Source organism: Stigmatopora argus, chromosome 3 (assembly GCF_051989625.1).
Source record: "Stigmatopora argus isolate UIUO_Sarg chromosome 3, RoL_Sarg_1.0, whole genome shotgun sequence".
Lineage (NCBI taxonomy): Eukaryota > Metazoa > Chordata > Actinopteri > Syngnathiformes > Syngnathidae > Stigmatopora > Stigmatopora argus.
Genome location: NC_135389.1, coordinates 3,181,358 through 3,242,305, shown reverse-complemented (window position 1 = coordinate 3,242,305; position 60,948 = coordinate 3,181,358). Strand labels below are relative to the sequence as shown.

Sequence of the window (60,948 nt, the reverse complement as noted above, 5' to 3'; positions counted from 1 at the left end):
CTTTAAAAAAATGAAGAATGAATAAGAACAAACGTTAAACTTTCAGTTGTAAAAACAAATTTTGCATTCAATACTTTTGGCCTTGATTTAGCTCCATCAGAAATCACGAGGAAGGGCGGGTAATTTGTGAAACTTGCTGGAACCCTCCACCCACCATTCCCCATGTCGGATAGACGCTGTTTCTCTCCTCAATAAACAAAAAAAAACAGAAAAAAATAGGTTTTGTTTTTCAATTTATTGACCATTTTTTCTCCTGCAATGTATGTGATAAAAGTTTTGTCTGTCCAGTTAAGAAACCTTAGACTGCTCAATTGTATCAGAACAAAAAAAGAAAGCCCAATTCAAGAAACCTTAATTACACTGAGTATTGTTAATTTATAATATGACATAACGAGTTAGGCCTCCTCCTCGCAACTCCCGTAGACGCTGGCAATGTCTCAACATGTTCAGAATTCCCTGAAGCCGCTTGTCCACCTTCATGTGAGTGAATTCACGAAAATCGTTGTCCACCACAAAATACTGACCTGAGAAAGAAATTTTCGTGAGGTTAGTTCTCATTTGCAGTAGTTTTGGTAGTAGGCTGATCAACACAAAAAAAACATACAGGCAAATTTCGATTGGCATAAAAAAGAAAGTAATTTTAGCTGCAGTCTTTTTATTCTAAAGGGAAAAAAAGACAGGGAATTATAACAATCCAAAGTTGTGGCGGGCCTACTTTTTTTTAGGTAACCCTTTAATGTTTTATATATTTATATATACCGTATTTACTCGCATATAAGCCGCACCCTGAAAATTGCCTTGAAATTTTTTAATTTTACAATTTCTCGCGTATAAGCCACGCCACTGAGTCCCAATTTTCACCTCCATATTCATGGTTTTAATTAATTTTAATTATTCAAAAGCAACCCCTGAAATAAATTAATTTGAAAAATCGCCACGGCTTTTTATTTTTTTATTTTGCTGGTCAATGCAATTAGCTTGGATGAGTGATTAGCGGGTCGGCCTTACAGCTCTGGGGTCCTGGGTTCAAATCCAGGGTCAGGCCACCTGTGTAGAGTCTGCATGTTCTCCCGGCCTGTGTGGGTCTCCTCCGGGTACTCCGGTTTCCTCCCACATTCCAAAAACATTTCTGACATGTCATTTGCTGATTAGACGTTTGCAGTCACGAGCGATTGGACAGGTGTGTTTGATAAAGTGCCCGGTAAGTGTCGATACTTCATGCACAGACTCAGGACAGCGAGAAAGTTTTACCACTGTTTGTTATATGGTTACCGTATTTACTCGCATGTAAGCCGCACCCTGAAAGTTGCCTTGAATTTTTTTAATTTTACCATTTCTCGCGTATAAGCCGCCCCCGATTCCCAATTTTCACCTGCATATTCATGGTTTTAATAGTGAGTACAAATGTGTTACTTTGAAAGGAAAATCTTAAGAAAAATCATCACAAATGGTATTTGTGAGATACTGTATGAAGCAAAAAGGCAAGGTCAGAGAGACGTTGCCGACTGAAGATGGCAGCGCGCATGGGTGCAGCGGCTTTTTGCTCTCCAGTTTGGTGTTTTGCTTTCTCAGTCTTATCGTTATTTACTAACAAACTTTTTCTACAGTTGCCAGGATTTAATTACTCTTGGGAGGAGATGCGATATATCCATCACAACAGATTACCAACGAACCTACAATATTCCCGAGGACATCTCGAGACCACCGGGATCTCCGTGGATAGTCAGCCCACTCAGAGTACGACGGAGGCGGCGAAGGGAAAGACAGCAAAAGCGCGGATGCCGGGCGGGCCTAGCTGCTAAGTTAAGGAAGCAACCACACCGAGCGCCGCTTCCGAGTATCTTCTTGTCTAACGCCAGATCCATCACCCACAAAATGGACGATTTGGAACTTCATCTTGCTACCAACAGCTTTGTCAGGAACTGCAACATTATTTTCATCACGGAAACGTGGCTACACCCCCAAATCCCTGACTGTAATCCCCATTACACTGAGCACTGGCTCCCCTCAAGGGTGTGTAATGAGTCCTCTTCTGTACTCCCTGTACACATACGACTGTACACCGACCCACCAGTCTAACTCCATCATCAAATTTGCCGATGACACCACTGTGGTCGAATTCATCTCAGGAGGGGATGAGACGGCCTACAGAGAAAAGAATCAACGTGAAATTCACAGATGGGAGTTTTTCTTTTTCTTTATTAAATAAAATAAAATAAAAACTCCCATCTGTGAATTTCATGTTGATTCTTTTTGGGGTCTTTCCAAACGTGGAGCGCTCAACGTAGGAACCGTTTAACGTAGGAACCGTTTCATGCGTAGTGTGTTTAGAGACGGGCACATTTAGTACGCACACGCTCAAATGTTAATGTGTTTGTGTTGTCGAGTGAGTTTTTGCAGTTTTATTTTCTTTAATAAAGAATATGTGAATTTCCTTTGTCTTCTTTTTAATAAAATAATTTTATTTATTACCTTTTATTTTAAAAATGGAGCGCTCAACGTAGGAACCGTTTAATGTAGGAACCGTTTAACGTAGGAACCGTTTCGTGCGTAGTGTGTTTAGAGACAGGCACATTTAGTACGCACACGCCCAAATGTGTTGTCCAGCGAGTTTTTGCTGTTTTATTTTCTTTAATAAAGAATATGTAAATTTCATTTGTCTTCTTTAATAGTGGTTAAGGTTAGGCGAACTGTCTGGCGACGAAGTGTCCAGCAACGAATTGTCTGGCGACGAAGAGTCCGTCGACGAAATGTCCGGTCACGTTTATTCTAATAATAAACATGCTTATAGAGCCACACCCCTCCCTCACCTTGCTGGATCCAACCATCTCTGACTGTCCCTCACACCCTCATACACCCCACTCCGGAGGCTAGCAAGGCCACAAATAAAGATAAAAACATGGCCCGAGGACGCCCTTTCTCAGCTGCAGGACTGTTTTTCCCGCACCATCTGGGAATTTTTTGAACAACCCAAACTCCAGGACTACACCGACACTGTACTTTCCTACATCAAAAACTGCACGGACAACGTCACTGTTAATAAACAGATACGGGTCTTTCCTAACCAAAAACCCTGGATGACCAGGGAGACACAGGCACTCATCAAATGCCGTAATATCGCCTTCAGGTCAGGGGTCAAGGTAAAATACAGCGCTGCCAGAGCAGAGCTGAAGAGAGGCATTAAAAAGGCCATGGCAGCATATACAAGGAATATCGAGGACGAGGAGCACTTCACAGGAAATAAACCAAAGAAGACGTGGCAGGGTATACGACACATCACCAATTACAATGACAATAATGTGTCTGTTAACGCAGATGCCTCACTAGCAGAAGAACTAAACCGTTTCTTTGCCCGCTTGAGACTAACAAATCGGACCCAGTCTCAACACATCTACCACCAACCTGCAGCAGTACACTGAAGCTTCAGGAACATGAAGTGAGACAGATAATGTGGACTGTGAACACCAGGAAGGCTGCTGGCCCCGACGGAGTACCTGGGAAGGTGCTCAAAGCCTGTGTTTTCATAAAAAAAATTAATTGTTCCCTGCAACAATCCATCATTCCATCCTGCCTGAAATCTGACACCATTATACCTGTCCCTAAAAAGCCAACCATTGACAGCCTGAATGCTTATAGGACTGTTGCAATCACGCCTGTGATCATGAAGTGCTTTGAAAAGTTGGTTGCTCGCCATATCAGGATATAATTCCTCCCTCAGTTGACCCTCACCAGTTTGCTTATAGAGCAAATAGGTCCACTGAGGACGCCATCGCCATAGCTCTACACACAGCACTGAGCCACCTGGAGCACCATGGGAACTACGTGAGGATGCTTAGCATTGATTATAGCTCAGCCTACAACACTATAATACCGGACATTCTGGCTGACAAACTCTCCAACCTTGGACTATTGTCTTCCATCAGCTGCTGGATAAAGAACTTCTTAACCAACTGACCACAAACTGTTAGACTTGGTCCCCACCTCTCTTCATCCATTACACTGAGCACTGGCTCCCCCCAAGGCTGTGTACTGAGTCCTCTTCTGGAGTCCCTGTACACATACGACTGTACACCGACCCACCAGTCTAACTCCATCATCAAATTTGCCGATGACACCACTGTGGACGGACTCCTCTCAGGAGGGGATGAGTCGGCCTACCGAGATGAGGTCAACAAACTGTCCTTGTGGTGCTTGGTGAACAATCTCACACTGAACACCACGAAAACTAAAGAAATAATCCTGGACTTTCTCAAATGCAGCACAGACCTGGCCCTACTTCTCATAAATGGAGTATGCGTAGACAGGGTCCAGTCCTTCAAATTCCTGGGGGTCCACATCACGGATAAGCTCTCCTCGTCTACCAACACCACGTAAGTGGTGAAGAAGGCCCAGATACAACTCCATTTCCTGAGGGTACTCAGGAGGAACAACTTGGAGACTAAGCTTCTGGTAACCTTCTATAGAGCCACTGTGGAGAGCCTCCTGGCATACTGCCTTACAGTGTGAGCAGACCAAAAGGCCATGCAGAGAGTGATCAACACTGCCCAGAAGATCGTCGGCTGCTCTCTGCCCTCATTGGAAGACATTGCCAGCCCTCGCTACCTCAGCAGAGCCGGGAACATTGTCGGGGACCCATACCACCCTGGTCACAACCTGTTCCAGCTGCTGCCCTCTGGCAGACGCTACAGGTCTAACTAAGCACGGACAAATAAGCTTAAGGACATTTTTTCCCACAGCCATCAGGACTCTGAACTTGCGGTAGCACGACACACAATCCCTTCTGTGTAATAACTTCGGGGTCAGGTAACATGAAGGACGTTGGGCAGTGATCTGCGTCCTGCTGACTGACTGAAGGTAAGTGAGGAGACAGAGAGGAGGTAAGTGAAGAGACAGAGAGGATGTAAGTGATCCGTTGTTTGCTGGCATCTGCGAGGCAAACTTTTTTTCTGCAGTCGCCGGAATTTGGTTGCGCTCGGGAGAGATGCGATGTATCCATCACGGAGAGATTGCCAACGAGTCTGAAATGAACCACTGGGATCTCCGTGGATAGTAAGAATATCTTAGATTAGGCAATTTAGGTAGTATTTACCTTAATAGGATGTGATTCTTATATTTTTATATTACTTATTTTGGCTTTTTGCCGGGAAAGCGTACTTTGTTGAGTAGCACCACCAATTTCGTCATACGCAGCTGGGTATGACGACAATTAGGCTTTTGACGAATCAATGATGATGACAAAGCCTATGTCTGATTATTATTATTATTAGGGTCAATATCATAAGGAAGTTAATATGTCTGTCTTTGTAAAGACAAAATATCAAATTATTCAATTTGAAAGAAGAAATAAGTATCTTGACGATAACCTGATGCTTTTTATTGCACATAAATTGCAATTTTATTATCAGAAGTTTAAGATGTGGCGGCCAAATTGCTTCTAATGTTAAATTATCTCGATATTTTTCGATGGTTCATAATAATAATAATCGGACATAGGCAGAAATTAAAATTTTCTTACCGGAAGTTTAAGATATTGTGGCAGCCATATTAATTCTAATGTCAAAATATCTCAATTCTTTCAATGGTTCATATTACTCCAATAGTTGTCACTTTCGAACAAGAAATACAACGCAAAAAAAATCTATATTAGCGAGTTAGCTTAGCGTTGCGATGTTCTTTGATAGCGGTGGGACACCTCATCTACCCAGATACTCCGGTCAGAGAGTGAGACGAAGGCACACAGATGATTCTGCAGCTTCTTTTATATCAAATCCAAGTAATTGACAATGGAGAACATTCTTCTTTGACAACACATTCCAGTCAACTTTGATGAACACTGAATCAAACTCCGCTGGAATCGTTCGTGGTGCTATCTACCAAAGACTACACTTCAAACTACAACTACAGGACCCCAAGCTGTCCGCCTAGGTGCCTGAACGAAAAGAAGGATATAACCTGCCTTTTAATGAAAATAATGGAAAACATAGGACATTTATGACAACCAAAGTGGAATTTTGTTTTATTTCAAAATTAAGGCTACTCGCGTATAGCCAATCAAAGCACTTTTAACTAGGTTTACACGTCAGCGCCCTAGGTAAGATGGCTGCCCCGAGCCTAGGTAAGATGGATGTGCCCCCCGAGGGAGCAGTGACGGGAACGTGCGTTTTTCACGTTTTATGCAAGATACGTACGTTTTTGTAGGATTTAAAAACAGATATACCTTATCAAAACAAGACCTTGTGGGCAATGTATTTCAGGTTTTGTTGGATCTAATCGATAAACATTCAATAACTTCGAATTAGAGGAAGCACACTGAGTCGGCCATGATGAGTTTTATCTAGCTTCAGCTGAAGGAGGGGGTCAGAGCAGCCAGCGGCAGGAGCGCGTCTATCCTCCAGCCTGACTAGTTTGAACTCCCTGAATCCCCCCAGCAGGTCGACTAGTTTTATTGACAAAGGTCATGTGACATAGGTACAAACTTTAGGCGGGAAACTGTGAACAAAGAAATGGGTGTGTCATGGTAGATGACGCGCCCCCAACTCATAGGTGTCACGGACGGAAATTTCCGCTAGCCCATGCAAAATTCTATCCTAGTGACTACACTAAATGAACCTATTGACTAATAAAAAGCATAAGAATACATTCCATACTCCACAGGTTTATTTATAACTTTTTAATTAGCAAAGGAGAGTGAATCATTAACATTCTTGGATTAATTTCTGCTCTGAGGGACCACAATACAAACCAAGAAGTGTTTGAAAAATAATATCAGGATAAAGTTCTCTGGTGCTTTTCCTGTACAAGACCACAGCACACAAGACCAAACTTAGAATGATTTGTACCATATCTTAAAACGTAAACATTCGGGTATCTTGTTAATTAACAAAACATTGTAAGTGACTATGAAAACGTAAAGAAAGCCTTGGATTTTTCTTTTTTCATACCTCTGGTTTCTTTTGTCTCTTGATCCTTAAAGCGCTGGTACAGGATCCGTGCTCGGTTGCTGCGAGATTTGCCCGACTGGTGGACAATTTTATACTTAGCTACAAAAGCTGCATTAATGTTCTCCACAGCTGTGTTAATTTGATGGTAGGACACCCGACCTTTCATGTACCTGGAGAAAGCAGAACAGAGGTTCATGATTTATGTCCTTTTTGCTTTTTCTCTACAAACAGCTGAATTCTCTAGTTAAATTAATACAGTGGTACCTTGAGATACGGGCTTAATGCGTTCCGGCACTGAGCTCGTATGTCGATTTATTCATATCTCAAATCGACGTTCCCCATAGAAATGAACTAAAACAAATTGATTCATTCCAACCCTCAGAAAAACACCCCAAAAAACAGGATATTGGAATGGAAAACATTTTTATTTGTTCTAATTCGCCATCTATTAACAGAGTAACAAATAACTAGTGGTTATGATGTTTAATAGTACTAAAATTATACGGATTTCGCGGAGGGGAGAGAGAAACTTTTTGCATGACGTGCTCAAAACAAACATATTTAAATGAACTTGGATTACGATACAGACACTCAAAATTAAGTATAATCTAACTTTACACTAAACTTAATTCTAATTTTGTTATACATTTTTATACCTTTCTTCTCCTGGTTTGGCTCTATTTGCCCCACCTCCACCCTGACTTTCAGCTGCAACTTATCGAGGGTCGTTTGCTTTTGTCTTCCCTTCAAAATATTGGGAAAATGATGCACACAAATGTCCTCACAATAGGATAACGCACGACCACTTGCCAACGGGAAGTAGTCTACTCCTCTCGTGTTAGCGAGTAAGCCCCTCCACGCGTATACCATTCTGCACTGACCAACGGGAAAAAAATGCAACGCTCGTCGAGAAATTTACACGAGGGAGTTGCGGGGAGATGATGTTCTCATAAGTAGAATCTCTGTATGCTCTTACAGTTGTGGTCAAAAATTTATATACACTTGTGACGGACATGTCATGGCTCTCTTGAGTTTCCAGTTACTTCTACAACTCTGATTTTTCTCTGATAGAGTGATTGGAATTGGATTGACCACTCCTCTTGACAAAATTGGTGCAGTTCAGTTAAATTTGATGGCTTTCTGACATGGACTTGTTTCTTCAGCATTGCCCTCAAGTTCTCAATGGGGTTTAAGTCAGGACTTTGGGAAGGCCATTTGAAAACCTTAATTCTAGCCTGATTTAGCCATTCCATTACCATGTTTGATATGTTTGGGGTCATTGTCCTGTTGGAACACCCAACTGCGCCCAAGACCCAATCTTCGGGCTGATGACTTTAGGTTATCTTGAAGAATTTGAAGGTAATCCTCCTTCTTCATTATCCAATTTACTATCTGTAAAGCACCAGTTCCATTGACAGGAAAACAGCCCCATAGCATAATACTACCACCACCGTGCTTGACCGTAGGCATGGTGTACTTGGGGTTAAAGGCCTCAGCTTTTCTCCTCCAAACATATTGCTGGGCATTGTGGCCAAACAGCTCGATTTTTGGATTGGATTGGATAACTTTATTCATCCCGTATTCGGGAAATTTCGTTGTCACAGTAGCAAGAGGGTGAGGATGCAGAAATAGGAAAGGCATTTCAGACATAAATAGATAGGTAAGAAGTAAGTTAATAAATACATGAATAAATATATAAATAAATAAGCGTGTTGCTGAGATATATGTGTGTGGATATACATATACACACACGTGTACATACACACATATATACATACATACATACACACACACATATATACACATACATATGATGTACATGCATGCATACGGTAGGTCTTAACACAGCCATTTTTTTGTTAAAGAGCCTGACAGCTGATGGGAGGAAGGATCTGCGGAAGCGCTCCTTCCTGCAATGAGGGTGCCGCAGTCTATTGCTAAAAGATCTTCGGAAGGACTCCACAGACTCATGCAGGGGGTGGGAGGTGCTGTCCATGATGGACATCATCCTGGTCAGCATCCTCTACTCTGCCACTTCCTCCACAGAGTCCAAAGGACAGCCCAGAACAGAGCTGGCCCTCCTGACCAGCTTATTCAGCCCGTTCCTGTCCTTCTCCGTGCTCCCGCATCCCCAACAGACCACTGCATAAAACACTGTAGATGCCACCACAGTGTCGTAAAAAGTCCTCAGCAGTGTCCTGCACACTCCAAAGGACCGTAACTCCTCAGTAGGTAGAGGCGTCTCTGGCTCCTTTTATACAGGACATTTATGTTTGTGGACCAGTCTAGTTTGTTGTTGAGGTGAACACCCAGATACTTAAAATTCTCCACGATTTCAATGTCTGTACCCTGGATGTTCACCTGAGTGGTCTGTTGAGGATTCCTCCGAAAATCAATGACCATTTCCTTTGTCTTACTGGTGTTGATGTAGAGGTGGTTTTGCCTACACCAGTCAACAAAGGCTGTGATGACTCCCCTGTACTCCAGGTCGTTCCCGTCCGTCACTCGTCCAACGATAGCGGTGTTGTCAGAGAACTTCTGGAGGTGGTATGTGTCTGTATTATGTTTGAAGTCTGATTTGTAGAGGGAGAAGAGGAGTGGGGAGAGCACTGTGCCTTGTGGGGCCCCCGTGCTGCAAGCTACCACATCAGACGTACAGTCCTGGAGTATCACATATTGTGGTCTGTCAGTGAGGAAGTCGATGATTCATGTGGCTAGGTGGTTCCTTACTCCAGCCTCTTCCAGTTTCCCTCTCAGTAGGACCGGCTGAATGGTGTTGAACGCACTGGGGAGGTCAAAAAACATAATTCTCAGCGTGCTTCCCGTGTTCTCCAGGTGAAAGAGACCTGTGCATCAGGTAGGTTGTAGCATCTTCCACACCAATGCCTGGACGATAGGCGAACTGCAGAGGGTCCAGCTCTACATTCATTAGGGGGCTGAGGTGATTGACCACAGAACTTTCCTCTAGAAGGTCTTATCTTTGTCCATGTGATCAGCAGCAAACTTCAGTCGAGCCTTAAGGTAACACTTTTGGAGCAAGGACTTCCTTCTTGCACTGCAGCCTCTCAGTCCATGGAGATGCAAAACACGCTTGACTGTGGACACTGACACCTGTGTTCCAGCAGCTTTTAATTCTTGGCAGATCTGCTTTTCGGTGATTCTCGGTTGAATCTTCACACTCCTGACCAATTTTCTCTCAGCAGCAGGTGATAGCTTGCGTTTTCTTCCTGATCGTGGCAGTGACAAAACAGTGCCATGCACTTTATACTTACAAACAATTGTTTGCACAGTTGCTCTTGGGACCTGCAGCTGCTTTGAAATGGCTCCAAGTGACTTTTCTGACTTGTTCAAGTGAAGGATTCGCTTTTTCAGATCCATGCTGAGCTCCTTTGACTTTCCCATTGTAGCGTTTGTGGGCGTTTGCATCTAATGAGCCCTATTTAAATGGCCTCAGATAAGTCACCAGCTGTAGTCACTCATAATCACTCACAAGAAGTTAAGAAGCCATGCTATGAGGATCATTTCACTGGCACAACTTTCTAAGTCACCAAAATTGCTTATGCACCTTCTCCATTAGAATATTTTTTTCACGCTTTCATTCATTTTAATACATTGATAAATCATTTTCTCTCTTTTGTGTGTTTCTCACATTTTTCATACAGAATTGAGACACTTTAATCCTTTGTAAAGTCTTTAGAACAGTGGTGTCAAATGTACGGCCCGGCCCACAAGACATGAGTGTCTTGCTTCGGGGTCCAATCCATCCCTCGGGGCTTTTCTTTCTACTTTATAGCTAATTCCAACTGTTCTTACAGAATCAATACTTTATTTTTATTTAATTTTTTTACTTGAGTGCCGTGAAACCAGAAATATTTGTTGAATTTGAGCGCTTGGCTCAATTTTTTATCCGCACTCACATTTGTTCTTCAGTCAAAACAGTGCCATCAATGGCAGCCAATGAGTTAACAGGCAACCTTAAAATGCCCAAATCCAAGTGGAAGTGACATGGCAATGTCCCAAAATGAACAGAAAGGAGCTCAGAAATTCCCCTTATGATCCAAAATTTACAGGAAGTGAATTGCAAGTACCCTAAAATGACAAAGAAGGGCCGCAAAATGAACTCATTGCCTGCCATTGACCATAATAGATGTTCAATTCACTAAAGCTGGCAGTGGATGCTCATGTTTAAGTGTCATTGACACTGTGAGATGCCCAATCAATTTTGAGTAGGAGGGTTGAATGAATGTTCACGTGGTTTGGACGTCTAGTGGCGTCAATGTCGGTCAGTAAGTTAACTTTTTGGGCCAAAAATAAAATGGTACAGCGCACATAAGATCTAGTTGGAATGAATGTGGCCCGTGAACTGAATTGAATAGAACAAATTAACATATAAATTACTGCTCTATTTAAAAAGGAAAAAGAAAAACTATTTCTATAAAACTATACTTACGCAGGGATATTTTCAAACTCTGCCATAGTGATGAGCGGAATCTCTTTGACATAGTTCTTAATGTCAAATTTAACAATTTCCTGCTGAGTAGACTCCACACCTGCTGCTTGGTTCTGGTTCGGTTCTGGTTTCAGTGGTGGTTCTAGTTGTATTTCACTTAGAGGAAAGTCAAAGTTTCATTGAAAGAGGAAATATAGATCAGTTAAAACGGCTCACGCAATTAAAAAAAAAGACATTTCTTAACAAAGCACTGTTTAGGCATTCTTCAGAACAAAATGTCATAAGATTATATAATAAGATTGAATTTATGTGGTTGCACCTAACTCCTAACAATTGGGAGTTACAAAGATAAAAAGGGGAACATTATTGCGGTTTCTTCAAAAGAAAGCAGAAATAATAATTTGAACATCACCTAAAAGCATCATCAGACTATTATAAAATAATCTTGTTGTGTATTTTCCTTACCAGTCTATATTTTCCTATATACCATATTTACTCGCATTTTTTTCTTGAATTCCATTCATAGACATCAAAATAAATAGTAGTAGTAGTTTTGCGTTTTATCTGTTTATCTGTTCTCTATTTTGAAATAAATTACTGTATCGGCCGCATTCGCTCGAGTCATGTCGTCACGGCGCCATTTTGTCGTGACCTCACCGTGTCACGGCGCCTTCAACTCGCAGTTTTTTGCATGTTGTGTTTTTATGCTCATAAGCCGTACCCCCGATTCAGTCATCATTTTTTGTCCGACAAAAGCAGCTTATATGCGAGTATATAGTGTACCATAGGTCGCTTAAATCCAGAGTCATATAATCGAGCAAATGAAAACAGTATTTTTTAGGTATGTATCCTTTTTTTTAAAGAGCACCTCATACGTCAGAAACTCCCTATGCAACCGATGGTTGGTTGACTATGAGCCCTTTGGTTTTATTTCTGTAAGCAAACAGATTCAGCATCTAAGATGTCTGTCATAGTCACATTTATGGTTCTTGGTAGCCCTGGCCAATATAACAAAAATTATCACCATTAAGAAAAAAAAATTAACAGTGGTTGTCGATAATTATCACGGTAACTATCACTTCATATTTTGTCTTTCAAATTCAAAATTTCAAACTAATGTGAAAAAGTAAATAAATGACTTGATATTCAATTATGAAAGTAACTACATTACCTTACTTTAAAAAAAGAATATAAAATATTCATTCTTCATACCGCCCATCCTCGAAAGGGTTGCGGGAGTTGCTGGAGCTTAACCCAGCAGTCTTCGGGCGAAAGGCAGACTACACCCTAGGCTGGTTGCCAGTCAGTCGTAGGACACAGAGACAAACGACCATCCGCACCCCCAATCATACCACCACCAGCGGGAATTGAGCCGGCGCCTGCCCGCACCAAAGTCAGGCGAGTGAACCACTACACCACGAGGTGGCTTCATTAATTCATTTTCCGCTTTATCCTCACAAGGGTGCTGGAGCCAATCCCAGCTGACTTTTCAGGCATGAGGCTGGGGACACCCTGAATCGGTGGTCAGCCGATCGCAGGGCACGAGGGGACAGAAAATCACTCACGCTCACACTCATACCTAGGGGCAATTAAGAGTGTCCAACCAGCCTACCATGCATGTCTTTCGAATGTGTGAGGAAATCGGAGTACCCAGAGGAAACCCACGCAGGCCCGAGGAGAACATGCAAACTCCACACAGGTGCATCGACCTGGATTTGAATCCGGGCCGCTCAGAATATAAAATGATTAAAAAAATGTTTTTGTTGTTCTGTTGTACAATAAAGATATGACGACTTCCTCCTTACATGAGAAATGAAGTAATGAATATTAAAACCTACGGAAATTTTATTTTTATAAATTTTCCTCCAAACTAAAAGTTTCTGTGCAATATTAAATAAATGAAATAATCAAGACGTTTGCATGTTCTCCACATGGCGTCCCACGCCTCGTGCCCAACGTCAGCTCGGTTAGGCTCCCGCACCACCCGCAACCTGTGTGAGGACAGAGCGGGTACTCGGATGATTCGCCTAAAGACGTTTCGGCGACGGACGTTTGACAGACGGACAGGTCGCCGAATGGACGTTTGGTCGTACGGAGGTTTCGTCGAAACGGGATTCGCGCGTTCGCCCCGCCCCCGGATCGTGTGTACAAGTTTTTCAACCTCGGCACGCGGGCCATATACGGCCCGTTAGGATTTTTAATCCGGCCCGCCGAGTAGGTAAATCATATCCCTAATGTCATCGGAGGGGTTTCTCCCCGGGAACAGTGCTTCGTGGGCGGATTTTAATGACACATGCTGAGTTTCATTATCGAGCTCCATATATTGACCGAGCACAGTGCTCTGTGGGCGGACAGGAGTGACACATGCCCCGCTGGAATCCTGAGCACCATAATTTTTTTCTAAGCGTGAGCACCACACACATCGGCAGGGTTTTTTCACCGAGCGTATCCAAGGATAGTGACACATGAGCGGATTGGGTTGGCTGATGCCCCGCTGAAATCCTGAGCTCCATAAATTTTTCTAATTGTGAGCACCAGACACATCAACGGTGTTTTCCCCATGGCCTATCCGAGGATAGTGACACATGGGCGGATATGGGTTGCTGAAGCCCCGCTGAAGTCTTGAGCTCCAGATTTTTTTCAAAGTCTGAGCACCACACACACCAACTGTGTTTTCCCCAGTGCCTATCCGACATTTGATGTCGCAAATACAAATATACAAATACTAGTATTTGTATTTAATCATTTAACGCTTTTTTCGGCTGGATTTGACCGAATTTGAGAGCATTTTGAGCCGATGGCGAATGGACGTATATAGACGTTTTTTTGCCTTATCGCGACATCATCGCGACATTTTACCGGGAAATTCACTTCCCTGGGCTCGGTTCTAATGTCCAAAGAGCTCCAGTATTTGTATTTAATCATTAAATGCTGTTTTAAGATGGATTTGACCCGATTGCTGTCATTTCACGGCTCGGTTCTGCTACATCTGCCCGCCCAAGAGTGCTTATTCCCGGGCTGACATGCCCGCCCAAGAGTGCTTATTCCCGGGCTGACATGCCCGCCCAAGAATGCTTATTCCCAAATTTGCTCAAATTTGAAAAATTTCTGGAGCTGCAGAAATTCAGCGGGGCGTCGTCCAACCCAGTCCGCTCACGGTGCACTATTCTCGGATAGGCTCGGGGGGAACCCCCGCCGATTTTAAAGTGCTCAAACTCGGGAAATATATGGAGCTCGATAATGAAACTCAGCATGTGTCATTAAAATCTGCCCACGAAGCACTGTTCCCGGGGAGAAACCCCTCTGATGACCGTAGGGATATGATTTACCTACTCGGTGGGCCGGATTAAAAATCCTAACGGGCCGTATATGGCCCGCGGGCCGAGGTTGAAAAACTTGTACACACACGATCCGGGGGCGGGGCGAGCGTGCGGATCCCGTTTCGGCGAAACCTCCGTTCGGTGGAACGTACATTCGGCGACCTGTCCGTCTGTCAAACGTCCGTCGGCGAAACGTCTTTAGGCGAATCATCTGGTCACGGACAAAGCGCATTATAAAATGAATGAATGAATAATCAACTGAAGACATCATCAATGGCAAACAGACCTCACAAAAAACTATGTATGTAAATTTATCTCACGTGGCCAATTAAGATTTTGGTTAAAAAATTGGATGGATTTAAATCAAGTTAATAAGTTTTAGACTTTTGCAATGTTTCACAACATTTGCAAAGCAAAGCAAGAAAATAATTACAGGTTCTACTTAAATGAGAGTGAGTTAAATTGGTTTAGGGAAGTTTTCAAAAGGCTGCTGTTTGTGGACAGGTGTTTTAAGAGGCATTTTTAAAAAAGAAAGAAATCCCTTCCGTGTCTTTGTTTAGAAGAGCCCTACCTTGTCAGAATTTATCTTATTGGCTTCCTATGACATATTTCCCTATGTTAGCAAACAATGTCCTCTTCTAGGATTAGAGAGAGAACTAAGACTGTGGAGGACGTCTTTATTTGTCTTTAACCAGTACCTGCAGGCTTGTAGGATTGGGAGGATATGTTTAGCGCTGCCGAGGTTCAGTCAATCGTGTTTGATCTCAGTGTTCCTCACGTGAGTTCATAGGTACAGATAAAGTACACGCCAGGGAGACTTCACTTGGATCTTTTAATGGGTAGGCTCGGTGTTGTTTTGCATCTCATAATCGTCTCGCTCATTTTGGCTGTGTTGTGGTCCATCGCTTGCATGCTTTGTGTGAACCGGTCTATCATACAGCATGCACTCGCAGGAAACAAGCAGCACCAAATTCTGTACACTTCCAAAAAAGTGGTTTTGTGGTTATTATTTATATATAAAACCACTTTCAGTCAGAGTGCTCCTGCTCCAGTGTCACTGTCTGTTTCTGAAACTTGTTAATGTTGACAACTAATTTTAGCTGGCCCAAAATTGTATTTACATTTTACGGTCGTAAGAAGCCTGAAATTCACGTGACAGAACAAACATCAGCAGCAGCTCTCTAGAATGGACTTACCTGAAGTTGGTGCTGCCACATTCATATCCATTCTGCTCATCCTCATAAACGGTTGCGGGGTGCTGGAGCGTATCCCAGCCAAACATGGGCCGTAGTCGAGCACCCTGAATTGGTTGCCAGCCAATCGCATTGCATAAGATGAACAACCATTCAGGCTCCCATTCATTTATTTGCTCATTTGAAAAGTAATTTAACTGCTTATTTTTCGATTTGAAAGTTACTTTAGATGGCAATCATATTCTTTCCAATGTGCACTATATTGCACCACGACGAAGCATGAATTCCTGTTATCATGAAAGGCAAATGCCATGCTGTGATTCTTAATGTCTCGTTTTGAAGTTGGGTTTTTTCAAGCAGGATAACACGTGGCCAGCACAGAGTGTCAAGAAAACCTTTATACGAATGAGGTTTCATGTTTCATTTAAGCGAGGGCTCCCCAGAATGTCCAAAATGTTGGAAAAATGTGATGTAAAGTTATTTTTCTAAATTTTATTCTATCAATTTATGATAACAACTTATTTAATGTTATGTGATGTGATGAATAATTGGTATGTAATTCAGAATGAGCTATTTTCAGTAAAAAAAAAATAGTAGAGTAGTAAATGTTTTTCTCACTTTTGTGGGCATATGTGGGGCATGTGAACAGGTCTGTTGTTTCTAAGGTGTTGTAGACACTTCAAATTATTTCTGAATAATTCATCAAGCACCTGAAAAAATAAGAATGGACATTTGTAATACAGTAAAATCAGTTAATACGTTAAGGAACCACCATAAGCAAGATTGGTGGTCAAAAATAGTACTGCAACCAGGGAGCAACTCTACCATGACAATTTCAAAATACAGTGTCTTGCTTAAGTATTCGGCTCCCTTGAACATTTCAACATTTCTTTCAACCTTTTAACTTTTTTTAACAAATAAATATCAACAAACAAACAATACAAATGAAAAGTATAACTTATTCCACCCCCTTGCTTTAATACTTTGTAGCACACCTTTTTACTGTACTCCATGTCTCTATCAGTTTTGCACATCAAGACTGAATCACAGCAGTAAGGCAACTCCGATATTGTTGTCAACCAAAGTACGGAGGTCGCGGGATGGGGAAAAACTAACTTTTCTGTTCTCTTGGCTGCTCTAATAAACGCAAATGAAGACCAGATCACCACTTTTATTAAAGACCAACTGATATATCTCACAGAAAAGCGTGGTTATAAAGATTGGCTGCTCTCTGCCCTCACTGGAAGACATTGCCAGCCCTCATTACCTCAGCCGAGCCAGGAACATCTTCAGGGACCCATACCACCCTGGTCGCAATCTGTTCCAGCTGCTACCCTCTGGCAGACGCTATAGGTCCAACAAAGTACGGACAAATAGGCTTAAGGACAGTTTTTCCCCCACATCCATCAGAACTCTAAATTTTAAAACAGCCATCCAAGTGTCCTTGTGATGATAATAATATTACAGTTTCTAGAAGAAGACAGTTTGATCATGAAGTGCTTTGAAAAGTTGGTAGCCCGCCATATCAGGAATACAATCCCTCCCTCAATTGACCCTCACCAGTTTGCTTATAGAGCAAACAGGTCCACTGACGATGCTATTGCCATTGCTCTTCATACAGCACTGAGCCACCTGGAACACCATGGGAACTACATGAGGATGCTCTTCATTGACTATAGCTCAGCCTTCAACACCATAAAACCGGACATTCTGACTGACAAACTCTCCCACCTTGGACTATCCTCTTCAATCTGCTGCTGGATAAAGAACTTCTTGACCAACCGACCACAGACTGTTAGACTTGGTCCCCACCTCTCTTCCTCCATTACACTAAGCACTGGCTCCCCTCAAGGCTGTGTACCGAGTCCTCTTCTGTACTCCCTGTACACATACGACTGTACACCCACCCACCAGTCTAACGCCATCATCAAATTCGCTGACGACACCACTGTGGTCGGACTCATCTCAGGAGGGGATGAGTCGGCTTACAGAGATGAGGTCAACAATTTGTCTTCGTGGTGCTCGGTGAACAATCTCACACTGAACACCACGAAAACTAAAGAAATAATCCTGGACTTTCGCAGACACGGCACAGATCTGGCCCCACTCCTCATTAATGGAGTATGTGTAGACAGGGTCCAGTCCTTTAAATTCCTGGGGGTCCACGTCACGGATAAGCTCTCATGGTCTACAAACATCACGGCAGTGGTGAAGAAGGCTCAGAAACGACTCCATTTCCTCAGGGTACTTAGGAAGAACAACTTGGCCACCAAGCTTCTGATAACCTTCTATAAAACCACTGTAGAGAGCATCCTGGCGTACGGCATTACAGTGTGGTACGCTGGAAGCACGGCGGCAGACAAAAAGGCCGTGCAGAAAGTGATTAACACTGCCCAGAGGATTGTCGGCTGCTCTCTGCCCTCACTGGAAGACATTGCCAGCCCTCGTTACCTCAGCAGAGCCAAGAACATCATAGGGGACCCTTACCACCCTGGTCACAATCTGTTCCAGCTGCTGCCCTCTGGAAGACGCTATAGGTCCCACAAAGCACGGACAAGTAGGCTTAAGGACAGTTTTTTCCCCACATCCATCAGACATCTAAACTCGCGGTAACATAACATACATTCCCTTCTGCGGTAATATAAAAAGAGGTTTTGGGTGGTGATCTGCCTCCTACTAGCTGACTGAAGTAAGGTAAGTGGAAGACAGTGAGAGGTAAGCGAGAGGTAAGCGACCTGTATCCACAATAGCAGAATGCCAATTACAAGTCCGTACTAGATTTAGGTCTTTTGCCGAGTAAACGTAGCTTATGGAGAAGCACCATCAATTTCGTCACACGCAGTTTCTGCGTGTGATGACAAGTAGGCTTTTTGTGTTGTGATAACTACAACAGGGGCCTATGTCCGATTTATATTATATATATTATATTCACTGGACAACAAGGCACACAGTTCTTGCCAAGCACGAGCAGAAAACAAATCTCAAATAGAAATTACCCAAATGATTCTGTCAAGTCTAGAAACTAACATTTGAAAACATTTAGTTGATGGCCAAACAATCTTGCAATGTCAGCATAAGTTCAATGGAATGGAATTTGGGATTATTTGAAAGGGACAGAGTATATGCCCAACTATGCTGCGTGAAGGTGTCAAGATAATATATATGTGGAGTTTTTAAATGACCATACCCTATGACAGCTGAATCTTCCGTAGTAAAATACATAATTCTCGTGACAGTGCAAGATTGGAACAATGAATTATTAGTTTTTATTGTTTTGTTTCCGCATGAAAATCCAGAAGACAAAAAAATGTTTATCATAATTGTCTTCACTTTAACTAGTTTTGATGGGTTAGGAAAAGAAAAGAAAATGACATGATATATTAATAAGTCATGAATTGTAATGGTTCACATTTCAGAGTTAGAAAAGTCATTTGCCGAAAACCATCACGCCCTGGAGATGAAGGCAGAACAACTGGTGGAGCTGGAGGCATCAGTTAAGGAGCTGCTGCAGCAGATCAGTCACAAAGTCACATTGTACAGCACCTGTTTATTCTAAAGTCAGCCCCAAGTGAGGATCCCTTTTAGCTACTGATTTAAATTACCGTAATTACTCGAATATAACACGCAGGTTTTTGCAAAATAATTAATTCCAATAGTTGGGGGTGCGTGTTATAATCAAAAACTATTTTTTTATTTTTTTTATTTTTTTTATTTTTTTTTGTCTTGTTACATGGCCCTTAGCCTGGTGCTTTTTCTTGCCAAATAAATTGAATTGAAATTGAATTGAATAAAATAAATTACAAATTTTCGATCGAAAAAAGCATTGTCAAACTCACTTTGACGCACGGATTTTACGTCATCTCGTAGAGCCGACGCACGGATTTTACGTCATCTCGTGAAGCCGAGACCACCACTGCCCCCCTCTAGCCTCGTACCCGTCTCAGTTCACCCTCTCTCAGTTCAGTGTTATAATCAATAACTAAAATAAATTACAAATTTTCGATCGAAAAAAGCATTGTCAAACTCACTTTGACGCACGGATTTTACGTCATCTCGTAAAGCCAATCGGATGATGTGTTGTGGGAGGAAGAGGAAGTGGATGAAGGAAGCGTGGACGTTGATAGGATTCTCAACGAAGAGATGTATGAGAGGACAGACAAAGAGAGAGAGGAACTTTTCATTTGAAGGATTCTAATGAATAAATTTGTTTGAACAAAACAATCGTGAAACGAAGAAAAAAAGGTAAGATTTCTGATTTTCGTCAGCGGGAAATTTTAGGTGCGCACTATATTCGAGTACTGCGTTTTTCCAGATTTTTTTGGCCCAAAGTTATACCTGCGTGTTATTTTCGAGTGCGCGTTATATTCGAGTAATTACGGTAAACAAAGAAAAGACAAAAAATCAGAACTTCCACATTTATATTTTAAGATAATGAGTATCATTGTTTTAGCTTTTTTTGCTGTGTTGTACCATTGATTTAATTAAATGTTTAATCATTAGCCTGCAAAATGTGTCAAGTTCTTCATGTGTGTGATGCAGTGGCGGTCCGTGCATTTTCTCGTAGAGCCTTCAACGGGTAAAATCCACTTTCTAGCAGCATTTATTGATTAAATACAAATACTGGAGTTTTTTAGACATCAGAACCGGGCCCGGAGTATCATTTCCCCAGGGGAAAGACAGCGATGAACGTCGATTGGGCCATATACGTCCATACGCGAAACGGCAAAAATTGCACTAAAATGGGGTAAAATCCACTTCCTAGCAGCATTTAGTGATTAAATACAAACAATGGAACTTTTCAGATATCAGAACTTGGCCCACAATTGAAATATTATTTAGGAATATAGCCATATTTTACTCACCAAAAACCCTTTTTAACTGTGCATAATATCTATCCTCCTTTCTTTCTTCCTTCTTTTATATCGCCATCGAAGCTAATGCTGAAAGTCGAGTTTGTCCTGTCGTATTTCTGGCATAGTCCGTCTTGAAAATGGCTTTAAATCAACACAACAATATATTTGCTTGTGCAGCCCGCTCCAAATACAGTTTGGTAGCTCTGGCTAATGACTAGCCAATCATAGTTGGTGAAAGCGATGACGTATCCCTACGCCTGCGACAAGGAAATGACGTATCCCTCCGCCTGCAACAATGCATTGTGGTGTTGCATACTCGAAATCTGATTGGTTAAAGCAACAGTCTAATCGACGCTTGTTTAAAGCGGCACAGCCCGCAGAACTGATTGTGAAGGCCTTGAGGCAGATTTCTGACCCTGGCAACAAAGTAATAAGTATTCATGGACAAAATATAATTAACATAATTCTGTGATTCAGATATTTCTTAGGCCAGCAGAGAAGGCCTTGAAGACCCTGACGGCACACCACTGAATTATGGGATTGCGCAAGTAGTCAATATTAGGGCCACTTAATGAATATTTGTAATGCAACTCTCACAAATATGGGTGCATTAATACTAGTGTCATGCAGCTAACATCATGGATGCATTGTCAATTTGTACAATCTCCTAATTATTTAAATGCCTGGGGTATCTACAGATTGGAGTAAGACAAAAAGTAGTTTAAATGATTTTAAAATGCAATTTAATAACTATCACTGACTAAATGGGCTCATCAGGGGTTGACAATGTATTTTTTAATTATTTAGGAATGTTTCTTCTACTAAACAGCAAAATCCACAAACGTGAATACGGAGTGTGATGACAAATGAACAACTCCACTTCACCTTCATTTTTTTGAGTTGCTCCTTGTGTTGGTCAACATTTTTTTCATACTCCATCAGAAGTCTGTCCAGGGTATCAAGGTCTTCTTTGAGTTTTATCATCTGTTGTTGAGGTACTTCTAAATGTGTAATGAAAGAGAATTGTCCATTATAAAATTAAATAATGATGATAATTATTAAAAGATCAACCAATGTATCGGCCGATGACCAATATATGGACTTTGTCCAACATCGGCCAACGGCCAATAAACAAAAATAAAAAAGCCGATAAAATTCATTTTCATCAGACTTGGTGACCAATCTCTATACGGGCAACTGCAGCTGCTTTGACTGACAAAAAGACCCCGGAAGGAGACAGTCTGCAACACTAACCCACAACAAGACACTTGGTTTCACACGTAATAAGAATTTTTTTTTTTTACATTTTAGTAAAAGAAGAATATGCAATGTTGACACAGTAATTCCTCAAATTTCAGAGAGAATGTAGACCACACGCGGCCACGATAATTGAAACAACACGTAGTAGGATCCCCCCTATTTTTACTACCATACTATGTTTTTATTTACCAATTCTTAGATTAAAGCTATGATCCGCTTACAGGCGATGAAATAAGACTGAGTAAATTTAAAAATAATCTGCCCTCAGGCGACAACGATTGTCAAATGACCCACACATGGTCTCTTTATCAAGTGTGACTGACAAGGTAGGAAAACACAACAATGGGGGAAAAGAGGTAACTTTTTACCGTCTAAAATGTAGCGCGTCAGAAGGGATTGTGTGTTGTGTTACCGCAAGTTTAGAGTTCTGATGGATGTGGGGAAAAAACTGTCCTTAAGCCTATTTGTCCGTACTTTGTGGGACCTATAGCGTCTGCCAGAGAGGGCAGCAGCTGGAACAGATTGTGACCAGGGTGGTATGGGTCCCCGATGATGTTCACATATGTTCATGTAATTACCAATACAGTGAACAGTCACATGCAATCTTCTACAACTGTATCATTAGCTAATGGTGTCGTGATACCTCAATGATACGCAAAACTATTGCACTTCAACCCCGATTTTTTTTCAAAGAATAAACCTAAATTTTGTGCCAATGGGGGAAATTAAGTACCATAGTATAGGTGTATAGATTTTAGTGCACGAGCAGTCGTGGTGGCGAACCGGAAACTGTCACCAAAGATGAAGGAAAAACTATTTGCATTGTTTTTAGAAGTTTCATTTAATGCTGAAGTAATTCAGAGTACATAAATGCGTAGGTGAAGTCCCCATAGTTTGTCTCGTTTGATTGGTTTTGAGTGGGGAGAAAGCATATTTAACTTAACTAATTTTAGATTAGATTAAACTTTATTCATCCCGTACTCGGGGAATTCATTTTGTTGCAGTAGCAGAGCTGCCAAACACCCAAAATCGTATTTCAGAATCGGTAAAGAGAATTTTCAGGTTTTGGGAGATTTTTTCCTAGTTGCGTTTAAGAGCACAAGTTCTAAGTTTAAAGTCGTTTTTTGGGATAATTTTATCACTTATTTAAAAAAAAGCTGCAAACAACACGTGATTATTGAGAACTTTATTACACAAAATTTGTGTGAATCCAATCATGTCAAAATATTTGTGGCAATCAACATTCTCAATAAAAAAATGAATAATGAAAGACCTACAAATTTTATACCACATGCAAATTTAACCAATTTTCTTAGTTTATTAAATTTCTCAGTTGCCTCTTTTGACTCCTCCCTTGAATATTTCTGTTCATAGCAAGCTGCTCCTGCCAGTTGCATGTCCATCTTTACCAAGCACATGGCATCAAGACTGCTTGGTCCCATTGACATCCTGAAGTCTGTCCTGATCTTCCTCACAGCACTGAAAACATGCTCACATGTGGCACTGCTGTGGGGAATCAAAAGTATGCCCAGTGCAATATTTGTGATGTTAGCATATTTTGGGTTTCCAGAGCTGTCTTTTATTTCTGCTACTATTCTCCTTCAGTTGATGGCGCCAAACACGGATTTATAATACTGTATTCAGTCTTGAACTTTTGCAAGCTGCAGTTCGTTGTATTTTTTTTCGATCACAGTTCGCTCGTCTTCGCTTGGAAGCGATGGCTACGGTACGTCTATGCTGCTTCAAAAATCTATTGATCTATCGCTACTACTTTAAACGCAAGGATAAAATAAAAAATATAAAAAATTGGCAGCACATTGTACTACGTTACTTGTATTTAGAAATATGTCCAGCGGGGGGGAAGTACATACCCTTGTTATTCCTAAATGAATGTTATCTGTAACGGGCCGTATATGGCTCGCGGGCCGAGGTTGAAAAACATGTACACAGACGATCCGGGGGCGGGGCGTGCGCGTGAATCCCGTTTCGGCGAAACGTCCATTCGGCGAACTGTCCGTCGGCCAAACGTCCGTCGGCCAAACGTCTTTTGGCGAATCGTCCGAGTACCATAATTAATATATCTATTAAAACATAACAATACTCGAATAAGAGTTTAAGTTACCTTGGGCGCGGAAGTTGCTAAACGTGTGCATGTGTGGGAGAATGTGTGTGTGTGTCTCTGCCAGTTAAGAAGCAAGGAAGAATAAGGCGTGTATCATCACAATATGCACCGTAAAACGTATGATATGCATGGGACTGTGTAGAAAATAATTGTTTAAACGTAGTGTTGAAGCTGTGGAAAGATCCTGTTGTTTGAGTGGTCACTTCTGGAACAGTAAACATAAATTTAATGCTGATTAGTTTGTAATATTGGAATTTGAGGCAAAGCGATCATATTGGATATACTGTTGCAAATTTGCTAAAGAGATCGGGATTGAGTGCTTGGTGGTTTCCTTGGGTGTGCGGCTCGTGGCAATAAGCGATCATTTCCTGTGAATAGACGCTAGCGAGGTGGATAGAAAATATTTTTGTAAGTGAATAGAAGGAATTTTGGTAAGTGAATAGAAGGAATTTCGATAAGTGAATAGAAGGAAATTTGGTAGGTGAATACAGTGTTACCTCGAGATACGAGCTTAATTCGTACCGGGACTGAGCTCGTATGTCGATTTACTTGTAACTCAAATGAACGTTTCCCATAGAAATAAACTAAAAACAAATTAATTTGTTCCAACCCTCTGAAAAAAATACAAAAAACAGGATATTGGATAGGAAAAACATTTTTATTTGTTCTAATTCGCCATCTATTAACAAAATTACAAAAAAATAACTAGTGCTTTAATAGTACTTAAATGTGTTTAATAGTACTAAAATTAGACAGATTTCGCGGAGGGGAGAGAGGGGGGGAGACTTTTTGCACGGCAACGTGCTCGTTTTGTCTTCCTTTCAAAATATTCCCAAAATGTTGGATACAAATGTCCTCACAATAGGATAACGCACGACCACTTGCCAACTTACCCGGGAAGTAGTACTCCTCACGTATTAGTGAACAAGCTCCGCCCTTCGCACTGACTAACGGGAAAAAAAACACTGAAAAAAATGCAACGCTCGCCCAGTGCTCGTAGAGACATCACACGAGGTAGTTGCGAACAGAGAAGTGACTGGTGGGCAGGACAGTGGACAGTGTATATTGGAGGCGTGACAAATCACCCCTCCCTTCAGGCAGAAGAGAGGAGTGTGCATTGTTTTATTTTTGTGACCATTGCATCGCTTGAGAATAAATTAAATTAACCCTGTGAGTACACAACCATTGACTAATGTATTTGAATTGAAATAATCTTGCCTCAACAGTCCTATTGATTTATTGACAGTAAACAAAGCTAGTTGATTTTGGCTGTTGGTGAACCTAATATTTTTTGTATTTATTAGTCTTTCAAGCTTGGCAGTCAATATGCTGAGGGGCCCGGCGGCTGAGCCGATATCTGGGAAGACCATGGCCATGGCAGTTAGGACGCTTTAATGGGCCGGACCTTGGCTCAGCAACTGGTACCTTATCTAAAAAAAAAAACATCTACGGTGAGTCCAGATGAATGTGTCCATTCGTTAGTACATGATTGTGGTGTGTGTGTTGATAACCTGAGGAAAATAAAAGAATGGGGAAATTGCAGCCCTGATCCAGTATTGAAAATTTGTTGAGAACCAGTCCGCCTCAAGGTTGAAACACTTAAATTTATGGATGCCAAAATATTACTTTGGTGGCCAGCTTAATGAAATGAGGAAAAACGTATAACTGCAGTTAAAAGTAAATTCAACTCATAATAATAATAAATAATAAAATGAAAATAATAATAATAAATAAAATAAAACTATAAAATAGCATGGCAACGCACTCGGAACATAACAAAAAAAAATTAAATGAACTTGGATTACGATGCAGACACACTCAAAAATAAATTTAATCTAACCTTACACTAAACTTAATTCTAATTTTGTTTTAAATTTTGATACCTTTCTTCTCCCGGCTTGGCTTCATTTGCCCCGCCTCCACTCTGACTGCATGGCAACGTGCTCGTAACATAACATAAACCAATTTAAATGAACTTGGATTACAATGCAGACACTCAAAAATAAATTTAATCTAACCTTACACTAAACTTAATTCTAATTTTGTTTTAAATTTGATACCTTTCTTCTCCCGTTGGCTCTATTTGCCCCGCCTACACCCTGACTTTCATATGCAACCAAGATGTTTGCTTTTGGGTACTCGGACGATTCGCCGAAAGACGTTTCGCCGACGGACGTTTGGCCGACGGACAGTTTGCCGAATGGACGTTTCGCTGAACGGACGTTTGGCCAAATGGACGTTTCGCCGACCGGACGGTTGGCCGAACGGACGTTTCGCCAAAACGGGATTCGCGCGCTCGCCCCGCCCCCGGATCGTGTGTGTACATGTTTTCCAACCTCGGCCCGCGGGCCATATACGGCCAGTTAGGATTTTTAATGCGGCCCGCCGCCAGCGTTGTCCAAATTATAGTAAAAATCAATGATTCATTTCCCTTTGCCGCTCATCACTGTCAATTTATTAGTCTATCGTCAATGGCAGCCCGGGAATAAGCACTTTTGGGCGGGCAGATGTAGCAGAACCGAGCCGTAGGATGACAGCAATCGGGTAAAATCCAGCCTAAAACAGAATTTAATGATTTAATACAAATACTGGAGCTCTTTGGAGACTAGAACCGACCACAGTGGAGTGATTTCCCCGGTAATGAAGGGAAAACGTCCACTGATATATATATATATGTGTGTATACATATACATGTATATATACGTGTATATATACGTATACATATATATGTATATATATGTGTATATATATATATGTACCAGTGGCGGGCCATCAGGGCCTTCAAGGTCTTCTCTGCTGGCCTAAGAAATATCAGAATCATATTATATTTTGTCCATCAATACTTATTATTCCAAATGGTCGGTTAGCTTCCTTTCATTGCTTTCCCCCCTGGTTGGACTGCTTCCAGATGTGTTTTCATATTGAAGCATTTAACCAATCACATTTCAGCCATTATTTGTTGCCAGATCAGATCTGCCTCAAAGCCTTCAAAATCAGTTCTGCTGGGTCTGCTGCATTAAACAAGACTGTTGCTTTTAACCAATCAGATTATATATATATATATATATATATATATATATATATATATATATATATATATATATATATATATATATATATATACGTATACATACACGTATATGTATGTATATATATATATATATATATATATATATATATATATAAAATAATAATTTCACTACCAATTTTGTCATACGCAGATATTCTGGGTATGATGACAATTAGGCTTTTGTCGAGTCAATGATGATGACAAAGCCTATGTCCGATTATTATTATTATTATGAACCATCGAAAAATATCGAGATAATTTAACATTAGAAGCAATTTGGCCGCCACATCTTAAACTTCTGATAATAAAATTGCAATTTATGTGCATTAAAAGGAATAGGTTCTCATCAAGATACGCATTTCTTTTATCAAATTCAATACATTGATATTTTGCATTTACAAAGACAGGCATATTAACTTATAATATTGACCCTAATAAGATGCTTTTGATTCATACAGTATCTCAGAAATACTACGTGTGATGATTTTTCTTCAGATTTTCCCTTCGAAGTAACACATTTGTACTCCCTATTAAAACCATAAATATAGAGGTTAAAATTGAGAATCACGGGGCGGCTTATACGCCAGAAATTGTAAAATTCAACAATTTTAATGCAATTTTAAGGGTGCGGTTTATATGCGGAGGCAGCTTATATGCAAGTAAATACAGTAATAATATTAATAATAACAATAAAAACAACAACAATAGTAATAATAATAGCAATCGTATTTACATTATTATTATTATTACTGTAATAATGATCATTATTACTATTATTATTGCCGTTATTATTAGTGTGATTGTGATTATGATTATTATGATGATGATTGTTATCATGATCATGATCATGATCATGATCATTATCATTATTATACAATTCCTAAAGATTTTACCTGCAATTGATAAATACAACATGCGCTCCACGGATGAAATCCTGTCATCGACGTGACAACTGATACTCTCCAGGTGGCTCATGTTTTCCCTGACAAAGGAGAATGTGGTAAAGTTGTAACAATCCATTTTCAATGAAAAGAGACAGCTACATAAACACTGCTACGTTCACAAAAAAATGCGCACATCAATAATTTCGCTTTACAACATCATTTTTTTTTAAGAGCGAAAGAGTTACATGAACACTACGTGCACACAAAATGCGCATATCAATAATTCCGTCTTACATTTTGATAATGGCGCCTCTAGATGAACTTCTTCTTCTTTCCTCTTTCGCTGCCTCTTCTTCCTCGTTTTTCCAGCAGTTGGGCGCCAATTTAATTGAACATTACTTCCTCCCTCTGTTCCAACATAGAGATCACCTATATAAGGCTAGATACACAAATATCATATCTATTATCTAGATTTATAATGCGAGAGGTCCGTAAGCAATAGGAGTTGAGCGCCATCACTCGTCGGCCATTTTGTGTCGCAGCGGTTCGATAAATGCTATCAGTCTAAAAGTCCGATGTTTTTTGGTGGGTTTCCTTTTCAGGAGGAATTTAAACCAGGAAAGTCCATAGTTCGTTTATTTGGTCCGGACTTTTTGCGGCGGGCATTTTCAGGTAATTTTGCTACAATAGTGCTTCTACATGAAGGTGGGTATGACGTCAATGGCCAATCAGCTAACAAGATTCAGAGAGAGTGAAAAATCTTGACTCTTTAGACTAGAGCAGTGGTTCTTAACCTGGGCTCGACCGAACCCTAGGTGTTCGGAGAGTCGTCTCATGGGTTCGGTGGAGACTGTGCCGAGGAGGTCAAGACACGTCGAATCATCATGTATATTCACAATAAAGCCCCGCTTGACCATCACTTGCTGCAGATGATCACGTGACATTGCTGGGCCAATCAGTGCTGAGGGGAATTTATATAGTACGCAGTATCTTGAATATGAAAAAAAGCATGTTTTATTTTACACCAAAGTAGGGTTCAGTGAATGCCCATATGAAACTGGTGGGGTTCGGTGAATGCACATATAAAACCGGTGGGAATCGGTAGCTCCAGCAAGGTTAAGAACCACTGGACTAGAGAAAGGGACGATTTCTTGACGAAGGCCAGAGCCATGTAGAAAGAGAGTTGCAACACTCTTATGGTGATTTTCCCAAGAAAAGACAGCGATGAACGTCAATGGCGTACGGGCAAACATTGCCCGAAAATGGGTAAAATCCAGCCGAAAACAGCATTCATGGATTAAATACAAATACTGGAGCTTTTTAGACATCAGAACCGGGACCGGAGTATCATTTCCCCGGGAAAAAGACAGGGATGAACGTCGATACGTCCATACGCAAAACGGCAAAAAAATGCACTAAAATTGGGTAAAATCCACTTCCTAGCAGCATTTAATGATTAAATACAAATACTGGTGCTTTTCAGACATTACAACCGGGCTAGGCGGGTGATTTTCCCGGGAAAAGACAGCGATGAACGTCAATGGCGTACGGGCAAACATTGCCCGAAAATGGGTAAAATCCAGCCGAAAACAGCATTCATGGATTAAATACAAATAATAATAATAATAATCGGACATAGGCCATGTCGTCATTACCACAACACAAAAAAGCCTACATGTCATCACACGCAGAGACTGCGTGTGACGAAATTGATGGTGCTTCTCCATAAGCTACGTTTAATCGGCAAAAGACCTAAATAAGTGTAAGTTATTGATTAAATACAAATACTGGAGCTTTTTAGACATCAGAACCGGGCCCGGAGTATCATTTCCCCGGGAAAAAGACAGTGACGAACGTTGATACGTCCATATACGTCTATACACGGCAAATATTGCACTAAAATGGGGTAAAATCCACTTCCTAGCAGCATTTAGTGATTAAATACAAACACTGGAGCTTAAATACAAACACTGGAGCTTTTCAGATATCAGAACTGGGCCCACAATTGAAATATTATTTAGAAATATAGCCATATTTTACTCACCAAAAATTCTTTTTAACTGTACACAATATCCATCCTACTTTCTTTCTTCCTTCTTTTCTATCGCCATCAAAGCTAATGATGAAAGTCGAGCCTGTCCTGTCATATTTCTGGCATAGTCTGTCTTGAAAATGGCTTTAAATCAACGCAACAATATATTTGCTTTTGCAGCTGTCTCGTAGTTAGCGCACTAAAAGTTGCGCACACACCCTTTTCCCGACTGTAACAGGCTTGCTAGCTTCGGAGTTGACCACCCTTTCTTAATGATGTCAATTTTTTTCTGGAAAAGTCCGTCTGGAAAATAGCTTTGTGAGCAAATCTGCAACCAAATCCATTTGTTTTCCTCCGTCGGCCATAGTGGGATGAGTTTGCGATCTCTGGCTGGCTCACTTCGGCTTTGGTCCGCCTACTAGCCAATCATAGTTGGTGAAAGCGATGACGTCTCCCTACGCCAGCGAAATGGCCTTGGTGTCACCAAATCGAATTCTGATTGGTTAAAGCAACAGTCTTATCGACGCTTGTTTAATGCAGCAGAGCCCGCAGAACTGATTGTGAAGGCCTTGAGGCAGATTTCTGACACTGGCAACAAATAATGGCTGAAATGTGATTGGTTAAATGCTTCAATATGAAAACACACATCTGGAAGCAGTGCAACCAGGGGGAAAAGCAATTAAAGGAAGCTAACAGAAAAGTTGGAATTATTTAATAAGTATTGATGGACAAAATATAATATAATGATTCAGATATTTCTTAGGCCAGCAGAGAAGGCAATGAAGGCCCGCCACTGATATATATATATATATATATATATATATATATATATATATATATATATATATATATATATATATATATATATATATATATATATATATATATATATATATATATACCTACCAAGACAACACCTTTTCACCAATCTGTTCTCTTACAACTGTTATCAGTTAATTGCAGTCAGGTGCTGCTTCTTCCAGAAGACCTCCTCATTGGCCTAACTGTCTGCACTGTTTCAGTAGGGAGGAAAACCTGGAATGAGTTTGACATTCATTCATTCATTTTCTGAACCGCTTTATTTTCACTAGGGTCGTGGGGGTGCTGGAGCTTATCCCAGCTCACTTCAGGCCAGAGGCGGGGGACACCCTGAAGCTATTTTCCAGACGGACTTTTCCAGAAAAAAAAATAAATAAAATATATATATATATATATATATATATATATATATATATATATATATATATATATATATACACATATATATATATATATATATATATATATATATATATATATATATATATATATATATATATACACATATATATATATATATATATATATATATATATATATATATATATATATATATATATATATATACATACATATACATACGTATATATAATATGATTTTTCTCAACTCAACATTCAATAGCTAGATGGGGGTTATTTCTTCAAGCTGCCAAGAGATGGCAGCATGTAACTGACTAAATATAATTTTTGTTTGTATCGTGTTTTGTGATGCTTTTCCTCCTTTCCTATGGAGTTGTAGATTGTAGACAGGGGAGGTAGGCGGAAGCTGGTTAATAGCAACATCTTTTTGAATTTTCAACTTTCAGTATCTTATGAGAGGCTCTTTATGATGTATGTGTTGAGCATTATTTGTATATGTATGGCATATTTAATAGATTAAAAAAATATTGATAAGCAATTTCCTCTATTTTCAACCTGACTGCTAAGTGCGAAAGTAGCTCCAGAGATAAATTGAATAACTCACTGACTCTTGTAAAATGTCAACTCTTAATATTATATCTGAGGCCCTTTGTGATGCATTGATTCATCTTGCATACCTCGCATCCTCGCAAGTGTTGCGGGGGTTGCTGGACCCTATCCCAGCAGTACACCCTAGATTGGTCGCCATTCAGCCATAGGGCACACAGAGAGAGAAACAACCAATCACACACTCAATCATACCACCAACAAGTAGTTTTTAAAGGAAATACATTTATTCCTGTGTTTATGTTCAAACATACTCATGATTGAATAAAATAAAACTTAAGATCACTTAAGATCAGTCTGCATTACCTGATGCACCACGATTTGTAGTATCTTTACTTTAAATCACAGGTGTCAAACTGAGGCGGCCCGGCGGCTTGAGTGGCTAGCACGTCAGCCTCACATCTCTGGGGCCCTGGGTTCAAATCCAGGTCGGTCCACCTGTGTGGAATTTGCATATTCTCCTCAGGTCTGCGTGGGTTTTCTCCGGGTACTCTGGTTTCCTCCCACATTCCAAAAACATGCATGGTAGGCTGATTGGACACTCTAAATTGCCCCTAGGTATGAGTGTGAGTGTGTGTCTCCTCATGCCCTTTGATCGGCTGTCCACCGGTTCAGGGTGTCCCCCGCCTCTGGCCTGAAGTGAGCTGGGATAAGCTCCAGCACCCCCACGACCCTAGTGAAAATAAAGCGGTTCAGAAAATGAATGAATGAATGTCAAACTCATTCCAGGTTTTCCTCCCTACTGAAACAGTGCAGACAGTTAGGCCAATGAGGAGGTCTGCTGGAAGAAGCAGCACCTGACTGCAATTAACTGATTACAGTTGTAAGAGAACAGATTGGTGAAAAGGTGTTGTCTTGGTAGGTTGGAACGAAAACCTGCACCCACTTGGCCCTTTCTGGAATGAGTTTGACACCTATGCTTTAAAGGATCAATGAAGATGGCACCGCGTTATTATGCATTAACTTAAAGCTCTCCCACTTGTTTTCCAAAGTTGTTTGCCAAAACTGGACTTTAACATCAAATATAACCCTATAGACTTATTAAACATCGGTTTCCAGCTGCGATCTACAGTTTGTACTGCCTTCCATCGCTCGCACAACATTCCGGATGAGATAGCGAGACCAGCGGGGCCCTTCAGGGATTATTGGGTCTGGCCGGTGGTGTCAGGAGTGGAAGCAAAAGCATGCCTGCAGAGAAGGCCTGTTGACTAAGCTCGGAAAACAGCCAGTCAAAACACTCCTGCCAGGCATCTACATCTTGAAGAGAAATCTCTCTTATAATCACATGTATTCTTTCATTGCTTTAAAACAATGTGTATATATATGTAGGTTCTTAGCTATCTTTTGGTTTGGAAACAGAAAGTCTGTGGAATTTACGCTTTTACATAACTAATTCATTTACCCAAGCAGTAGGGGCCCAAAAGTTCCTGGCTATTGTGATGAGCAAGGGGAGTTCACACCTTTTTGTTCTCAACTCATCTCCTTGGAACAGGAGATGACTTGAGTTACACCCACTTGTTCATTTGCATATAATCTTAAAAGTGGACGTGCCTTGAGGGCAGGGCCCTCTCTGAGATCAGCAGTGGGCTTTGCATCTATATGAATGAGGGATGGTGTAACAATAGCACGGTTTGTGATAGACACTGTTCCCTGGACCTGGAATAAATGTTGATGAGATGCAGACCCTTCTTTCTGCCCAGAGAGCTAGCAATCATTATCATCACTGCTGTTTACATATAGTGGGATTTCCAGCGTAAGAACAGCTCTCTCTACTAGTGGACACCATAAAAAATCACCAGCACTCCTACCCAAGTGGCGCGCATCATTGCAGAAGATTTCAATTTGGCAAATCTCAAAACTGTTTTGCTGAAATTTTACCAGCAAGTGAAATCTGCAACAAGGGAGGATAAAACTCTGGATCATGTTAACTCTAACATCAAGTGTGTATACAGAGGCCACAACTGCAAACAACTACCTCTCATTGTTCATGGCACCAGAATACACGTCCCTCAGCTGACAAAAAAGCCCAATAGACTAGCCATTATCACATTGTCATTACCAGCACCATAGTTCAGGTGCTGACGGTTGTTTAAGAATTTCTTGTTCACTAACATTTTAAATTAAACCACACACACTCCATGCCTTTAGTTTATTTTATATAAATGAGTAGTGACAAATTAAAATTTGCATGTCTGTAAAAAGGTTAAGAAAAAAGTAAACTGCGTGAGAGAAAAGGCATGAAACTTCATTCAATCACACATTGCAAGATTCAAAGTTGATTTTATGAGAGTGCTTGTCTGGTGTTTGCATGTGTGAAAGCGTGTGTGCATGTGTATGTGTGTGTGTGTCTGTGTGGTGGTACATTATTTCACTATGTATTGTTCACCGGGATGCCGCCTTTCTACAGTACGCTTCAAGGCACCTTTTCAAATCCACAAGAGGCCACCCCTGCAAACAACACACATATTGACATCGTAATTACACTGTAGAGACACAGACATTTTCACTCAAGGATGGAAAAGGGTCAGAGGTGCACTTGGAGTCATCAGCTCTTTGATTGGATGTTTGCAAAGAAAGTTGGTGTCACCTTTTGTCACCTCACTAAATATCGACCATAGACATCACCATCCTAGATGAACTGACACAGACAAGATGCGAGAATACGACAATGAAAGAAAAGTGACACAAAGACAGATAAGCAGAAGGTAAAGAATTCTTATATTTAACCATTTACCCATGCATGCATTTCAAGTCAATGTTGGGTACATGTGTGATGTCATACCTTGTAAATGCATTCTTAGACATTAATTACTTATTTGGAGATGCTTATTATTGAAGTAATACAATTTCAGGGATACATCCATCCATTCTTATTCATGCCTATTGGGCGCAACAACTGAAAGGGTGCTGTTGCAATCGCGGATGCAATTTCTGTTTTGTTGCCCATAGAAAAGGTGCTTCGTCTCAATGGACACGCTGCAATGGTCGTGCTAGCATGCATGATAGCTTATGTTTTAAAAAGGCAACAGAGACAAAACTGCATTTGATTGTGTTTTATTGACGTAATCAGTATTTGCGGTAATATAAATCAAAGCATTCAAACATCTACAAATCTGTCGTCATCTTCTGTATCTCACAAAAAGAGTTTGGCTAAGTGGGCGATTTTGCCAACAATGTTGGGTTCCATCTTATTGTCAGGGTCAGAGTTGTTTCCATGGGGTTTTGTTATGGTGATAGTCGCTATGACGAAATCTCAAACTATATATATATATATATATATATATATATATATATATATATATATATATATATATATATATATATATATATATATATATATATATATATATATATATATATATTGTCAGGAGTGGCCCTTTTGGCCCTCCTGGGTTGCCGTCGACGCATACCGGCTGTAGCCGATCCACTGATTGCTTTCGTTTCCTGTATTTAAGTAGCGACGTGTCATTACACGTCGCCGGATCGTTCACTATCGTTGACTATCGTTGACTGTTGTTAGCGGTCGCTAGCTGTTGCTAGCGGTCGCTAGCTGTCGTTATTCTGTTGCCTCTGTCCGTATGCGCGCCGCATGCGGCCATGTTTGTTTCCACGCCATGGGTGATTCATTAAAAGACTCCGTATCACGCTGAATGCCTCGTCCTCTCCTGCTTCCTGCATTTGGGCCCACCTACATCCACGGTCGCGTCACACAACGAGGCGCGACCGTAACAGATGCCCCCGATCGCGCTAGCGACGCAGCGTGATCGTAACAGAACGATCCGGCCATAATGGACCCAGCGGGAGGCTACCCACGCTCGCGCCGACGCGCTAATCGACGCCAGCCACCCTCGTTGAAGCCCCGCGACGACATGGATTCACTCAGAGGCCCCACAGAGTCTATTAGGGAGTCTATAATGGACACTTGGCGTGGGCACCTCAAAGACGTTTGGGCAACGCAGGAGTCTCGACTAAGAGGTAGTACTGAGCCTCCATCCACCTTTAAACCCACCCTCCGCTCAACCCGTCGCACCGGACGGCCAGCACAGCTAAATCATAATTCCAAGGCTCCGACACCCTCGGTTCATCGCCCCAGTTATTTGAACTCAGACTCCAGCGAGTTTTTTTCTCAATGGAGGGAGAATCCCCAGCCTCCCTCGGCCCCATTGGAACGCCAAATCTTTGTCCGTTGGGACTCTGACTTTTCTGAAGGTGAGGAAGACCGGGAGCTAATTGATTTATATGCTGGAGATTCGGACTCGGACAGTGATTTTCCTAGCCGGTTCGGACTCCGATACACTCCATCGGAGGACGTTCACCAATACTCCTCTGATTACGCCGACCATAATCTGCCAGGTGGGTGGGCCATCTACAAGGGACCACCACGTGGCGGCCGGCGGGGGGGCTCCGGTAGGAGTTTCGAACACCGCCCGTCTTGTCTTTTTGGGGAGGCGCAGCAGCGAGGTCTTTCACCTGGTCGTCTGGCCAGCTACGATGGGCCACCACGTGCCGAGTTCCAGTCTGCCGAGTTCCAGTCTGCCGAGTCCCAGTCTGCCAAGTCCCAGGCATCCAAGTCCCAGACTGATAAATTTCATCCTTGCCGGTTTCGGCCGGCCCGATTTCCGCCTCACCCCGGCTGATTTCCTCGAGCCCACCCCTTTCCCGCCCAGCTCTCTCCCGCCCAGCTCTCTCCCGCCCAGCTCTCTCCCGCCCAGCGCTCTCCCGCCCAGCGCTCTCCCGCCCAGCGCTCTCCCGCCCAGCGCTCTCCCGCCCAGCTCTTGCCCGCCCGGAAGAGGCGGTGACGCGCCGGGGCCCCTGGACGAGGAGTTCGGCGAAGGCAAGAGCGACTCCCCGGCGCCCTGGACGAGGGGGCCGGCGAGGGAGAGAGCGACTCCCCGGCGCCCCTGGACGAGGGGGCCGGCGAGGGAGAGAAAAACTCCCCGGCGCCCCTGGACGAGGGGGCCGGCGAGGGAGAGAGCGACTCCCCGGTGCCCCCGGACGAGGGGGCCGGCGAGGGAGAGAGCGACTCCCCGGCGCCCCTGGACGAGGGGGCCGGCGAGGGAGAGAAAAACTCCCCGGCGCCCCTGGACGAGGGGGCCGGCGAGGGAGAGAGCGACTCTCCGGCGCCCCTGGACGAGGGGGCCGGCGAGGGAGAGAGCGACTCTCCGGCGCCCCTGGACGAGGGGGCCGGCGAGGGAGAGAGCGACTCTCCGGCGCCCCTGGACGAGGGGGCCGGCGAGGGAGAGAGCGACTCTCCGGCGCCCCTGGACGAGGGGGCCGGCGAGGGAGAGAGTGACTCTCCGGCGCCCCTGGAAGAGGGGGCCGGCGAGGGAGAGAGTGACTCTCCGGCGCCCCTGGGCGAGGGGGCCGGCGACGGCGAAAGTGACTCTCCGGCGACGGCGAGAGTGACTCACCGGCGCCCCTGGGCAAGGGGGCCGGCGACAGCGAGAGTGACTCGCCGGCGCCCCTGCGCGAGGGGGCCGGCGACGGCGAGAGTGACTCACCGGCGCCCCTGCACCAGGGGGCCGACGACGGCGAGAGCGACCCTCCTGCCCTCCCGACCGAGGGGACAGGCGGCCCCCCGAACAGCCAGGGTAAGGTACCCGACGACCATTCTAAAGTTCCGTTATCTGTTAAGGGCAGGGGGCTTGGCCAGCACCTAAAGCACCAACGGGGAGGCCCGCCGGACCGGCCACTCCCAAACACACTAATGTGTACAGCTGCCCCATGCTCTCACTCATATTTTTCTGCTGAAGGAAGTCAAGGAGATCAGTGGAAGATTTTCCTGCAAAATCATCCATGGCATACATAACAATCAGTTCTGCTCTTAGCCGAGGCAGATCGAAAAGTGTTCCGTGGCTCTGCGTTAAAGTGGAGAAGGCTGCATGTAGGAAAGCTTCCTGATATTCCTGAAACATCTCAGAATCCTGTCGTGAAGTTGTTGGTAATGCACGCGAGAATTTTGCGCTTGACCTCTTCGTGCGCTTGGAGCACCCGCACTGCGTTCGGTGGCCTCGTAGATTTCCTCATATCGACTCCTCTCGCGTTCAACTGTGTCACAAAACTCCTTTACTCTTGCAAGACAAAACTTTACATCCAGTTTGTGGTTCTGTAGTATTGAAAAAAGCACGTCTGAATGCTCAAAAATGCCATTAAATGTGTGAAGCAAAAAACAAAATTCAAAATCATCCAGACGTGCTTTAAATCCATCAGCACACCGCACAGACTCCTCGTCGTACTCGACATGATGCTCCAGGATGTGATGAAACAGTTCCTTTAGAGCACCTCTCTTTTCAAATACTGTATTGACCACCCTGGATGCGTACTGCCACCGTGTTGGTGCCACACGGGGCAGACGCCGCTGGCAGATTTCGTCCAGCAGCTGTGTGCGTCGAGGCGATCTCGAAAAAAATGCAGCAAAGCCATTCAGGTGAGCAAAAAATATCTTGCATTCTTTAAGCTTTGAGGCCCCCTGAGTCAGTACTAAATTGAGCCGATGGGCATAGCAGTGTATGAATAAAGCTAGCAGTGCTCTCTCCTTAACTTTAGCCTGCACCCCATTTAATCCAGAAGAGATGACCGGTGCACCGTCATAACACTGTGCCACAACTTTACCCAGACATTCATTTTCCACCAAAAATTGAATGATGAGACCTGCAATGTCATCGGCTCGCTTCCCACTGGTAACATTTTCAAATCTGACAAACCGCTCCTTGACACCTTTGCCCGTGACGTAACGCAGAACCAGTGCGAGCTGTGCTGCATTACTCGCGTCTGTCGTCTCATCCACCATTACAGAGACAAACTACTTTTTTTATTTCACTTCTGATCTCTTCCTCCATCATTTGATTAATAGCAGTGATCAGGTCGTTTTGTATTTTGCCCGACGTGCCACTAAATACTTTATAAGTGGACAGGTGGTAATGTAAATCCGGGTTTTTCTCAGCAAAAAGAGAAATAAGTTCCACATAATTTCCTTTGTTTGGGGAGGCCGCGCTTTCATCGTGTCCCCGAAATGAAAGTTCCTGCTTGCCCAAAAAAATGACGCAGTCTATCAAACTTTTTAAGATTTCCCTATTTTTCTTTACCTTTTCGTTGTGGCGCTCCGTTTCCCTGCGCACTTGCTTGTTTAATTGTAACTCCACTTGAGTATCTCCAAAAGTTTTGGAGCGGACCGTTGCTTGTAAGTGTCCGGCAGAGCTTTGGTGTCTCGTTGCTGCTTTGGTTAAACAAGACAAATTTGCAAATCCAGTGTTGCTCCAAAAACCATGTCGATCGGTGGCAAATAACAAGCACTCCCAGCAATATAATTTGCTGTGTTCATCGGAGCCCGTGAGCCAAGGATAGCGCTCGTAGTTAGCGCACTGAAAGGTCCGAACACACCCTTTTCCCGGCTATAACAGGGTTGCTAGCTTCGGAGTTGACCGCCCTTTCTTAATGATGTCCGTTTTTTCTGGAATAGTCCGTGTGGAAAATGGCTTTGCCAGCAAATCTGCAACTGAATCCATTTGCTTTCCTGCGTTGGCCATTGTGGGTGGAGTTTGCTAGACTGGCTGCCTCATTCTGGCTTTGGCCCGTCTTCTCTAGCAAGCCAATAATAGAGGGTGAAAGCAATGACGTATCCCAGCCAGCAAAATGCTAATGGATGTGAAAAAAGATTGTGGGGTTGCCAACTCGAAATCTGATTTGTTAAAAGCAACAATCTAGTTTAATGCAGCAGAGCCCGCAGAACTAATTGTGAAGGCTTTGAGGCAGATCTGATCTGGCAACAAATAATGGCTGAAATGTGATTGGTTAATATGAAAACACACATCTGGAAGCAGTGCAACCAGGGGGAAAAGCAATGAAAGGAAGCTAACAGACCATTTGGAATAATAAGTATTGATGAACAAAATATAACATGATTCAGATATTTCTTAGGCCAGCAGAGAAGGCCTTGAAGGCCCTGACGACCCGCCACTGATATGGGCAAACATTGCCCGAAAATTGGGTAAAATCCAGCCGAAAACAGCATTTATTGATTCAATACAAATACTGAAGCTTTTTAGACATCAAAACCGGGCCCGGAGTATCATTTCCCCAGTAAAAAGACAGTGATAAACGTCGATACGTCCAAATACGTCCATACGTGAAACAGCAAAAAATGCACTAAAATGAGGTAAAATCCACTTCCTAGCAGCATTTATTGATTGAATACAAATGCTGGAGCTTTTGAGACATTACAACCAGGCCAGGGAGGTGATTTTTCCCGGGAAAAGACAGCGATGGATGCCAATGGCGAAACGGCAAAAATTAAACTGAGGTAAAATGGGGTAAAATCCACATCCTAGCGGCATTTAGTGATTAAATACAAACACTGGAGCTTTTCAGATCTCAGAACCGGGCCCACAATTGAAATATTATTTATGGAATATAGCCATATTATACTCACCAAAAATCCTTTTTAACTGTACACAATATCCATCCTCATTTCTTTCTTCCTTCTTTTCTATCGCCATCGAAGCTAATGATGAAAGTCGAGCCTGTCCTGTCATATTTCCGGCATAGTCCGTCTTGAAAATGGCTTTAAATCAACACAACAATATATTTGCTTGTGCAGCTAAGTTAGCGCACTGAAAGTGGCGCACACACCATTTTCCCGGCTGTAACAGGCTTGCTAGCTTCGGAGTTGACCACCCTTTCTTAATACTGTCCATTTTTCCTGGAAAAGTCCGCCTGGAAAATAGCTTTGTGAGTAAATCTGCAACAGAATCCATTTGTTTTTGCCTCTGTCGGCCATTGTGGGTGGAGTTTGCGATCTCTGGCTGCCTCACTATGGCTTTGGCCCGCCTACTAGCCAATCATAGTTGGTGAAAGCAATGACGTATCCCACCCAGCAAAATGCCAATGCATATGAAAAAGCATTGTAGGGTTGCCAACTTGAAATCTGATTGGTTAAAAGCAACAGTCTAGTTTAATGCAGCAGAGCCCACAGAACTGATTGTGAAGGCTTTGAGGCAGATCTGATCTGGCAACAAATAATGGCTGAAATGTGATTGGTTAAATGCTTCAATTTGAAAACACACATCTGGAAGCAGTGCAACCAGGGGGAAAAGCAATGAAAGGAAGCTAACAGACCATTTGGAATAATAAGTATTGATGGACAAAATATGATATGATTCAGATATTTCTTAGGCCAGCAGAGAAGGCCTTGAAGGCCCTGACGGCCCGCCACTGGGTTTGGGTGTGCATGGTTGTCCGTCTCCTTGTGCCCTGCAATCGGCTGGCCACCGATTCAGGGTTGTCCCCTTCCTCTGGCCTGGAGTCAGCTGGGATAGGCTCCAGCACCCCCACAACCCTAATGAGGATAAAGCGGTTGAGAAAATGAGATGAGAGAGATTCTTTTTCTCCAGTTTATTTGAGGTCAGGTCACGGTGGTAGCAGCTCCCCAGCACTTCATCCAGCTCTCCCGAAGGCATTCCCAGGCCAGCCGGTAGACAGTCTCCCCAGCGTATCCTGGGTTGGCCCACAGCCTCCTAGATGTGGACTTGAACCCTAACACCTCATTAGGGAGGCGTCCAGGAGTATCCGATGCCTTAGAGGAGGAGTTACTTTCTCATTGGCTTTAGCGGAGCCGCATCTCCATGATACTTTCCGTGCGCCTTCGACCCTCGTCCTTCAGGCAGTTGTAACTCAGTTTCATGAGTTTTTCCGAGTGTGGTTAATGCAACTTTCTTATTTGTTTTTTCAATAATGGCATCCAATAAAATTATTTCCGGTGTGAGTGAGAAGGAGAAGGGTGTGTTCATGAATGAATGTGTTCACGAGTCATTGTATTGTCCAGTTTGAAGAGATATTCTTTGCGCATATTAGGAAAATATTGAAAAGCCGTCAAAAGCAATTGCCATTGGATTGATATTTTACCAAACTGTTAGGATCGCAGTGGTGGAAGGATCCTGTTGGATTTATTATGGAATGTTCTATATGTGTTGTAAGCATTTTTAATAAGTAATAAGGCTATAAATTAATTCATGGGACCATGGACATTTTTTCCTCCCCATCGTCTCCTCAAGGCCCCACAGCTCGAGGACACATTGTTTTCAGGACGCTTTTCAGCAAAACACAACGGGACTGTTTTGACGGGACTCCAACAATAGATGGCGATAATCGCATTATTGTTTGAAAATACGGCTGCTTGTTTACATTATAATACTGCTTGGTTTACTTTAGAATGCTTTGTTTACCTTATAATGAAAATATTATGCAATTCCTCACACCGTTGTTTGGGTGCCAGTTCAAACTTTATGCTTACTTCTGCAATTCAGCAATTCTTACAGACTTGTTTTTCTAAACATCTAGGGTGTTATTGTACTGTCTAAGACAACTGTTGTGATTACATAACATGTTTTTCGAGTGTCGCGATTAAATACAATGATTCAGTTACTGCAATTCAGAATGCCTTGGGGACTAAGACGACGTCACAAGGTGCCTCCTTGCAAGTGTAAGCAGTTATGTTGAAAGATGTCTTCCAATTTTAATTAAATATTACTAATAATGATTTAACGGTATTAATCATTATTCCAACATTTGGTCCTTCGAGTAGCCGGGGTCAACACACCGATAAGGAATCCAGACGCTGCGGTTCAATATCTGGAGTGACCATGCACGGCGAGAATCCCTTTTCCAGGCTGGATTATTTCTCAGCAGCGCCTGCATTCTGGTCGGTTGACAACTATCCTCTTGGAAACATCTATCGACATTTCTGGTGAGTCCCATGTGTGATGTCTGCATATTGATGACGGGTTCCAAATGCGCGAAGGGCATCACACGCGATGGCCTTATTTTGAGAAATAAGGCTCGCGTCCTGGGGATGGCGATTTTTAAAACCCTGGGCATACTAGTCTCTACCAGGTAAAGAGACAGAGCATGAGTCTATAAAACTGAGGGCAGTTCGGGGTGTCTGTGTTCCGGAAAAGTACAAATATAACTCCGACGGTATATCAGGCTAGGGTATACATTTGTGTTACGTGTGTTGCGTGTGTAGTTCCGATGATAAAAGGCGGAAAAGAAAGTTAACTAACTGATAACTGAGTGCACGCGAACTCCCTTCGAAATGGGCCGCTCGAATATCAAAGCGGCTAGGGATGACGTTCCGAAACAGCGTCTGCCGTGTAAAGATTGGAAATTTGTTGCAAATCAAAGCGCTACAAGGGTTAAACACCTAAATGTATGGATAAACAAATATGGGTTTGCTGGCCATCTTAAATATGCATGAAATATTAAAACCTGCAGGATAAAATACGCACTAAGCATAGAAGTAATCTATATATAATATGTGAAGGGAGATACAAGCGAGGCGGCTTGTTCCACAGAAAGAAGGGTGATAAAATGGGTCCGTTTAGCGCAGCCTCCTCGGCTAACGGGGAGAGAATAGGAATGTTAGCCAAGGGGTTGGAAAAAACAAATGGGGTTAAACAGAAATCGGGTTTTCAAAAATGCTATGTGCTGGGTTTGTGGAAAATTGGGTGGGGCATATATTGCGTGATTGCCTGTACAAAAAGGTCTCTAAAAACAAGGCAGGCCTGCTCAAAATGATTTGAAAGAGGATTTTGAACATGAGGATGTTGAGCTAAATTTGATGGAAACACTGGCATTTGATTTGGTTAAACCAGAGATAACACTTTTTGTGAATGGAATTCAATTGGAATTTTTGTGTGATGCTGAAGCTTGTAAAACGGCAATTAGAATGGTTATTTCCAAGTGCTAGGCATACTTTGTTAATAGTAACTAAATGTACTGTCAATGTACTGGAATGAAATGGCTTATTGCGGCTTATCCTGGTTTCGTTCCCGTCTGCTAGCGGGAATATTTTGGTTAACAGAAATACAAAACGGCCAATTAAATGTTTAGCGGGGTTGCCAAAACTGCGTTTTTGTCATACTCTAAACTTGCCAAATAATGCGTCGACTGCGGGAGAAGCGCTCTGTTTTGGTGCGGCTGATTTGACGGTGTTAGACATTCAGTATATTATGCGCGCGGACCGCACAAGCGACTAAAATTTTTGGGGGACAATAATTGGCCTTGGGGGTGCTGAAGCAAACTTCAGGGCAGAAATGGCTTTTGCTATGATATAGTTATGCTTGCAGCATATTGTGATTATGGGGTCTTGGCAAAATATTACAATAATTGGCCTTGGGGGTACTGAAGCAAACTTGAGGGCAGAAATGGGTTTTGCTATGATATAGTTATGCTTGCAGCATATTGTGATTATGGAGTCTTGGCAAAATATTGTGATATAGTTGGATATCGGGAGAGGAATTAATAAGTCTTCTCTAAAAAGCGTTGTAATTGTGCACGAAAATATTGTGCGCAGAAAGAAAAAGAGGTCGCATAGGAATGTCAACATTGATAAGCTGCTTCACAGCATTCGTGAAGGTCACAGTTAGCGGCTAAGAGCGCGCTTCCGTTAAACACTTCATAATAAAAGCAGCAGGGTTTCCGCAATGACCTTCGCACTTTCTCTTTGGATTTAATCAGAAATGTCTTTCGAGGTGATAGAAAATCTGTTTGGCAAAGATTGATTTGGTAAAAGCTTTGGAATTGGGAATAATGCTATTATTATTATTTTATTTTTTGTTTTGTGAAGTTCAAAGGGCTCTTAATTAAAGAGAGCTAGTTTTGGAGGATAAAACGATATTAATACTGTTTTTGAATGGTTGGATTGTTCAAAATACTTTAATATAGGAGATTGGCTGGTTAAAGAAAAATGAATGGCATATTGGTGACAATTTGTGGGTCCTTTATTAAGCATTGAAAATTGTAATTAGGAAATGCCTAGTAAAAGGTTGATTTCTCTAATTTAATTATTGTAGATTTTTATTGTGGTAACAGAGAGCTATAGGAAATAGCTCTTATCTTAAGTAAACATAGTATGGGGTGATTTGCAAATTATGTCGTAGGTATTAAGAGTTATTTGGTTGTTAAAAAGATCAGACATGGAATTAACAATGCAGAAATGGCATGAGAAATTTCATGGCATTCGTCTGAATTATTAGGTAAATTGAACCTGGCTGGGGTAGATAAGATAATTGATTTAGGATAGGCATAGTTTCCCTAGAAGAAACATGGAGCGTCTTTAATTGCACAAAAGACATTCCCTGTTTGGCCTGAAGGGGGAACTATGCTTTGGTATAGGTCATATTGATGACTATTGGGACGTTACTGTCTATTGCTTTAGGGGCATACAAATTAAGAATTTAGCCAAAACTTACTGCATTGCAATTATGGGGTTAATACACCTAAATGTTACGGTGATAACGATTGGCAATAACAAGCTTAGATAAAGGGAAATATCTACAACAAATTCTGGTTGGGTCTTTCATGGTGTCAAACAAGTGATGTAATAATTTCTATCTTTAAAAAATAACATCTCTAAATTATAAAATATCAACCTTTGAGCTTTAAGTAGATGGGTTGACTAGAATGGGCAAAATTTGATAGCATTGAAAGGGGGTGTAACTTAATGCAGAACATGGAGATAAAGTTTTTACACACGGTTAAAATACTTAAAGGGTGTGTGTGTGTGTGTTTCAATGTGTCACAACTTTTCCGTTATTGCATTATTGGCGAATAGATAGTTAATCACAGCCACTCGCATGGCAGTCCACATGCTGACTGACTGGGGTAAGGGGCGGTGGCAATTGAACAAATTTCTATTTTTAGATAGGTGGCACGTTAATCTAATACATTAATTACCTAGTTTCTTCAGGCATCAACCTTGCGGTTTGAGGATCTACTAATGCTGGGTGGGTCCAGACCTTCCTGAGTGTGGAGTATTCCTGGTGTTCTCAAAAAATTCATAGGTTTTCTCCGGGTACTCTAGTTTTACTCCAACAAACCAAAATTATGGATGATTGGGGGAGCATTCTAAATTCCTTGATTATGAGTGCGAGCGTGGATGAGTGTCTGTCTTTTGTGTTTTAATTGGCTAGCCACCAAGCTATATCAATATTCTAATATCAAGGTGGAAGATTTCTGAAATCGCTGATAAGCCTTTCGAGGACGGCGGTGGCAGAGTAGGACAGAAACAAAAAGAAAATAATTTCGCCAAATGAAATTTTTTGATTTCTGCAATGGGAAATTTTGGGAACCTGGGGGACTAAACAAAAACAAAAGACTTATCTAGGAGGGCTGCCATTTTGAGTCATGGTAAATTTCATGCCTCAAAAAAGGAATATATGGCCAAAACACATCAAGCTACAAAAGCTACATATCCATTTCAAAGGATACATATGGATTTTATATAGAATATGTGTGGTACATAACAGTCCTAAAACAGATTGGGGAAACCTTGTTGCAGAAACTGGTCTAGATTGGCAAGTTTTGATGACACACGAAAAACCATGAGGCCTTTGATAAAATTAACCCATACGGTGGGGGCATTACAAATCATTATTCAGACTGACAAATTAACTTGTGGATCCTTGTCTGACGTTTTTCCCAAGTCCATGAGCAGGGGGAGAAGACCCTTTTTACAAAATTCTACATTTGTGTCTCAACAACAATGACCATGTCTATGGAGACGGTAAGAAAATCGTCAGAGATGGAAACACCCGGATCCGCCATAGTAAAATTAAAATCTGAGATGACCAGAGAATTCATTTCTGCAACAGGGAGTTCCCAAACGGGAGGCGGTAAGAAATAATTGGTTATTGTTGATGGAAAATGCAGCTATTATAAATCAAACCTGTATAACATGTATGGGGCCGACCTCTCTTAAGAGTATTACCCGCGCAAATTACCCCTGATTGTGTAAAGGAAAAGATGTAAGCCAAAGTGTGAGAATTGAAATAATGTATACCCTGTTCCAAGAGCAAAGGACAAAGCTAACTTTTCAACACATGTTGTGTTTGATCCCGTCCTAAAACCGACTACACCCTGGTACCACGTTCTGACCTATGATGGTGGTGGGGTGGAAATAAATTATCCGACTCCTGCTGAAACGCGGCAGGACTTTGTGCCTTGGGGTCACTGCTTTTACCAGTGTCTGTTTTTCCATCTACAGTGGAGGAGATACAATTGCCTGAAATCCAGTATGATGGTGGGTCCCTCCCGACGGCGTCGATCGGAATGGAGAGAGGGAGATCCAACATACATTGATGCGATTGGCATCCCCGGGGCGTACCAGATGAGTATAAGTTGGCTAATCAGGTCGCAGCAGGTTGGGAGTCTATTTTTCTTTTAACTACCCCAAAACAAAAATGTCATAAATTACCTGCATTACAATGTCCAAAACCTCGGAAATTATACTGAACAGGGATTTGTGGCGATAAAGGAACAACTGGCAGCCACTAGTCTGATGGCGTTCCAGGATCGTGCAGCGGTCAAAATGCTTCTTGAAGGAGCAGGGGGCGTATGCAATGTTTGAAAATGTTGCACTCAACAACACGTCCCCCACTGGGTCCCACACCAGGGCCAACGATGGCTTGCAGACCCTAGACCGCAACATAAAAAAAGCATCCTGGAGTAGAATTATTATCTGCTTGACAGATTTGTGGGATAAGGCCTTCGTACATACGATACAAAGATTTGGCCTAATCTGTTGCATTTTCCGTACCCATTTTTGCTACGATTTTGACATTATGTGGGTGTTGTGTTATTCCCTGCTTAAGATCCTTGATAAGCCGACTTATAACCACTTCTAAATTGCATGAATTATATCCTCTGCTGATGAAACGTACTGAGGGGAGCAGTGAATTTCAGGAGCATGGTAATTCCGAGGATGAATTGGGCAAAAATGATTTTGTTTTCTCCTTTTCAGACCTGCCGAACGAGTAGAGCCTAAGCGGGTAAAATTAAAACAGCCAACGGAGATATCCCTCTCATCTTGGATTTGCCATAAAATGAATAACAAACATATAATAAAATGAGGGAAATGTTGGATTTATTATGGAATGTTCTATATGTGTTGTAAGCATTTTTAATAAGTAATACGGCTATAAATTAATTCATGGGACCATGGACATTTTTTCCTCCCCATCGTCTCCTCAAGGCCCCACAGCTCGAGGACACATTGTTTTCGGGACGCTTTTCGGCAAAACACAACAGGACTGTTTTGACAGGACTCCGGCAGCAGATTGCGATAATCGCATTATTGGTTGAAAATACGGCTGCTTGTTTACATTATAATACTGCTTGGTTTACTTTAGAATGCTTTGTTTACCTTATAATGACAATATTATGCAATTCCTCACACCGTTGTTTGGGTGCCAGTTCAAACTTTATGCTTACTTCTGCAATTCAGCAAGTCTTACACAGTTGTTTTTCTAAATCTCTAGGGCAGGGGTCTCAAACTCAATTTACCTGGGGGCCGCTAGAGGCCGAGTCTGGGTGAGACTGGGCCGCATCAGGATTTCCACAAGAAAAGCGCTGATAAAACATTCCAACGTTATCAAATATCTTTATTTTTTAACAAAAAATAATAAATTAAATAAATTAACTTAAAGATGAATAAAAAATAAATCAATCAGTAATACAAAAATAAAATAATAATAATGAGCATACAGTAGATATACATTGGCTGGCTAAGTAGAGAAAATGAACTATTTTTATTCCGTTTCAAATGTCTGTATTACCAGCTCTTTAACCTTTAACTTTCTGAACTTGAATGGAACATTGAACATGAAATATTCTGAACACGGCTTCTCTTGCCTACTCCTTGCTGATAGAGACCTGGCAGCACTTCTTCTCACATAGCTGAGTCACATTTGGCTTGAGGGAGGAAGCAGTGGAGACCCTCAGTAGAGCTTGAAGATGCTCATCAGTAAGTCTGGACCTGTACTTGGACTTATTGAAGTTCAAGGTGGAGAAGAGCTTCTCACATAAGTATGTGCTCCCAAAAAGGCACATGGTCCGCTTGAACATTCGGGAAAGTTCAGGGAAGCTGGGGGTCAACTCTCTCAAAAATTGCCCAAGCTTGTCTGCTTCTCCACTCACCTCCCTGAACTTGACTTTGAGTGCAGAGTTGCACTGCAGGTCAATGAGCTCCATTTGAAGCTCAGGAGGGGCATCTTGCACATCAAAGGAGGAGGGGTCCGCAAAAATGTGAAATGTGGCTTTGTGTGTCTTGAAGTCTGCAAATCTGTGATCAAATTCCTCCATTTGGGATCACTTAGCACAGGAACAGCAACACCGTCTATCTCCATGAAGTCTTTTACTTCTGCTCTCAACTCAAAAAATCTCTTCAACACGTTTCCCCTGCTGAGCCAACGTACCTCAGTGAAGAGCACATCCCCATATTCTGACTCCATTTCCTCTAAAAAAAGCACGGAACCTTCTGTGCTTTAAGCCCCTGGATCTGATTTGGTTGATGCATTTCACTACGACAGACATCACATTGTCAAACTTCAGGCATCTGCTGCAAAGGGCCTGCTGATGGCCTCCTCCACACCCTCCTCTTCCAGTTTTTTTTGAACAAGTGCTACCAGTCCATTCTTCCTCACTGTCATTGATAGGGCTCCATCGGTTGCTATTCCAACAAAGCTCTTCCATGGCAAACCGGCATTCTTAATGGCATCACACAGCTGGTGAAATTTTTTCTTAGCGGTGGTCTGGCCTTGCATTGGAATTACTGTGAGCAACTCCTCCATTACTTCAAAATTGTCATCAACACCACGGACATATAGTGCGAGCTGGGCAGTGTCTGTGATGTCTGTGGTCTCATGAAGAGCCACTGAATATACACTGAAACATTGTGCTTTCTCACACAGTTGATCATAAATGTCACTTGACAGGTCAGAAATGCGCTCTGCCACTGTGTTGGCAGAAAGGCTGATGTGGTTGAACTGACTTTTCTTTTCTGGACAGACAATATATGCAGCCTGTAATATGCACTTTTTGATAAATTCACCTTCTGTGAATGGCTTTCCTGCTTTAGCAATCAACTCACAAACGGCGTAGCTAACTTCGACTGCTGCATTAGTGTCATTGGTAGCCTTCTTGAAGAAATCCTGTTGCCTGAGAAGACATGTTTTAAGACTGGTAACCTGGTTGGCTCTCTCATCTCCCTGGTATTTTTCATACTCCTCAGCATGTCTCGTAGTATAATGACGTTTCAAATTGTATTCCTTGTGCACCGCAACTTTTTCAGTGCAAATGAGACACGTCGGGGTGCCCCTGTGTTCAACAAAGAAATATTGCACTCCCCACTTTTCTTGAAACTGTCTGTGCTCATCACCGACCTTTCTCTTCACGGCAGGCTTTGAAAGAGACATCTCTGGGGCTCTGTAATATGTTTTTCCACTTGGAATGAGTCTCGGGTTGATCTTTCACTTTCAGTCGCGCGGGTCTGTGGCGCATGCGCACTTTCACTCTCCGTTTCTCCGTTTCACTCGCGGAGATGGCTACAGACACTGACACAGGCTGGATCACGAATCATAGCGCCTCATTCAGTTCTATGCTGAGAGCAGCGGAGGAGTGTGCGCGCAGAGCGGAGTGATCGGCTTCACGGCTTCTCCTCCGCCCAGCTGATAGGAGGAATGAATGAGTGAGTGAGCGAGGCACTGGACAGCCCGGCCGATGTCCCGCCCTCCAGAGCCGTATACCTCACCGTGATTGGTTCATTCAGCTCCGAACACAACAAGTGTCATTCATATCAATCTTGCGGGCCGCACGAACATTAATCTTTCATATTAAGACGGGGGCCGCAAATTATCGTCCCGAGGGCCGCAGTTGGCCCGCGGGCCGCGAGTTTGAGACCCCTGCTCTAGGGTGTTATTGTACTGTCTAAGACAACAGTTGTGATTACATAACATGTTTTTCGAGTGTCGCGATTAAATACAATGATTTAGTTACTGCAATTCAGAACGCCTTGGGGACTAAGACGACGTCACAAGGTGCCTCCTTGCAAGTGTAAGCAGTTATGTTGAAAGATGTCTTCCAATTTTAATTAAATATTACTAATAATGATTTAAGGGTATTAATCATTATTCCAACAGATCCAAATGTTGACAAGGATGGGGTAGGGGGGAGATGCTTACAAGCTCTTTATTAAAATACGAGGGTTTTCAGTGTTTGGATGTAGCGAAGCAGGTAGGTCGGTGGGGACAGCCGAAGGAGTCGGGGGCTGGGAAATACGCAGAAGAAGTCGAGGCGAAGGTACCAAAACACGGGGCAGGAGAGGCACAGAGCAGGCATGGGAGTTGGGAGCCATGGAGTTTTAGGATACCGAGGCGAAGGCAGAAAGGGGCGCTGCATAGACGAGGTCTTGTGGAAGCAAAATCGAAGATCATAAGCCAAAGAACACAGAGAGACGAAGTACGTGTGAAACAAGTGATGGGGTACGAAGCCAAGTTGATTAAGCGACGAGGTGGTGCATCCATTGAGCTTATGATGGTGTCTGATGATCATCGCTTTCAGCTAGCTGCTCCACCCATCTAAGGTAAGGCAGGTCTCAGGAAAAAGGGGCGGGGGCGCTAACACAAACCTAACACTGTCATGTTTTGTTGGGGTTTTGTAGTTTGGGTGTTTCCCTTGTGTGTCCTGTCCATGTGATTACCAATTAGTTTCACCTGCTGAAACTTTCCTACTCGCCTTACCTTGTGTGACCCAGGTGTTTCTAATTGTCTTGTCAAATCCTGTGTCTCTATCAACCTGCTCTATTGCATTGTGTTTGGCTTTTGTTATCTGTCACTTTGTATCTTCCCCAGTAAGTTAAGTTTCGTTGTTATTATTTTTTCCCTGCTTTATGTATTAAAGACTTTATTCTGTCCACTGTATTTTGTTATTAAATTTTACCTTCGTGCACCCGCAATGACCATGTGGCCACCTTACTCCCTCCATTTGGGTCTGACTCAGCTTCACTCACCCGTTGAACATAACAAACACAAATTTCAGTTTTTAAGATGTGTGCTTATGTGCATGTGGATGTATCTTTTCTTAGCTGTCAAACAATTGCCTTTTACTCCCTCACCCACAACGTACATACCTGCAAACTCACCCAAAAGAGACACATCCAAGATTCAAACCAAAAACGTTTGACTTGTTAGCTTGATTATAAAACGATAAATAAATGGAAAACGACCCTCCTCGTTGTTTAGAGGTTCACTCGCCTGACTGTCGGGCCGCCAGGTGCGGGCTCAATTCCCACTGGTGGCGGTACGATTGTGAGCACGAATGGTCATTTGTCTCTCTGTGTGGCAACCAGTCTCGGATATACTAGTCTGCTTTTTGCCCGAAGTCAGCTAGGATAGGCTCCAGCAAACCCCGCAACCCTTACACGGATACGCAGTACGGAAAATGAATGGGTCAATGAATAAATGGAATGCTTTGTGTCAAATAAAAAATGTGGCAGAATCTAAATATCTTTATCTGACAGAAAATTTGTGAGAATCTATTTTAAAGACTTTATTTCTTCAGGCATTGTCATTGTGGCTGTGATAGAATTATGGTGATGGGGTGATGAGGATGATGATGATGAAGATGATGATTATGATGGTGGGGAATTAGTTTTCGATCAGTGTCAGGTCATTTTGCTGCATCTCACCTCTAAGTCTGTCTACCTGATCAATAGCAACAGTTCACAGTCCATTAGCAACTTTTCCTCCCCTATCTCACTCCATTCTTTTCTCCTTTGCCATTAGATTCAGATTTACCAATATTACTACCATGCAACAACTATAGCACTATATCTTTCTGATCCCTCTTTTTATTTCAGTATTTACCTTAATTTAGGGCCCAACACAAATCTATTTTATTTGACTGTATGTTTTTACTGCATGTTCTTTTTTCCCATTATCAGGTGATGCATTCACTTTTTTTTATATTTTGGATAGCAACATTCATTTCTGGACTGACCAAGACTATTTTCTGTCATACAATTGTGGTCTCATTGTGGCCTGCAATTGGTTGGCAACCAATTCAAATCCGCCTATTGTTGATAGTTAGCCGATAGTTTGCTGGGATGACCCCTAGCACCTACACAATGTATTTGAGGATAAGTGGCTTAGAAGATGAATTCATTTCACTTGTTTATAATCTGTTCATTGAAAAACAAATATTTTACACACAACAAAACTGCATTATAGGAGGAGAGGGGTGGTCCAAAACATCATCCCATCTCCCATCTCATTTTCTGAACCGCTTTATCCTCATTAGGGTCGCAGGAGGTGCTGGAGCTAATCCCAGCTGTCTCCGGGCCAGAGGCGGGGGACACAATGAATCGGTGGCCAGCCGATCGCAGAGTCCAAAACATAACGTTAACAATTTCCCAATCACAGATTTGTATAGTGTAATCATACGTGCGCAGTCAGTACCACAATAATAATAATAATTATAATTGGACATAGGCCCTGTCGTCACTATCGACAACACAAAAAAGCCTACTTGTCATCACACCCAGAAACTGCGTGTGACGAAATTGGTGGTGCTTCTAAAGGCCATCGTGAATGCATTTTTTCCATTCAATTGATTAACAGGAGACCTCTTCATTCATTTGGTGTCTTAAAAGTGTCATCAGTTTTTCCCTCTTGTCCAGCACTGAGTGGCCAGGCCGGAGCTGTTCACCTGTTGTGCATTAGGATTATACGGTATTTAAGGACTTGTGTCACTGGCAATCGCTTTCGGACTATTGCATTTTTCTTACCGCCGTGTGTGCCCGACATTCCTCCTGATTCTCCTACCTTCAGATGGGTGTATTTCTTGTTTTTCTTAGTTTGACACTCTGCTGTTTTTGTGTACTCTGTTACTATTTCGCTCAGATTTCGCAACATTTTACTTTTGATTTTTCTGGCCGTGAGTGCTTTTTCTTTAGTTTACTCGCCAACTTTTTGTACTATTTATGTTTAAATAAAGTGGTTTGTTCATTTTTACTCCTGCTTCTGAGTTGAACTTTGGATCTATTCTAAACAGCTTGCTGTTTCATAACAACAAATGTAATTAATTCTTTTCAGTCAGTTACTATTTACTTGTTTCACCAGTATCCTCTTCTTTGAAATGCCTTTGCTGGATCAGTAGGAATTAAATGTTGGACCCACTGTGGTGTATTCTGGAGTCAATTGAAACTTTATGTTTTGTATTTTTGTCTTCTTTTCTCAACTTATTCTCATGTTTTTATCTGATATTGATCTGTGATATGACTTCTTGGCCCCGTATTGTTCGCGAAAGTCTCTCCAGGTACTCTGGTTTCTTCCCACATTCCAAAGATGTGCATGGTAGGCTGATTGGACACTCTAAATCGCCCCTCAGTATGAGTGTGAGCATGAATGGTTGTCTGTCTCCTTCTCCTCTGCGATTGGCTGGCCACCAATTCAGGGTGTCCCCCACCTCATGCCCAAAGTCAGCTGGGATAGGCTCCAGCAACCCTGTGACACTTATAACAATAGAGCTGTTCAGAAAATGAATGAATGAAATAAAATTACACTGTGATCGTCTAGCATCCAGTGAGGTGTCGCCCGCCTACTGAAAACAGTTGGCTTGAATAAGCACACCATTGAACCCATGTGAGCAGTATGGAAAATGTACAAATGAGTGAATAAAATTACAAAAACATAAACGCGCAAAATTAAATCAAATAATTGTAGTACACACCAATATGGCTGTCCTTCAAAACATGACTTGGCATATCTGTGCCTTTCATGGAGGGGTTGTGACGGTACTCGGACGATTCGCTGAAAGATGTTTCGCCGACGGACGTTTGGCCGACGGACAGTTCACCGAACGCTGGACATATTTCTAAATACAAGTACGTACTACACTACAATGTGCTGCCAATTTTTTATATTTTTTATTTTATCCTTGCGTTTAAAGTAGTAGCCATTTGGACACGCAATCTAATTTATCAAACTGGGGAATGATGTCTGACACTGAGAAAAAAACAACACTAGAAGACTTATATGTAATTCTAGAGAACAATACCTGAAAATGCCATGGAACACACTTTTACTTCTAGTTAAATTTTAAATAATTTCCCATTATTTTAGGAAATATATATTCAAAATGATTTGCTGAGAACCTTAATTCAAAGATTAATCTCAACGTTTTCTATGGTGGTGTAAGTTTTCTGGAATAGGATTTCTGGATTTACAATTTCATTACTGTTACTACTACTTCATTTTCTCTATTTCTTCTGTCACGTACTGTTCTGCGTGATCTCCAAATGGCTACTACTTTAAACGCAAGGATAAAATAAAAAATATAAAACAATTGCAGCACATTGTAGTACATACTTGTTTTTAGAAATATGTCCAGCGGGGGGCAGTACATGCCCTTGTTATTCCTAAATGAATGTTATCTTGTAACGGGCCGTATATGGCCCACGGGCCAAGGTTGAAAAACATGTACACACACGATCCGGGGGCGAGCGTTTCGGCGAAACGTCCGTTAGGCGAACTGTCCGTCGGCCAAACGTCCGTCGGCCAAACGTCTTTCGGCGAATCATCCGGTCACGGGTTGTGACAGTCAATCCACCTCAGAATTACACATTTTGGGTTCAAAAGCCCAAAGTTATGCTTCGCCTGACAACAGTGATTTAACCCTGTTACTTCACGTGGAAAATGTATAAATGAGTGAATAAAATTACAAAAAGTTAAACGCACAAAATTAAATCAAATAATTTTACACACCAATATGGCTATCCTTCAAAACATGAAGAGGCATATCTGTGCCTTTCATGGAGGGGTTGTGACAGTCAATCCACCTCAGAATTACACATTTTGGGTTAAAAAGCCCAAGTTATGCTTCGCCTGACAACAGTGATTTAACCCTGTTACTTCATGTGGTTGAGCCCGACAATGGTGTGTTTCGGGCAGCCGGAAGAGAAAGGCCAAATCCCCAGAGCCTCAAGATTGGAGGTTTTTGCGGTTCTTCACATTTTTTTCATTCCAGACATTCATTCACAATTGATCGCTGGATTGCAGTTCAGCAAATGACATTAAATCCCACAATCTGCATCAATGCCACATTTTGGCTAAAAAAGCCAAAGTTACATTTTGCCTGACACAAGGATATCACCCCATTCCTTCATTTAGTTGAGCCCACCTATAGTCCGTCTCAGGCAGCCACTGGTAGATGCGCAGAGAGTAACGTGATGCATCGCTTTTTTTCATCAAAAGATGGTTGAAAACAGGAATAATGGCTTATGCCAAGCGGTCAGGCAAGTACGTGCTCATCATACCGATTTATTTGTTTCTAAAATGTCTTTTCCTGTGTCTGTATTCTCACCCTCTTGCTACTGTGACAGTGAAATTTTCTGAATACGGGATGAATAAAGTTATCTAATCTAATTTAATCTAATCGCCCTGCCTCAATGTGTCACACCTTGGCTGTTAAAACCAAAATTAAGTTTTACCAAGATAAAATTGGCAGGACAACCCTCTCTCCCAGAGCCGGCTGCCATGAAAGTGTGCCATGCGTTGCCTTGAATTGCGAACTATGCCTTGCAGAAAGGGCCATAAAGTATTGCACATTAAAAAAAAATTAACGGCCTCAAAGAGGTTTTAATTTACGTTTAAGTTCCTTCTAGTCTAAGTTAACTCTTGCACTGCATGAATGCACAAGGACATTCTCTACAATTAATATAGTGTACGCTTCAGCAAACACACACTTAGAATTAATTCATTGCATGCCTGATCAAGTTCATATGACACATGTCCCTGGCCTTAGCACATACGCATACAAACTCACACAAGGATCTATATATGCCAAGGAAAAGGGTATTTGCAGTCTTAAGTGGAAAAGGGCCTTACATATATATTTTTTAATGAATATAAACTATGAACTTTTAGACTATTTGATCAACCTACATTCCTTTTTTTTGCAAAGTGGAAGGAAAGCAATAGAAGCATAGAGAAAACACGCAAATTATACAAAGGAAGGCCAGGATTGACCTTTGATTTCAAAATTATGAGATATAGTTGCTCGCAGGTCATCCACCAAGGTGCTATTATTTTTAATTAATTAAATTGTCAAATTAGAGAATATATCATAGTACATACAGAAACAGAAAATTCTGCCATACTGTAACATTTTATAATATATGATAAAGAAATTCTTGAAATATGAAATGAAGGTGACAGAAAATATGAGTAATAGGCCAGTCAGTGATTATATTATATGCAAACACAAGAAAGGTGGAGTTGGTATCCTATTATCTCCCAACATCTCGCTGGCTTCCCATCTGCAGTGGCTCGATCAATCCGCAAGGTTAGCAGCCAATGAAGCAGTCAAAGAGCAATTAGTGAGTCAAGATTCCTTGTCTCTCTGGCGTTGAGTCCCTGTTTATCGTTCATCATGGAGTTGTTTCTTGAGTTTTTCTCAGTGCGCCTAGAAAAATTTGAAGTTGTGGGTTTATTATTAGGCTGGGTATATTATTGTGTATATTATTTGTTTATATATTGTAAATAATTGAGTTGTAATGTTAATTTCAATGTTGTTGCCGCTCCGTGTGAGTGACGTGAAAGAGTGAGCGAGCTAGAGAGAGAGGCAGAGAGAGTACAGCAGAGCTGCACTTGTCTTTTGTTGTTGATGTACTTTTATCAATTTTGAAGGGTTCATAATAGCTAGTATTAAAGATTGTAGAATGAATTATGATAATTTAATGCAAAATGCTGCTCTACTTATGGAAAATCCAAGTTGCAAAACAAGTTCTGGAACCAAGTAATTTCATAAGTAGAGGTACCAGTAAATTGTTGCTCCTCTTTACTGTGAATTACAGCCAACTACAGTTTTGTTTGTACATTTAAGGCAACAGCTATAAATCAATTTTACACATCAAGACCTCTAAATTAACAGATCATAAATGGCAACCCTGCTGCCAGATCTTTACTGTTAGAAGTGTTTTACAGTGTAGGTGTCAGGGTACACTGCAAACTGTTTGCCAGCCTATTACAGAACACATACAGACAAACAACCTTTCACACAGAATCACAACTATGGAGGATTTGGAGTTATAAATTAGACCAGCTCTTGGCAAAATATGGTGTGCTGCTTAAAAGAATGGTGTGTGAATGGATTAAGTTTAGTGCCCAGCAGCACATCAAAATCAATCAAATCAATCAATTAAAAGCCTTTATTGTCATCATACACAGCTGTGTATAACGAAGTTGGTGGTGCTACTCCACAAAGTGCATTTTCCCAGTAAAAAAACAAACATAAATAGTAATAAAAAAGTATAAAAAGTCACATCCCGGCTAGGTAAATTCTAAAATATTGCGAAATCTAAAATATTGCACATTGTTATTGCACACCCCGAAGTTATTGCACAGAAGGGATTGTGTGTCGTGCTAACGCAAGTTCAGAGTCCTGATTGCTGTGGGAAAAACTGTCCTTAAGTCTATTTGTCCGTGCTTTGTGAGACCTGTAGCGTCTGCCAGAGGGCAGCAGCTGGAACAGGTTGTGACCAGGGTGGTATTGGTCCCTGACAATGTTCCTGGCTCTGCTGAGATAGTGGGGGCTGGCAATGTCATCCAGTGAGGGCAGAGAGCAGCTGATGATCTTCTGGGCAGTGTTGATCACTCTCTGCAGGGTCTTTCTGTCTGCTGCTGTGCTTCCAGCATACCACACAGTAATGCAGTATGCCAGGATACTCTCCACAGTGGCTCTATAGAAGGTTACCAGAAGCTTAGTGTCGAATTTCTTCCTCCTGAGTACCCTCAGGAAATTGAGTCGTTTCTGGGCCTTCTTCACCACTGCCGTGGTGTTGGTAGACCAGGAGAGCTTGTCCGTGACGTGGACCCCCAGGAATTTGAAGGACTGGACCCTGTCTACGCATACTCCATTTATGAGGAGTGAGGCCAGATCTGTGTTGCGTTTGCGAAAGTCCAGGATTATTTCTTTAGTTTCCGTGGTGTTTAGTGTGAGATTGTTCTCCAAACACCACGAAGACAGTTTGGTGACATCATCTCTGTAAGCAGACTCATCCCCCTGAGATGAGTCCGACCACATTGGTGTCATCGGCAAATTTGATGATGGAGTTGGACTGGTGGGTCAGTGTACAGTCATATGTGTACAGGGAGTACAGAAGAGGACTCAGTACACAGCTTTGAGGGGAGCCAGTGCTCAGTGTAATGGAGGAAGAGAGGTGGGGACCAAGTCTAACAGTTTATGGACGGTTGGTTAAGAAGTTCTTAATCCAGTAGCAGATGGAAGAGGATAGTCCAAGGTGGGAGAGTTTGTCAGCCAGAATGTCCGGTATTATAGTGTTGAAGGCTGAGCTATAGTCAATGAAAAGCATCCTCACGTAGTTCCCATGGTGCTCCAGGTGGCTCAGTGCTGTGTGTAGAGCTACGGTGATGGCATCCTCAGTGGACCTATTTGCTCTACAGGCAGACTGGTGAGGGTCAACTGAGGGAGGGATTGTATCCCTGATATGGCGGGCAACCAACTTTTCAAAGCACTTCATGATCAAAGGCGTAAGTGCAACAGGCCTATAATCATTCAGGCTGTCAATGGTTGGCTTTTTAGGGACAGGGATAATGGTGGCAGATTTCAGGCAGGATGAGATGATAGATATTTGCAGGGAAGAATTGAAGATCTTTGTGAAAACACCAGTCAGCTGGTCAGCACAGGCTTTGAGCACCTTTCCAAGTACTCCGTCAGGGCCAGCAGCCTTCCTAGTATTCACAGTCCACAGTACCTGTCGCACTTCATGTTCCTGAAGCTCCAGTGTACTGCTGCAGGGTGGTGGTGGATGTGTTGAGACTGGGTCTGATTTGTCAGTCTCAAAGCGGGCAAAGAAACGGTTCAGTTCCTCTGCTAGTGAGGTATCTGCGTTAACAGTCACATTATTGTCATTGTAATTGGTAATATGTCGTATTCCCTGCCACATCTTCTTTGGGTTATTTCCTGTGAAGTGCTCCTCAATTTTCCTTGTATATGCTGCCTTGGCCTTTTTAATGCCTCTCTTCAGCTCTGCTCTGGCAGCGCTGTATTGTACATTGTCCCCTGACCTGAAGGCAGTGTTACGGCATCTGATGAGTGCCTGTGTCTCACTGGTCATCCAGGGTTTTTGGTTAGGAAAAACCTGTATCCGTTTATTACCGACTCCATTTCCTCAGGGTACTTAGGAAGAAATACTTGGGCACCAAGCTTCTGATAACCTTCTATAGAACCACTGTAGAGAGCATCCTGGCGTACGGCACACAGTGTGGTACGCTAGAAGCACGGCGGCAGACAAAAAGGCCATGCAGAAAGTGATTAACACTGCCCAGAGGATTGTCGGCTGCTCTCTGCCCTCACTGGAAGACATTGCAAGCCCTCGTTACCTCAGCAGAGCCAGGAACATCATAGGGGACCCTTACCACCCTGGTCACAATCTGTTCCAGCTGCTGCCCTCTGGCAGACGCTATAGGTCCCACAAAGCACGGACAAATAGGCTTAAGGACAGTTTTTTCCCTACATCCATCAGAACTCTAAATTTGCGGTAACATAACACACATTCCCTTCTGCGGTAATATGAAAAGATGTTTGGGTGGTGATCTGCCTCCTACTAGCTGACTGAAGGTAAGTTAAAGACAGTGAGAGGTAAGCGACCTGTATCCATAACAGCAGAATGCCAAATTACAAGTCCGTAACTATCACTTATTTAGGTCTTTTGCCGAGTAAACGCAGCTTATGGAGAAGCACCACCAATTTCGTCACACGCAGTTTCTGGGTGTGATGACAAGTAGGCTTTTTGTGTTGTTGATAATGACGACAGGGCCTATGTCCGATTATTATTATTATTATTAACAGTGACGTTGTCCGTGCAGTTTTTGATGTAAGAAAGTACAGTATTTGTGTAGTCCTGGAGGTTGTGGTGTTCAAAAAGTTCCCAAATGGTGCGGGAAAAACAGTCCTGCAGTTGAGAAAGGGCGTCCTCGGGCCATGTTTTTATTATCTTTATTTGTGGCCTTGTTAGTCTCCGGAGTGGGGTGTATGAGGGGGTGAGGGACAGGCAGAGATGGTCTGATCCAGCAAGGTGAGGGAGGGGTGTGGCTCTATAAGCATGTTTGATATTAGAATAAACATGGTCTAGAGCAGGGGTAGGGAACCTATGGCTCGGGAGCCACATGTGGCTCTTTTTATGGGT

General features: G+C 42.2%; 1 protein-coding gene and 1 long non-coding RNA gene across 6 annotated transcripts; one reads left to right on the top strand and one right to left on the bottom strand.

Annotated features, from left to right (window-relative positions):
• Positions 1-216: 216 nt before the first annotated feature.
• On the bottom strand, positions 217-28,633 carry ska1 (spindle and kinetochore associated complex subunit 1). 3 transcript variants are annotated; one of them, XM_077595904.1, is made up of 7 exons: positions 28,388-28,633; positions 28,103-28,191; positions 21,643-21,758; positions 16,523-16,614; positions 11,392-11,547; positions 6,942-7,111; positions 217-524 (listed from the first exon to the last, which is right to left on the bottom strand). In XM_077595904.1, coding segments are annotated over exons 1-7 (774 nt in total). In that variant the 5' UTR covers positions 28,390-28,633; the 3' UTR covers positions 217-375. The 3 variants fall into 3 exon arrangements, with proteins under 3 accessions (XP_077452030.1, XP_077452031.1, XP_077452032.1); XM_077595905.1 differs by lacking the exons at positions 28,103-28,191; positions 28,388-28,633 and adding an exon at positions 15,908-16,011 and having other exon boundaries at positions 21,643-21,757; XM_077595906.1 differs by lacking the exons at positions 21,643-21,758; positions 28,103-28,191; positions 28,388-28,633 and adding exons at positions 15,908-16,011; positions 19,933-21,622.
• Positions 28,634-28,649: 16 nt separating this feature from the next.
• Positions 28,650-50,786, top strand: LOC144071094 (uncharacterized). 3 transcript variants are annotated; one of them, XR_013299548.1, is made up of 4 exons: positions 28,650-28,765; positions 42,490-42,651; positions 46,951-46,986; positions 47,707-50,786. It is a non-coding gene; the product is annotated as an uncharacterized LOC144071094 (long non-coding RNA). The 3 variants fall into 3 exon arrangements; XR_013299547.1 differs by lacking the exon at positions 28,650-28,765 and adding an exon at positions 41,108-42,387; XR_013299546.1 differs by lacking the exon at positions 28,650-28,765 and having other exon boundaries at positions 41,108-42,651.
• The last annotated feature ends 10,162 nt before the right edge of the window (positions 50,787-60,948 follow it).

What these genes read in the sequence shown, in the direction of transcription:
- ska1 (XM_077595904.1), bottom strand. An exon ending in CCCCACATATGCCCACAAAA is followed by an intron (nt 11,548 to 16,522) that starts GTGAGAAAAACA and finishes CTTTCCTCTAAG; the next exon opens with TGAAATACAACTAGAACCAC. An exon ending in AGAGACAAAAGAAACCAGAG is followed by an intron (nt 525 to 6,941) that starts GTATGAAAAAAG and finishes TTTCTTTCTCAG; the next exon opens with GTCAGTATTTTGTGGTGGAC.